At 39.2% G+C, this 72,089-nt stretch overlaps 4 protein-coding genes and 1 long non-coding RNA gene across 6 annotated transcripts in view; 2 read left to right on the top strand and 3 right to left on the bottom strand.

The window, feature by feature from the left end:
• Positions 1-29,084: 29,084 nt before the first annotated feature.
• On the bottom strand, positions 29,085-30,759 carry LOC130736487 (uncharacterized). The gene is made up of 5 exons (XM_057588314.1): positions 30,434-30,759; positions 30,226-30,358; positions 29,858-30,136; positions 29,661-29,768; positions 29,085-29,357 (listed from the first exon to the last, which is right to left on the bottom strand). The coding sequence occupies exons 1-5, from the start codon at positions 30,757-30,759 to the stop codon at positions 29,085-29,087; spliced, it is 1,119 nt and encodes a 372-aa protein (XP_057444297.1).
• Positions 30,760-30,965: 206 nt separating this feature from the next.
• Positions 30,966-33,051, bottom strand: LOC130736486 (uncharacterized). The gene is made up of 4 exons (XM_057588313.1): positions 32,339-33,051; positions 31,950-32,258; positions 31,774-31,873; positions 30,966-31,691 (listed from the first exon to the last, which is right to left on the bottom strand). The coding sequence occupies exons 1-4, from the start codon at positions 33,049-33,051 to the stop codon at positions 30,966-30,968; spliced, it is 1,848 nt and encodes a 615-aa protein (XP_057444296.1).
• Positions 33,052-48,325: 15,274 nt separating this feature from the next.
• On the top strand, positions 48,326-49,944 carry LOC130735408 (transcription factor WER-like). 2 transcript variants are annotated; one of them, XM_057587411.1, is made up of 3 exons: positions 48,326-48,505; positions 48,587-48,716; positions 49,336-49,944. In XM_057587411.1, exons 1-3 carry the CDS (start codon positions 48,385-48,387, stop codon positions 49,691-49,693), a joined length of 609 nt encoding a protein of 202 aa, XP_057443394.1. In that variant the 5' UTR covers positions 48,326-48,384; the 3' UTR covers positions 49,694-49,944. The 2 variants fall into 2 exon arrangements, with proteins under 2 accessions (XP_057443394.1, XP_057443393.1); XM_057587410.1 differs by having other exon boundaries at positions 48,584-48,716.
• Positions 49,945-50,159: 215 nt separating this feature from the next.
• Positions 50,160-51,857, top strand: LOC130736485 (uncharacterized). Its single transcript, XM_057588312.1, has one exon. The coding sequence runs from the start codon at positions 50,160-50,162 to the stop codon at positions 51,855-51,857; it is 1,698 nt and encodes a 565-aa protein (XP_057444295.1).
• Positions 51,858-71,366: 19,509 nt separating this feature from the next.
• Positions 71,367-72,089, bottom strand: part of LOC130735405 (uncharacterized) — a 3,128-nt gene continuing 2,405 nt past the window's right edge. Inside the window, exon 3 of the long non-coding RNA XR_009018437.1 lies at positions 71,367-71,818. This is a non-coding gene — a long non-coding RNA (uncharacterized LOC130735405). The remainder of the gene's footprint in view (positions 71,819-72,089) is intronic.

The raw sequence follows: 72,089 nt of genomic DNA, 5'->3' as shown, positions 1-72,089 counted from the left end.
AAAAAGTAAAGAAAATAATAATTATACTTATAGATTTTTTGTGGTTACATAACTTATACATTTGATGTATTAACAACTTATTTCTTAATTTAAAATATTTCAAATTCATTAATGATTTTTGTAATATTAAATTGTTTAAATTACTTCAACAAATGTCAATTATTAAGTTGAGTAATATTAACTAATTGCTCTAATACTATTTATACTGAAGAAGTTGTCTAAATGACTCATGATGAAGTTTGGATTAAATAACCCATCAACAAATCATATTGGTGATAAATGAGTTGGAAATAAATTAATAAATAAAATATAGAAATTCCAACTCACTCATCTTTAATGTGATTGGATGATGTGTTATTTAACCCAGAATTTTCTTCTTCAATATATAGTATTAGAGTAATTAAAGTATTTTGTCTTTCTTCTTCTCTAACTTATATATGTAGCCAGCATGACAGTGACAACCATCACAAAGAACGATCTAGACGCTCTACTTCATTTAAATGTTCTACAGTTCCTTCCTGTTACTATAGAATATAATAATTGTATGGAGACATTTCAATAACAATAACAAAAGAGCATGTGGTACTGAGTCTGCTGTGCATGAACTTGGTTTCTCCTTTTCAGCGTCGTTGATATATTAATCAATGAAGAGTCCTTGTAACTAACCAGCTGCATAAATGAGCCACGGGTTAACAGAAAGAAAACATAACACCAGCGACAGAGAAGGAGGAGGAGGGAGGCCCTGGTATATATAATTCACGTGGGATGGGAAGGCAAGGGAGAAATTTCAATTCAATTAATCACATGTGATCGATGTTCCCCTGTGTCAGCTCGGTTTAATTCTCATCGTCGTTATACGTTTTCCCCTACATGGTCAAATTGAAACTAGTACTATTTTGCCCCTCCATCATCTATCTAGCTTTATATAATTTCCCCACTTTTGACCTATCCTCCATAATTATATTTGGATTGATATGATGCCTCAATCTACTGTTCCAACGCAGCTTGAGAAACTCAGATTTCTCTGGATGAACCCAAAACTAACGGTTAAGTGCAATCATGGTGGCAGAGAGATATTATTTTGGATGCTTTTATCGAACTCACCTTCTCTTTCTATCTTTCCTTTTTCCTTTCTTTATACATCACGTGCTATATCTTTTAATATTTCTTCAATTCATATCCTATTTTTAGATGAAATTGTGATGTGAACAATTATTTTATTCCATTTTAGAATGAAATGTTAACTCCTTAAACAATATTTCTATTGGAACATGTCTAATAAGAGTCAATAATAAATTTGTTAATTTATTGACTCTTGTTACATATGTCCTCATAAAAACAGAGCTAAGCTAACATGATGTGTATTAAAAAAATTGAAAGTTTGTATTTTGAAAGTTTAAAATCATTGTTCCCGAGCTAACATGATGTGTATTAAAAAAAAATTTAATCTAAGGGTTAAAATTAGTTCGCAATCTCCTTCATTTGAGATATTATCACGTGTCATCTTATCTTTATCCTTGAAATATTTCAAATATGGTATTCAGAGTATTCCTTGCTTAGCATTTTTTTCCCTCCCTGATCATGACTTTGTCTCCTGAAACTCCTTTTGTTGTCACCACACGACAAGAAAGGTGCATTATAACCAGGGGTGGATCCAGACATTATATATTGGTGAGGCTAAATATAAAATAAATTATAGACTAAAATATAAAGTAAAAATTATATTAGTTATTAAGCAAGAAGTAGCTATTTCTCACATGAAAAACACAAAATTTTATTCAACCATGAAAAGTTAAGACCAATTTGTGCAGTAAAAATAACAAATTTTGCTTTTTTTTGGAGAAAACATTACAATGTTGCTAATTTAACATTCCAAAATTTAGAGACACGAATCAACAATCAAAACAGGAAAACTCATCAGCAAAAACAAACGGAGGTAGCTCCAAACCCCACATGGTTCCATCAAAGAACTCAGATCTGCTGAGTTCAGAAGCAAAAATTCTCACCCAAAAAATCAATCCAACTCAACGCGTGCAACAAGTTCATAAACCAAAAAAAATCTTTGAAAATTGAAAATTAAAAAAAATAGAAATAGAATTGTGGTTGATTGATGCGGTGATCAGGGTTCTCCATACGATGAGAAATTTAGGAATGTGAAGATTGGTGGGTTTTCAATTTTTGGGGAAAATGATTTTAAGTTGATGTATGCCAAAAAGCAACAATGGAAGAAAGAAAGAAAGAAAAACCGCGTTCTAATTTGATGTTAACCGTGAATTTTGATTTTTTACTTATTAAGCTATGGCGGCGATTTCAACCGTCGCCATACATTAACACAATACTTTTAGCAGCAGTTCCAGAACCGCCGCTATAAACGATATTAACAAAAAAAAAATTAAAAAATCTGGTGTGGCTTTAGCCACACCTAGCCTACACGTGGGTCCGCCCCTGATTATAACGTCATATAATTAGTGTTGACCAGATATCAACAGTCAACACTATATATAGTTTTACATTAGCGTCAGCTACACCAACACTAGCTAAGCCAATAGGAAGCGTTAAAATAAGGTTTGTTGAAGTATTAAGCATCGACTATGTCAACACTATATACCGTCAATTAGACCGACATGATTGAGTGCTCGTTTTGGCCGTCACAATTTTTCTATTTTGCTTCATTCGCAACCGTTGCAACTTGCAAACGAAAGATCTGAATCTTGTGGTCAAGCATAGCGTCGGTTATAGTTGGCGCTAATTTTTATTGAAATTCAAGGAGGGGAAATGAAATTCATTTTTCTTCCTTCTCCTATATCTGAACCCTAACCTTTTTTCCATCTTACTCTCGCTCCTGCTCTTGATCTCTTTCCTCCCTAACCCTAACCTTTGTAAGTTTTCATGCTCGCAATCAATTTATCGAAGTATTTCATTCATTTTGTTGTAAAGCGTTTGTGTAGCTCTCCAGGGCTTAAATAATCAATCAATGACAAAACAGTCCTAGTGCCTTCACTTCCACGTACTACTCCTCGATCTCTTAAGGAGAAACTTAGTATAGTTTATTCTTCACCTTGTATAGGCTGTAGAGCATGAAGACGCTTTTTTTAGTGGATAAACTTGGCAGTGATAAGGACTTACGTAGACCAACTATATCTGAACCCTAACCTTTTTTCCATCTCACTCTTGCTCCTGCTCTCGATCTCTTTCCTCCCTAACCCTAAGCTTTGTAAGTTTTCATGCTCGCAATCGATCAATTTATCTAAGTATTTCATTCATTTTGTTGTAAAGCGTTTGTGTAGCTCTCTTGGGCTTAAACAATAAGTCAATGACAAAAGAGTCCTAGTGCTTTCACCGTCCACTACTCCTCGATCTCTTAAGGAGAAACTTAGTATAGTTTATTCTTCACCTTATATAGGCTATAGAGCATGAAGACGCTTTTTTTAGTGGATAAACTTGGCAGTGATAAGGACTTACGTAGACCAAAACGTAAGGGTAAACCTTGATAAATCTATTTAACCATTTTCTCTTATCCCTTACTTTTTATATTGCTTGTTATTATTTCACTGATACTAACAGTGAGATTTTATTGAAAAAATTTGAAAATGTTTATCTATAAAGTCTACCATAGTTAAAATTTTAATTGCAAAAGTTTTTAAGACATAATTCAACCTCTCATTCTGGTATCTCTGTAATCATTTCAGATTTCGCCAATGAACAACAAAATGATATTGTGCCCGACCTTAATACCTCACATACAAAACGTAAATATGCTTTTGGATCTAGGTTAGGATCCAATGTAGCTTCTTTGGAAAATCTCGTCAAGCTAGAAATCATGAAGAAACTCGTATCTTCCTTGGTTCACCTACCCTAAGTATGGAAAGTCTTCGGAAATCTATTTCTGATGATGAAATGATGGACATTATAGTTTAGCTAGTTCATCCCATCCTCCAATTGAATGAAGGAAGGACTTGAAACCACCGCAAAGTGACTTTTCTAAATGCATGTCAAAGGAAAAGTTTGGCTAATTACATGATATGTGGAACTGAAGAATAACAAAGAGGTAATGAACGCATCAAGATGCTCAATAGGGCCTAAATCACCTGAATATGGTTCAACTTCTATAGATTTCTTTCAGAATTTCAACATATAGAATTCCTTCCATAAAATGGATGTTTTATTTGAGCTAAAACTCCAACTGTTTGGCTAAACTCCCTCATGTCGGGTTCCAATTTAGCATAATTGTGGTGTACTTCATCTTGGTTCTTTAATTTTTCCTTTGATCACCCATGATGATTGATGAGCAAACCTACCCATGATCCAACTTCCAAGATTAGGATCTTCCTTCTTCATTTCATCTATGTTTGTGTTTGAGAGATGATCAGCAGATTTCTCCATCTCTTGCACACGATGTTTTGAGCGCCTAGCACGCTTGTGCACTTGGGGTGGCCTGTAAAACATACCTGGATCCTCAATTCAAAATCAAGAATACCTGAGTTTAGAGAGAATAATATGAAAACAAAATGAGTCTAACTGATTTACATTGATAAGACCATATATATCTTAATTAGATGTGGTCATCCACATCTATTATGTGGCATGACTTATTGACCTCGTTGCATAATAGTTTAACATGGGTTATAATGTTCTTGGCCCAATATTTTGGCCCAAAGACATCCGGCCCAAAGCACACAAGGCAGTCGAACTTGAACTAAAGAAAGGAAAGGAAAATAACGCTAAGTTAGAGAGGCAGTCGAATTCGACAAAGGGAACCGTTGCTACAAACACGGGCACATTTAACATGTGCAGCATTGACCGAGTCGGTTTCTCACCACAATGGCTGAGTACGTGGCCAAGAAGCGGTTGAAGTAGTTGAGGCACACGATCTCCACCACTACACAGGGAACTTCCAAAGCCAGCATCAGATCGTGGGAAGAGAAAATCAGACCCACTAACCCATCCAAGAAGAAGAAAACCGCCAAGGACATGCTCTATAAATAGGAGAATTCAAGTCAAAAAATGGGTTCCCAACTCAACTCTGAAAAACTCACTAAAAGCTCTACTGTCCGCATCAATGAGACTCAAGGAGCAAGACGTGATGATGGAGGAGTACGTTGCAGAACCAGTTGTTTATCTTTCCTGCATTTAAGCTTGTCGCGTTACTTGTTAATTTCCTGGGATTTGCCAGTCTTGTTGTTTAATTTCCTGTCGAGATTTACGTTTCTTGCAGTTTTCTTTCTACTTTGTTACACTTTGATCTTCATGTAATCAATCCGCGTTTAATGAAATCCAGTATCTTTTGAACCTTTCATCGTTGTCGAAAAATATCAATTCACACACAACACTTTGGCAAGACGTTTTTCCAAAATGACCCTGATTCAAAACTTCCTTTAGTCGAACTAAGAGGATATTTGTTTACCAAAAACCACCGTAAACAAATTGGCACACCCAGTGGGGCCGTTTTTGTGAAAACTAAGTTTTACAGAAGCGTTTTGTGTGTTTTGTTTGTTTGTTGCATGCTATTTGGTACTTGTTACTTGCCTTGCTTGTGATTTACGTTGTATATGCACTTGAGAAGTGGTAAAACTGTGAGTATGACAAGCAATCGAGGAAGAACCTCCCCTCAAGGGTCTAACGTGGTTAGTCAGGGCAGTCCCGGGGGAAGTAGCGGTAACAATAACGAAGAAGTATATACTGGGATGGGGGCTGGCACCACTATGCCAACCCAGAGCGTGGCATTTTCTGCAGTTGCAGAAATGCCTGTGTCTACATCAGTGCAGGCACAAATTGTTCCAACGGTTACCAGGGGAGTGGCAAATGTGCCACCAACCTCATTTATGCAGAATGTTTCTTTGCCCACGAGAGACATGCCTTTTGGTATGCCCACATCTATAATGCAAGGCATACAGGGTACTTATTTGACGTTCCTCGAGAATGTTCCCCCATTTAGCATACCCCCCTTTGGGGCAAATGGGACCATGCTGAACTTAGGAAGTCGAGTTAGTCCTCCTGGCCCTACCCCCGGGCCCAGTTCACAAATTTATTTATCTACAGGTATGAACTCTGGTTCACTTCAACCCATTAGGCAGCAAGTGGATGATAGTAACCATGAAATGGTTAACATGCTATCTCGACAGATAGGTGAAATAATTAACTCCGTGCTCCAAAAAAATAATGCCAATAATCAACATTTGGCACATCAGATGGATCGTTTGGCTACAGCCCTGGGGGCACCAGTCGAAATCCAACCGGCACCAAGGGTTAATCAAATCTCATTGCCTAACCATGTCCCAGCTCCTGTGCGCTATCAAGCGCCACAACACCAAGACTTGGGGGCAAACCCTTTGTTTGGGGGAAACGAGGGAGTGCAACCACCATTGCAAAGTGTGTATATGGTGAACAGGGATGAGCACGCTGATGGTGTGCTAGAAAGAATTCGACACCAGAACGCTGGGGGGCAACAAAATGTTGCTACGGTGGTGGAACAATTGTTGAACCAACATGGCTTCAACATAGGTTTCGCGAATAGACCCCATTTTGTGTCGGCCTTTACAGAAGAAGTTCTCGAATCTGAACTTCCTCGAGGCTGGAAGGTCCCCAAGTTCACCAAGTTCTCTGGGGCTCAGGAGAGTCTACTGTAGAGCACATAGCCAGGTACCAAATCGAGGCAGGGGACTTAGCCATCAATGAAAATTTAAAAATGAAGTACTTCCCAAGTTCTTTAACTAAGAATGCGTTTACCTGGTTCACCACCCTCGCCCCAAGGTCAGTCCATACATGGGCCCAATTGGAAAGAATTTTCCATGAACAATTCTTTAGGGGAGAGTGCAAGGTGAGCTTGAAGGATTTGGCTAGTGTCAAAAGAAAGACAGCAGAGTCCATTGATGATTATCTAAACAGGTTTAGGATGCTTAAATCTCGATGTTTCACTCATGTCCCTGAACATGAGCTAGTTGTCTTAGCCGCTGGGGGTCTAGAGTATTCTATTAGAAAGAAAATTGATACTCAGTATATTCGAGATATGTCCCCACTCGCAGACAGAGTGAGGCACATCGAATTACTAAAGGCTGAAAAGTCTGAAGAAAAGGCCAAGACCACTAAGTGGCCAAAGAAGGAAAAAGTAGCATACATAGACGCTGATCCAATGTGTCAAAATCCGTGTATTTATCGAGAAGTCCCTGCAAACGTTGACATAAATGATGTCAATCTGGCTGAGCTCCAGCCAGGCGATCCTTACGTTTGTAAAGCATTGAAAGCATATGAAAACAAACTTGGGGAAGAAAGCCCCAAGGATACCACTCCTGCTGTGAAAACTTATACTTTTGATGTGACCAAATGTGATGCAATTTATGATATACTTGTGTCTGATGGTTTGCTTGTGGTCCCTAAAGACCAAAAGCTTCCTTCTCCTGAACAAAGGAAAGGGAAGAAATATTGTAAGTATCACAAATTTTTTGGTCATTGGACCTCACAGTGTGTTCGTTTCAGGGATCTTGTGCAGGGGGCATTGGATTCAGGGAGACTCAAGTATGATGAGAAGGCTAAAGGCCAAATGAAGATTGATTCTGATCCGTTGCAGGTGGCTGAGACCAACTATGTGGAACCTTTCCATATTTGCATGGTCGATATTTCTGAAAAGCTAGATCTGGGTCTGACACTCGGGGAGGCAAAGGAGAAAAACACTGCAGTCGAAGAACCAGAGATCGAGAAAGAGGTGAGCTTAGATGAAGTTTACCCCAAGGCTGAAGAAACTCTTGTTGAATTTCTATCCAGGAGCAAAGATGGCGAGAAAGAAGTCATGCTATGCCCGCGATGCAGCGCAGTCTTCGACAAGTCTGCAGCCAAAGCCTACCAAGATTCTGAAATGAAAAAACACTATCAGAAGAAAGCGCCTGTGTCTAGAAGGTTGAAGTATCCCCACGAGGAGTGGGTTGAGAGAGACCAGGAACTCGATGTCCATAAAGGCCAGAAGTTAAGAGGCAAGGACAAGACTTACGTTCCTGATGCTGGATTACCAAAAAACCAATGGTTCAGGCCAGCACCTCCAAGGCCAAAACAACACCAAAAGTGGCAGAAAATCGACTTGGGCTAGGGATCTTCTTACATCAGCAATTCTCGCGTGTCGCGAAGCTACTCCTATGGCTCCGGGAACTACTATGCCCCTGAGCAAATGACCAGAACTCAGTTCAGACGTTTCCTGAGGAAAAGGAAAGCTGAAAGGGAAAGAGGTGGCAAGTTTCGTTCACTATGGGACATAAAACCAGAAGACAATCCTGGAAACGAACTTAGCGTGGCGTCAATTATCAATCAGCTGGACCACGCCATCAAACAGGGAACAACTGTGCCACCAAACCCGGCCAAGGAAAAGGGAAAAGATGCTGCTGAAGATGAGGATGAAGACATGCTTGAAGATTTCGATGACAGTGATGGAGAAGACCTCAACATCATTTGCATAGTGTCTATCTTACCTGCAGAATTCGATAGAATCTCAGAGGTTACTGAAAGCGAGGAAGACTACTATGTCGAGGAAGAGCCAGATGATAACCCCTTGTGTTATTATGTGATGCAAAAGGGGTCTGTCGAAGATGAGAGAGCTATTTTCCAGAGGCCAACAGAACAGATGAAGAGCCATTTGAAGCCACTATTCGTTTGGGCTAAAGTCGAAGAGAAAGGAGTTAACAAAGTCCTTGTCGACGGAGGGGCTGCGATCAGTCTGATGCCTAGGTTTATGCTCAAGAAGTTGGGCAAAACTGAAGCAGACCTAATCCCCCACGACATGGTACTTTCTGATTATGAAGGAAAGACAGGTTCATCCTTGGGGGCAATCATGCTGAATATAACCGTATGAACGGTGGCCCGCTCCACATTGTTCATTGTGGTCCCTTCAAAGGCCAATTATAATTTGCTGCTGGGGAGAGAATGGATTCATGGCGTGGGGGCAGTGCCCTCAACTTTGCACCAACGTATATCCATTTGGAAATCAGATGGGGTCGTAAAAAATGTACAAGCAGATCAAAGCTACTATTTAGCAGAGACAGGCTACGTTGGCAAGAAGAATTTCGAGAAGAGCTAAACCTCAATGAAGCTTGCAAACCTGATGCCATGAGTGGATGGCACAGCGATGAAGAAAAAGATGCCACTACTGAGTGGCAAAACAATGGTAAAGATGATTAATTCGAGCATAGCTTGAATTTCGGCTTACGCAGCCAAAAATAGAGTAAGAACGACCTTAGAGGCCGCGAGAATGGCCAAAGAAATGGCTATTGATGAAGCTGATGTCTCAATTCTTCCTGTCGAGATGACACTTCAGGAGGAGGCAACAACAAATAAGGATAACACGCGCTTGGAAGAAGACGAGCAGAGCGTCGAAGAATTCGAAGATCTCCGCAATTTGAGCTAGATTGCATCTATGATGATAGCCCATTGGGTTTCGAGAAACCAGTGATCGATGTTTCCAAGAAAATGGAAGCATAGGATCCTTTGGAAGAAGTAGACTTGGGTGATGGCTCAGAAAAGAAGCCAACATACATCAGCACCCTTATTGACCCGGAGTTAAAGGATAGGATGGTGAAATTACTCAAAGAGTTCAAAGACTGTTTCGCATGGGATTATGATTAAATGCCAGGACTTAGTCGAGAACTGGTGGAATTGTAGTTACCCATCAAGGAAGACAAGAAACCAGTCAAGCAATTACCCAGGAGGTTCCGTCCAGATGTGTTGGTAAAAATCAAGGAAGAAATCGAAAGGCTCCTTAAGTGCAAATTCATTAGAACAGCTCGATATGTGGATTGGTTAGCCAACGTGGTCCCGGTGATCAAGAAGAATGGAAAGATGAGAGTTTGCATTGACTTTCGAGATCTTAATGCTGCCACTCCAAAGGATGAATATCACATGCCCATTGCTGAGATGATGGTGGATTCAGCGGCTGGTCACGAATACTTAAGCTTGTTGGATGGTTATTCAGGCTACAATCAAATCTTCATAGCGGAAGAGGATGTGTCGAAGACAGCTTTTCGATGTCCTGGTGCCTTAGGGACATATGAGTGGGTGGTCATGCCATTTGGGTTGAAAAACGCTGGCGCGACCTACCAAAGGGTAATGAATACCATTTTTCATGATTTTATTGAAACTTTTATGCAGGTTTACATCGATGATATTGTGGTGAAATCCCCATCAAGGGATGACCATTTATTGCATCTGAGGAAATCCTTTGAGAGGATGAGAAAATATGGCTTGAAAATGAACCCCCTTAAATGTGCCTTTGGTGTTATTGCAGGTGATTTTTTGGGTTTTGTGGTGCATAAAAAGGGTATTGAGATCAACAGAAACAAAGCTAAAGCCATTCTCGATACAAGTCCACCAACCAGCAAGAAGCAGCTGCAATCGTTACTGGGGAAGATTAACTTCCTGAGGAGATTCATTACCAACCTCAGCGAGAAGACCGAGTCATTTTCCTCACTTCTTCGACTTAATAAGGAAGACGTGTTCCGCTGGGAAGCAGAGCACCAAAAGGCATTTGATGAACTCAAAGAGTACCTGTCCAACCCACCTGTGATGGTACCGCCCGTAAGAGGGAGACCAATGAAGCTGTATATCTCTGCCACAGATGAAACCATTGGAAGCATGCTGGCTCAAGAAGATGAAGATGGCAACGAAAGGGCCATATTTTACTTAAGTAGGGTGTTGAATGGCGCAGAAACTCGATACACTATGATCAAGAAATTGTGCTTATGCTTGTACTTCTCTTGTGTAAAGCTAAAATATTATATAAAGCCAATCGATGCAATGGTTTTTTCTCATTATGATATAATATAGCACATGTTATCCAAACCTATCTTGCACAGTCGAATTGGTAAATGGGCTTTGGCCCTAACCGAATATTCACTAACTTATGCCCCATTAAAAGCAATTAAGGGGCAAGCAGTGGCTGATTTCTTGGCGGATCATACTCTGCCTAAAGAAATCATAACTTACGTAGGCATCCAGCCTTGGAAGTTATTTTTCGGCGGTTCTAGCCATAAAGATGGAACCGGAATTGGAATGTTCATAGTGTCCCCGCAGGGCATCCCCACTAAATTCAAATTTAGAATCAAGGATAATTGCTCGAATAATGAAGTTGAGTATGAGGCGTTAATATCAGGCCTCGAGATCTTGCTAGCTCTTGGGGCAAAGAACGTTGTCGTAAAGGGAGATTCTGAGTTGGTAGTAAAGCAGCTCACCAAAGAATACAAGTGTGTTAGCGAGAATTTAGCCAGATATTATGTAAAAGCAAATAATTTGTTGGCTAAATTCAACGAGGTTGGAATAGGTCACGTTCCCAGAATAGATAACCAAGAAGCCAATGAATTGGCGCAGATTGCTTCCGGGTACATGATAGATAAACTAAAACTGAAAGAGTTAATTAAGATCAAAGGAAAGCTGAGCCCTTTAGATCTCGACATTATGGTTATTGATAACCTGACCCCCAATGATTGGAGAAAGCCAATTGTCGAATACTTGCAGAACCCAGTGGGGTCGACTGATAGAAAAGTCAAGTACAGGGCTCTAAGTTACACTATCCTAGGTAATGAGTTGTTAAAAAAGAACGTCGACGGCATATTGTTGAAATGTCTAAGCGAAGATGACGCATTCATAGCCGTATCAGCTGCTCACGACGGTCTGTGTGGCGCTCACCAAGCAGGGGCAAAAATGAAATGGATTCTGTTTAGGCAAGGGTTGTATTGGCCAACTATCATGAAAGATTGCATTGAATATGCAAAAGGCTGTCAAGATTGTCAGAAACATTCAGGAATCCAACATGTGCCAGCTAGCGAATTACATTCTATTATCAAGCCATGGCCTTTTAGGGGATGGGCAATAGACTTAATTGGCGAGATTCACCCAGCCTCATCAAGGCAGCACAGATATATCATTGTGGCAGTCGACTATTTCACTAAATGGGTCGAAGCCATTCCACTATAGAACCTGACACAAGAAACGGTGATCGAATTTATACAGAACCACATTGGGTATCGATTTGGATTACTAGAGTCAATCATGACGGACCAAGGCACAGTGTTCGTGGGACGCAAAGTGGCAGCCTTTGCAGAATCCTGGGGCATCAAGCTCTTAACCTCGACCCCTTACTACGCTCAGGCGCACGACCAAGTAGAGGCGGCCAATAAAATTCTAACAAGCTTAATCAAAAAGCACGTGGGTCGAAAGCCAAAAGCTAGCATGAGTCGTTGAGCCAAGTCCTGTGGGCTTACAGGAATTCGCCAAGGGAAGCGACAGGAACAACACCTTTTCGACTAGCTTATGGCCAAGAAGCCGTCCTACCCGCAGAAGTATATTTGCAATCGTGCAGAATTCAAAGACAAGAGGAAATCCCAAGTGAAGTTTACTGGAATATGATGCTAGACGAATTGGTTAACCTCGACGAAGAAAGAGTCTTGGCACTAGACGTTCTAACAAGGCAAAAAGATCGCATAGCTAAAGCATACAATAAGAAGGGTAAAAATCGATCTTTTGTCACAGGAGATTACGTGTGGAAAGTTATCCTCCCAATGGATAAGAAGGATAGGGCTTACGGGAAATGGACCCCTAATTGGGAAGGGCCATTTAAAGTCGAAAAAGCGTTACCTAATAATGCCTACGTGATTAAGGAATTGAGCAATCAGCGTCAGTGCGTTACGATAAATGACAAGTATCTAAAAGCATATAAGCCAATGTTGCATGAAATCAAAATTCAATAAAAGACAAATGTCGAGACTGCCAAATCGAATTCATTAGTCAAAAAGAACATTACAGGTATGGCACAATACAAATAAACTAGAAGCCTAAAACGAGAGACTGGCTTTATATCCATCATATCTAGCCTGCATGGGTGCTAATCGATCCACCAACGCCGCCATCTGGCCCTCGAGTCGAGCCTTCTTTTGGCGAGCAGCCAGGTCTTCAAAGGAAACCGCAGACATCTCGACGGCTAGTCGAACGAGACCTTCCGGGTCTTGCTGGTCTAAAGAGGCCTGGAGAAAATCAAATTTCTCCTTCCATTCATCTATTTGGTATTCTTGAAAGAACACCATCACCGAAAGCTCCCTGAATTCTTCAAACAGGGGCTTGGCTTCCAAGAGTAGCCCCCGGAACTCCTGAAGAGGAATTCTAACACGTGCAATGATGGGCATGTGAAGCAGTTGATCAATGAGCCCTAAAAGCTCATCAAGGCAAGAAGAAGATTCATACAGGCCCTGTAAATGGTTATCCTGGAAAGCCAGGTCTTTAATACGACGAAGAATGAGCCTGCTATCCATAGTCAAAGATGGAAGGTTCTCAGTAGCAGGAAGAAGATGAGAATGGAAAAAAGAGAAGTTACTGATGAGAAAAGAGTAAAAAACGGCTTCATTTATAATAGGGATGTAACAAACAACCGCATTAATGCAGGGCATGCAGTTGCCAAAGCGTCAGCCAAACACGGCAAGCCACGTCAGCCACTACCGTAAGTGGAGGAAGTCCTTAAGTCGTTGAACAAGAACGTGGTAAAAGAGCGTCATAAGTTACCGTGGTTTCCAAGGAGGTTTGGAAGATGAAAAGTTAGATTAGATGCCAAGCTAAATGGTGGGAAACTCAGAAATACCACGCAGGAAGTATTTTAACAAGGGAATGAAAAATCGACAATAAAATGCAATTAGAAAGTAAAACATGTCGAATATCACCAATACGAAATTCATTCATTGTTAAATGTCAAACAGTTACAAGAGTGGACATTACAATATTGGCAACAAAGGCCACATAAACCCATGGCCACTACAACAAGTAAAATTACGAGACCTAAACCCTTGACTTGAAGGCTTCAAGTTGAACCCTGGCAGCAGCGATCCTGGAATCCAAGCTTTGCTTCACACGCTGTTCTGCTGCAACCTCCTTAGAGAGTTGAGATGTCGACAACATCACATTTGTACACTCAGCAGCAAGAGCGTTTAGCCGGGAGTTCACAGCCGGGCCTTCATCAATCAACGTTGCTCTCTGCTTCTCGAGCCTTGCCATCTCCCTCTGAAGCTCATCCAGTCGAACATCAACACTTGACAACTCAGCCGTTACAAGAGTTTTCCTAGCAGTCAGCTTGAAAATTTCATCTTTTGCAGGCAAGGGTTCATTGGTGTTGGAAGCCACTTGTGCCTTTTTGGTCTCGATGAGTCGTTCCACCGTAGTGGCCTTATCAAGTGTGGCCAAGATATCGACCAAGAGAGTCTGAAGCTCGACGAGAGCATCTTCCCGAGTTTGGTCAAGTCGCTGGCCCAATAAGAAGGCAAGCAGTTCTTCAACTTCCTGGCCTAGTTGAGGGTTAGCCCGGATCCCGTCGATGAAGCCTTCATCGAAAATCAGTCTTTTCAACTTACTGAAAGCTTCCTCAATCTGGCTATCATTAACTACTCCACCAGACTGAGCAGTCTCAGTAGTTTCAGCTTGACGTGGCGGAGAATCGAGATCCAGAGTGCCATCAAAGAAGCTCTGAAAGATGGAAAGAGGATCTTCAACCAAAAGAGCACTTAGCCTCTCACCGGAAGTGTGGGAAGAAGCAGCCGTCTTAGAAGAAGCTGAACCTCCTTTAGCATGAGGAGAAAGCAAAGCGACCCTGGCATCCTATTGAAGCTGTTGGGGAGAAGGTTCAGAATGAGTCGAGGCCGGAACATCAGCCTTTAGTGGGGGCATAACACCAATCACCCGGTCAGGCTGAATGATTGGGGGCACTTGACCTTCGCCACTCTGTACCTCGACATGTGGCGCACTCTCTTCACGAGCAGGGGAAGACACGTTCTGAATATCCTGCGGAGGAAAATTAGAAAGGTTATCTCGACATTCTTTGGTATAATAAGGTTCACAACCAGGATGCTGCCAAGCGATTGGTTTCGAGTTAAAATAGAATGTCAACTTGTCCCACACAGGGTCCGACTCATTAGAGTCAAAACTCGAGCTCGAGGATTCTAAACTGCTCAAAGAGCTAGACGGAACAACTGGTGGGGGTTTAGAAGAAAACCATATGGCTCGAGGCACAGCCATTTTAGACATGCCAACCCTCTGAAGAATAAAAGTGGAAATGGTTGAGAGGGAAGAAAAGAAAGCAAATTAAGACAAAATGCGAATCATAATGATTTACCTTAGGGCCAGACTCTTTAAGAGGACTGGAACTGGTTGAACTCTTGGAGTGGCGGGAAGAGGAGCTACCAGACTTACGACTAGACTTCTTCCTGGAGGTCTTCTTGGCCGAAGCCATCTCGACAGGAATAGGTGTAGTGCCTTGAAGAGGAGGGCTGGAAGCTTGCTGATCAACACCCTGATCACCACCTTGCTGCATTTCGTCATGTTGGCTAGCTGACTTGGCCGGGGAAGGATTTCCCACAGCAGATTCTCCAGCACCTTTAGTCCTTTTCTGGCTTGCAGAAGTAGTAGGGGTGGCCCCTCGTTTTCGACTCTGAAACAAAAGGCAAAAGGTCACAAAGGGTATATATCGAATAACGATCCACAGTTTAAATATTACCTTAGCCATCTTAAGCTTATCCGCCAGAGTAACATCATCATCATCATCCTCAATCTCGATGGTAGCAGAAGTCACCCGGGGAGAAGCTTGAGGGGTTGGTCGAGGAATTGACTCAGCTACAAAAGAAAAACAAAAAAAAAGTTAAGCCATAAGTATCACAAAGATGCCAGGTCGAAATAATTACCTTGACCAATAAGCGTTCTTATCGATATGTGGTTGAAGATTTCGACCGGCACATGGAGAGGAAAATTCCATAAGTAACACTTGGTCCAAGTCACCCGTTGCCGAGGGGGCAATGCGCTATGGTAAAAGTTTTTGATACTTACGTGGTCAACCCATTTAGGAAGGACCATTGGAAAGGCCAAAGCATACTTACAAGTAGGCAATGGTGGGAATTTAAAGCCCGTTTTTCGAGTAACAAAAGAAAGAACATCCTCATCAGAAGGAACGATCAATCGAGTTTTCTTGGCTTTAGATTCCCACATTTGCCTTAAAACTCGAGCTGCTTTGGCAACAGTCTCTTGAAGTCGAGGACCCGGAAAGTATACTACATCGAAGAATTGCTGGAAAGCGTTGATCTCAGACGTGTGCATACCTTTGGTCTTCTTCGGAGCTTGCTTCTGCAAAAGACAAACATTCGTTATGCGTCGGAAGCAATCTTCAATCGGTATCGAAATATCACTCCAATAAGCAGACCACCAAGCCTTAAACGCTTTGGTGATGAAAAAAGATGGAGCAAAGTTGAAAGGGCTGAGGCCGAGCAGCTCATTATTGTAGTAGTCGATGGTAGTATCGAAGGCACTGCGTCTGGTGATAACACCAGGATAGAGGATAAGGGATTGGTCGAACAAAGTGTTGGGCAAATCCTGACTCAGCCCAAATTGTCGAGAAGCAAGTTGAGGATTGTAGCCACACAGAGTGAAGTCATTGCTGGCAAAATTGATAGTCAACACCCTGGGGGATAAGATGGTTTGCCAAAGCTCGATTTGATGCTGAGAGAGGTTCTCTGAGCCAGGAAGGTTGGGGTAAGAATTCCTCAGCCACCGAGGGCCGTAAGAAGGTTTGCTATACGGCGCAAAGCCCGAGCGAAAACGCTTCAGCTCGAAAAACATGGTGAAATACTTCTTAAAGTCAGCTTCAAAAGTGGAAGCGTCATAAGGGGGAGTTAGGGCTTCAAGCCTGAAAGCATCAACCCTTGTGTTAGACACCACGGGGGAGGGTTCTTGGCCGGAAGAAATGATTCGAATACCGCATTCATCCAAAGCTGAAGTAGCCAGAAAGGATCGGCCGCATTCAAAGACACAACCTTAGGGTCTAGAATGTCGGCTATCGCTTCATTGATCATCTGATAAAGATTGCCAAGCACAAGCCTGGCCATAGCGATTTTTCGACCTTCATGTAACAGATTGGCCAAAGGAAGGAGTTTAGCTGGAATCCTCAAGGATTTGGTGCAGAACACATAGGCAGAAAGCCAATATAGAAGAAACGCGACGTGCTCAGCGTCAGAGACTTCACCATCCTCGACATAGTGAACTTTGATGAATTTACTGAAAGCTACGTTGTCCGTCGAGATGGCAATGGGATTGGTGGGGGCAGCAGAGGAATGATAATCATCACCCACCACCCAAAGGCCAGTAATGGCAGCAACATCGAGAAGATTGGGAGTGAGCATACCAAAGGGGACATGGAAGCTATTGGTAGACTGCTCCCAAAAGAAAAGAGAGCTCAAAAGCATGGCAGGATTATAAGAGATCGGCAACCTCGACAACTGAATGAGGTTGAAAATCCCAGCGATTTTCCAATGCCCGGACTTACTGGCTTCCACCCTGTCGAGCCATTTCAAATAGGCCCCATCACCAGCAGTTGGATTGGGTGGGGCAGACCTAAAAGTCCTCTTAGGATCTTTTAGAAAAGGAAAGCGGTAAGAAGGTTGAAAGGAAAGAATGAGCTCTTCCCCACGAATACTAGGGTGAAACTGCTCGTAACCTTCAGGAAGGCTATCAGGCCTGTTCTTCTTTGCCTTCTTCAAAGGACCTAAAATGGCACGCAGAGCGCCATTAACAGAAATAGGAATAAGTACCTGGGATTTCCAGATAGCCCTCTTCTCCGCCTCATACTGTGGGTCTGGAATGGGAACTCGTTAGGCCTCATTCATCTCGAAAGCAGCGGCCAAGGGCATAATGTTGTCAGAACCGGAAGCCATGGAAGCAGTCAGAGAATGCAACAGAGAAGCAGAAATCAATCGATTGAAGATGATCGCAAGTAAAATCAGACAAAGCTTGAATGTTTGAAAAGTTGTAAAGCTTGCAAAGAGTCAACAATGGCGTATTTATAGGCAAATGAAGAATCGGACGTGAAGCTGCATTACGGGATGGTGCATAAATTTTTTTGAAATCCAACGGTTAATTTATTATATAACCGCAAACCCTAACATAAAGGCTAAAAAGGGGCCATGATTACCCTAAGATAGAGACGGCAGATGACAGACGAAGTCAGACGCTAAAGCTTCTGATTGGGGAAAAAGTTAAACGATAGGATCTCTGATGGGACTTGAAGTCAGAAAGGCAAAAGTCACAAATGACCATCAGTTCTGTTCGAAATTCGCAATCAAAAATGCTTGATCCCGCCAAGACCTGGTAGTCGAGAATCAACATTTTTGGGGGGCATCTGTTGGCCCAATATTTTGGCCCAAAGACATCCGGCCCAAAGCACACAAGGCAGTCGAACTTGGACTAAAGAAAGGAAAGGAAAAATACGCTAAGTTAGAGAGGCAGTCGAATTCGACAAAGGGAACCGTTGCTACAAACACGGGCACATTTAACATGTGCAGCATTGACCGAGTCGGTTTCTCACCACAATGGCTGAGTACGTGGCCAAGAAGCGGTTGAAGCAGTTGAGGCACACGATCTCCACCACTACACAGGGAACTTCCAAAGCCAGCATCAGATCGTGGGAAGAGAAAATCAGACCCACTAACCCATCCAAGAAGAAGAAAACCGCCAAGGACATGCTCTATAAATAGGAGAATTCAAGTCAAAAAATGGGTTCCCAACTCAACTCTGAAAAACTCACTAAAAGCTCTACCGTCCGCATCAATGAGACTCAAGGAGCAAGACGTGATGATGGAGGAGTACGTTGCAGAACCAGTTGTTTATCTTTCCTGCATTTAAGCTTGTCGCGTTACTTGTTAATTTCCTGGGATTTGCCAGTCTTGTTGTTTAATTTCCTGTCGAGATTTACGTTTCTTGCAATTTTCTTTCTACTTTGTTACACTTTGATCTTCATGTAATCAATCCGCGTTTAATGAAATCCAGTTTCTTTTGAACCTTTCATCGTTGTCGAAAAATATCAATTCACACACAATACTTTGGCAAGACGTTTTCCCAAAAGGACCCTGATTCTAAACTTCCTTTAGTCGAACTTAGAGGATATTTGTTTACCAAAAACCACCGTAAACAAATGTTTATAGTTCTAACAACTTAATTAACTAGGATAGTCTATTCAGCTAGATAGAATAACGAAAGCTTTAGTCATCCTTTCATTCGATCTGAAGCTTTGATCACTTGGTCGAAATCTCGACCATGAACATTGAACACTTAATATTTAGTAGTAACATGTATTTTTAAGCTATTAGGTTGGGCAATATTTTTAATTTTCATCGGATAGAAAATATTAATAATATATGAGTGAAAACTGGAATATATATGGGCCTGATTGTATTTGACAAAAAAAAAACCCTATTTGTAAAGTTAAAATAATAGAAAACTAAATTCATAGTATTACAACCTCATAACAGTATCGTTAAAAAAAAACCTCATTAACAGTGATTTTTTTCCGAAGAACCACAAAATGTTTCATAACATGTATTCGCTCCAACATTTTGCATTTGAATTTGACTTAAATGGTCAATTGGCCCCTGTCATTATAAAGGGAATCAGTCCTGATTCTTGTAAAATTTTTACATCAAATTAGGTCCCTAAAAATATTTTTTTAATCCAATTAAGAACAAAGTGTGCTTTGGTCTGATGTGTCTTAATTTTTACATTGTCAGCATTTCCACATGTCTTTTATCTTTTTTTTTAATAAAAACTAATTCCAACTCATGATTAATTGAAAATCATAAAACCTTAACTAAGTCCTAATTAACTAATTCCACCCCAATTAAGCCTCAATTTCCCAAAATCCATCTGAAGTTCAGCCTTCTCGCTCTGCAACTTCAATATCATTGGCAGCAGAGGATGCAACATCACTCTCCTCCTCCAATTTAACATACAAATTATGTATGGCTTGTTGCTGAGTGGTGAGCGCTTGGCGCAATTTCACCGATTCATTGTTTGAATTGAATTCGATTTGAACATCGTCCGTCCTCGCACCGCCACGCCAGGTCCTCCTCCATCCTCGCCCCGCCACGCCAGGTCCTCCCATCTTGTCCAGCACCATATCCGTGCGGATCTGGCCCAGATCCGTGCGCTTTTTGATTGCTCAGGGTTGGTGTGGTTCTTGCCCAGATTCGTTGTGAATGTAGGCAGTATGACGTCGTCGCGGCGGTGAAAGAGAGATGGTGGAGCGGTTCACAGACGGTGGTTGCTGGTTAATGCTTCAGGGTAAGTTGGTGATTGCAGCTCAAAGGTGGTGTTGGTGTTTTCTGCTGGTTTGAAGCTTTCCATTTGTTTCTGGAGCTTGGTTAACTGAGAAGATATAGAGAAGTTTGACTAAGGAATTGGTGGCGTAGATTTGGTATTAGACTTGTTATTCTCCTTAGGCTTTCCTTTCTTTTCTTCCCTTTGGTTTTTGTTTCTTGTTTCTCCTGCGTATTTATCTACTGGGTTGAGGAGAAGAGGACGATGAAGGATGAGAGGTTGAGGATAATATGATTTGGGGTCCTAACATAATTAACAAAATATCTTTATGTTCTAATGTATTTTAAGATAAATTTGGGCCATAACTAAGAAAGCATTAATTTTATTATTCATAAATTCAATAAAATTGGAAGTGAAATTGATTAAAGTATTTTTTAAGGGACTAAAATCGATGTTAAAAAGTCCACATGGGCATCCTCAGCTGACTAGGCTTGCCATTGGACTGTTGACCGGTCAAAATTGAGCAAAATGACTTAATTGGATTAAAAAAACATTTTTAGAGACCTAATTTGATGCAAAAATTTTACAGGGATCAGAACTGATTCCCTTTACAATTACAGAGGCCAATTAACCATTTAAGCCTTTGAATTTCTAATAAAAGTACATTTTTCCATAAAAAAATTTATATTAAAATTGAATGGAATCAATAATTGAGATCAATTTACAACCTCATAACAGTATCATTCAAAAAAAAAAACCTCATAACAGTAATTTTTTCAGAGGCACCACAAAAATTCTCATAACATGTATTCGCGCGCTCCAACATTTTGCATTTGAATTTCTAATAAAAGTACATTTTTCCATAAAATAAAATAGATATTAAAATTGAATGGAATCAAATAATTGAGATCAATTTACAACCTCATAACAGTATTGTTCAAAAAAAAACCTCATAACAGTAATTTTTTTCCGAAACACCACAAAAATTCTCATAACATGTATTCGCTCCAACATTTTGCATTTGAATTTCTAATAAAAGTACATTTTTCCATAAAAAAACTAGATATTAAAATTGAATGGAATCAATAATTGAGAACGATGTAGTTTACTTTTAATTTTCATTAAAAAATGAACTCTTAATTTTCTTTTTGTCAAAATTGTAAACGAGAAACAATTCCTATTAGTCCAAGATTCTTAGATGCATGACGAGGTGTTACGTCCACATATGCTGAAAACATATAAAAACAAAATTTTCTTTCTGTCGTAGGACAACTGTTTTACCTATAAAAGAATGCAAACTCTCCATGACTGAATTACGCATGTGTGATATATAATCTAGATATGCATCTGTGACTCTGTAGTCCCCGTCAAGGTTACAGAACTCAGAGCATATATAAATTAGCTTCGCTACTGTAAAAGAGAAGAAGAAAAGAAAACATTCTTATTCTACCAATTTTGACTCATTTATCTTTGTTTGATGTATACAGGTGAGATAGTATTTTATTTTATTTTTATAAGCTACAGGTGAGATAGTTTTTTTTTTGATTGACAGGTGAGATAGTTAGAATGAAATAAATTGAGTACAAAGAAAGTCGTACGAAAAAGTAATAGTTTAGTAACGGTTTGGTATACAAGACAGTGAGACACCTCAAGGGGAAAAATAGAAGAGAAAAATGAGATAAATTATTTTTCTCTATTCTTTAATTGAATAAACAAAGAAAAGAAAAATACTTGTCTTTTGTGTTTAAAAATAACTTTATCCAATCATAGGTTATAATAATGAGGTGGGGGGAGGTACATCTATCAAATTTTGAGTGTTTTTTTTTTATCAGGCAAAGATTTGTTAGATGGAACTACTTGTAACAAATACAAAGTAAGGGATCAAGTTTTGAGTGTTATTACCAATATTATGCACATTTTGATGGAAGATTATGCCCTTTGTTTTAAGATGCTTGCTGTGACAGATTTGTAGGTGCTATTTGTATGAAAGTACTGTGTTGACTTACAAATAATGTGGGGACTTGTGGGTTGGTTGAAAAACTAATGTAATAAATCATTAATAAAGCGATTATTTGACAAAGAGACTATGTTTCTCAATGCAGGTTCCTAAGACACTCGAAAAAGTTGTTTGTGATTGTTATTTATAAGTTGTGACCAAGGTAAAACTATTGAATCAAGATAAAGACTAAAATGGACAAATAAAAGGCTTAAACGGCTGAGAGTAAACGACTAATAGATGAATAAATAAAGCGTTGAAATGGTAAATCGCTGAAAAAACTGTAAATGAGTTTTCCACATAGAGTAATGCGGAGAATTTGTAGATTGGATCGATTGTTTGAGTTACGTTGTGTGTTTGTACCAATGACTCTTCCTCTATTTAAAAAGACAATTTTGGCTAACCTACGAAAGTTCACAAGCACATGCCACTACACACGTTTAAAAGCATTTACAAGTCATGGGGAGTTGGTGGTTCTTCTCCTGATCAGTCTAGAAGCTAGCTTTAAAGTCGACCTTTTTCGAATCGACTAGCTAGTTCTTAGGTAGTAATTTCTTTTCCTAAATTGAAGGGATGAATCGCTCAGTGTTTTCTAGGACGTGGGGATCTTCTAGAAGCCCTCCAAATTTCTATTGTGTACATAAGATTCTGCACCCTCCCTCAAATCTTGTCCATATTCAGATCCCTATCTGTTTCACTTCAACACACCATAGGCTAGTCTCGTCATTTCCACGTTGGTTGGCAAGATGCTTCGGCTTCTCTAGGAATAGTTTCAGATGTTTTGGTGCCAACAAGTTGTAAATAAACTTAGGAGTTGTTTACGAGTTTGCTTTAGGAGGTTTCTAGAGCGAAATGCATGTGAGGGTATATTTTTGTTTTTCAAATGCATAGTATCTAATTTGATGAGCTTAGTATCTAATTTTGATAAGCCCTTTTACATGGTATCAAAATCAGGTTTGATCCTTGACCTGTACCATCACTTTGAACTCTGCTCTGCAACTCACCTCCACTTGAAGTTGCCTCTTTACCATTGCTGGTTGACTCCATCACCACCAACACTATGACCGCTTTTCCTAGATCGGCCAGAACCTGAAGCCAGGTTTCCAGCAACCGTTACCCGCGCATGAATCACACGCGCGCGCCATCTACTTCTCCTCCTCATCTTATTCACAACACCTGTGACATCAAGAGCTTCTTTGACCAAACGGTCTAGAGTTCGATTCTTGATAACCTCAATTTTGCTAAAAAAAAGTTGAACTTTAGGACATGGTAGGGGGTCTATGCTTGCTCCCCGCTTCAAGCTCAAACCGACAAAGATCTAACAAGCTCTTCCTAAGGGGGCGTGTTAGAAACTCTACGACTTCGGCGCAACAATGTTAAAGCTAAATTAACTTACGCTTGAGGGGATGTTAGAATATGGAAAAGATATCTCATAGTATATTTATCACATCTTTATCTTATCTTATAATATATGAGTCTTATCGTAGAATAATTATAGTAATTTAGATTATTTCTCAGACTGATTTGTTTCCTTGTTTCCTTATTTAATTAAGATTAAGTATTTTATCTTTTAATTAAGCCAATCATTCACCCTATTGCATTTTGTTTCCTCTTCTATTCTTTTTTTTATATTGCTTCTCTTTACACTTACCATTACTCGATCGGTTTACCGCAGCAACTAAGCATCTCTAGCGACCCTCCAAACTTATTTTTTCTTTGGTTTTAGTAAGCTCTTCAATTGTTTAATCGTTTTAATGCTATTATTACACATTCAATAGTCTTGATAGTATGGCTGAAGCCTTTATAATAAATAAGTCTTGGTTGTATGGATGAAGCCTTTATAGAAAATTTTCATGGATATGGTTATGGTTAGTGGTTTGGTTGATATGGTTGTGGTTTTTGGTAATTATCTTGTGTTTCAATCTAGATATGGACTGAGCTATCACAAAGAGAAGGATGGATATGGTGAAATATGGTTAGCAAGAAGTATTGTTTATTTCAATCAAACTTTGATGAGCATACTATGAGAATCTAATACGCAAGCGATCAATAAGAATGTTTTGTTATATATAGTTCTTGTTTACAGATCAACATTGACGGTTGTGTTCCTGAACTAAAATAGGTGATTGTGAATCTTCTTTTTCAGCAGCTAATTCATTTAAGAAAGAAAAAATCTCATCTCAAGTTGCTCATGAATTGAACTAGTGCAACCCGCTCCATCATATTTGATAATTCTTGGTCAATTATTTTTGTGGTACACAAGCACCTGACAAATGTGAACTTATGGAAACTCATAGATCAAATAATAGAAGGACTGAAAATTGTCTTAGGAACGTTCATTCGCACGAGAGATCTCCTTGCTATTAGTGACGTGACTATAGAAGCTAGAGAAGATATATACATTCATGCTTGAGAAACAATCATGAACTCCACTGATTGTCAACATGCCGATTAAAAAACCAACTCTATGGCGGCAGGGCCGGCCCAAGGGTAAACCCTACTAAAAAAAAGCTATTTAGCGACAGGCAAAATCCGTCGCTAAATAAGCAAAAATCCGTCGCTAATCATTTAGCGACGGAATTAGCGACGGATCTGCATCCGCCGTGCAAAAGGGCGTAGCTAAACAATTAACGACGGAATATTATATCCGTCGCTAATAGCGACGGAAATATACCGTCGCAAACGTATCACTTTTCCGTCGCTAATGTGTTTACATGATTAATGCATGTTTCCGTCGCTATTTACGACGGAATATATATGATGTCGCTATTTGCGACGGATTGTTCCGTCGCTATTTAAGACGGAACGTAGCTTTCCGTCGCTGTTTGCGACGGAATTTTCCGTCGCTAACTTCCTGTAAAGTTCCCTCTCTAATTTATAAATGTTAGAGATGGACAAAATCCGTCGCTAATTTCCCACTGTGTAAATGACAAAACTTTTTTTTTTAGCAGTTTTTTTTTCCTGTGCAATAACAATTCAATTTGAATATTTTCCCCAAATAAAAGTAATTCAAAATATACTATTGATTTGAAGTTTCATATTTAAGATCATGTTCATCAACCTACATAACCATAGTAGTGAATCCATACATAGTCATGGTAAAATGTCAAGTATAATTAAAAACATAGTATCAAATACATATATTCATCTAAATCAAATGCCATCCAAATCATCCTCTAATTCTTCATCATCTATGTTATGCTGATTTGTAGGTGATTGTTCAACAGAGCGTGAAGCCATGCTTTGAGGAAAGCTCTCCAAGTGTAACACCCCGATTTCGGTGGCGTCACTTTAGTAACCAAAATAAACTTAATGCGGAAAAACGTACATATTTTTTTGATAATAACTAAGACAAGACTGAATTAAATAAAACCCAAATGCGAAAGGCAACAGAACTAATATACAATATATATAGCATCCCCCGCTGTAAATAGCGACCTCGTCACGAGTAACCTCCAATGACGGAAAGTAGAAAAGTGTAACGCCCGTAGGCAAAATGTACAATCCCCAAAATGATAGGTCAAGTGTCAGCAACACAAGCCCTCCAAAAATAAGAATAAGTCAGAGCTATGACACTAACACCCAACCTTAATAGACTCTAATCACCCATCCCCCATACTTCCAACATCGACTCCCATCTGGTCATGCATGAAGTCCGGGTCCACGTCGAAGGCTCAATAGTAGTCATTTCGCTACGGGTCTTCCCCGAACAACGAGGAATCACGGAAGAATCCACCAACGACATCTGACAAAAAGGGCATACATAGCCCCCCAAACACAGGTAGCACGCGCAAGGGTCAACTTACGGAATATAGTATAGAGAATACAAGACAACAGGTAAAGTATAAGGGGTATAGATATATATGTTATATATATACATATAAGTTCTGCATTGTCTACCCTAAGGTTTAAACATAGCATGTTATCAACACTCTAGTACAATTCCATCATCAAAGCACATAACGATATCTATCAACATCTACTCATCAAAACACATAACGATGTTTATCAACATCAACTCATCAAAACACATAACGATCTCTATCAACATCTACTCATCAAAACACATAACGATGTTTATCAACATCAACTCATCAAAACACATAACGATACAATTAGAGTGCATGATATGTCAATGCAACGTCAATCTCGACGATTCCGGAAAGAGTAGGCTGGGCACGTTTGAGTCGGTCCTAACACTGGCATTGTGTCGACCATAACCCCCGAGTGTCACTTACAACCTTGACATAGCCGGATCAGTCCTAACCCTGCGGGTCGACTTTTCCCTCCGCTATGCCCGACAATCAACAGGTCGATCCTAACCTCACGGTCGATCATATCCCCCGTCGATGTCCGAATTACCCGAAGGTATAAACTGTACCCGAAGGTATAAACTGTACCCGAAGGCATAAACTGTACCCGAAGGCATAAACTGTACCCGAAGGTATAAACTGTACCCGAAGGATAAACTGTACCCGAAGGCATAAACTGTACCCGAAGGCATAAACTGTACCCGAAGGCATAAATGTACCCGAAGGTATAAACTGTACCCGTAGGCATAAACTTAACTCATGATGATTCCTCGAATCATCCGACTCATCTCCATCCGATGGTCAAAAACTGCTCAGCGAGCAAAGAGTATCGACATACTCGAAAACTATCAGTCTCCCGGCTTATCCCTCGGATAGCCCAACGACATAACTGCTCCCACAGCACAAGAGTATCAACATACTCAAAACTTCTCAACTTTCTCAACACTTGGATCCGACGACACTTCTCGTTTTCCAAAACTAAGATCTTCATCCCAAGCTTCCTTTCGAGGTTAACGCCATTACTTAAAGATTTAGAGGTTGTTTAATGTCTTATGAGTTTTCTTTTCAAAATAATATCCTTTTAATCTTATCGCGAATCTTATAAGTTCCCGGGATCTCCAAATCCCAAATGACTCCAGAGAATGTCTCGACCCATGAAAAACCATAACAAGGCCCGAATCTCATTCGTCCTATCGAACTTTCTCAAAACTCTCAAAATAAAATCGGCATGACCTACCCGCTATTCTCACTACTCAGAATCACAGATATGAGTACAAGACATAGTTTAAATCATCACCGTCATCAAACATGTCATATGACAATACATCTCAGACTAAACACGTAGCACTTAGCATATAAATCATGTACCACACATCCTAGATTACCCACATAGCACATAGCATGTAAGTCAATCTCAAAAACATAATAGTAGATGCATCATCTACATTGTCAGCCGAAGCCTCAGAAAACATTTTCCCAATCATACACAAACAAGTGCATAAACAGTAAATCAAGTCAAATGCGTCGACACCTAAAGCATTAGCTAGTAAGGTAAGTTGCCCTTACCTCTAGTTATTCCAGCGTTCTCCTCAAACGTTCCTTCACAATGAGCTCCTTGATCTTCAGGAAATTCTTCAAAAGAACCTTTAAAGTAAAACCACAGAATTCTATCAAAATCTATCGGAAACTAAGCTACTAATACTTACTAAGGTTACCCGAAGTAGTACATACTCCGAGGTACGATAATCTAGCGCGAAAGAACAAGTTTTCGAAAAAGGAATTTTTCCTCCTCCCCCCTAATAGGGCTCGGCCACTTTGTGCAATTAGGAGACTCAATTTTTCTTCGATCAAACTTGGTTCCTATACTATCATTAGCCGTAACTAAGGGTATTCTGAACTCGGAAAAATTATCGGATCAAAAACTGTCGCAGGGGTATTTTGGTCATGATTTTTAACTTAGAAATTTCAAAACTGTAAACCCAAAAACCAAATTTTGCAGGGACGTTACTAACGACGTTTATGACAACTAATCCTACTAACACTAAGCTAAGGCGATAGTTTTTAGCCTAAAGGTGAAGCTTTACCTCAAAAACTCCAAAAATGGGTATTTTAGGTTCAAATTGATTCCGGCGACATAACGGAAAATCTAATCCGGCAGAAGTGATCTTGGACACATATAGAAGAGGTTTAGAATCAGAAATGAAAGATTCAGGATAGTTTTGCAAAAACCCATAAACTATCCGCTCAGAAAACTCTACAGAAAAGCTATGGAAAAAGCGATCAGAGGTAAGGATTAGCGACTATACCTCGAAGCCTTGAAGTAGCAACTAACGGATCAACGATCAAGCAAGCGATGAACAAAATTCTTCTTCCTTCTTCCTTGTTCTTGGCCGCGGGTTTGAGGAGAGAAAATGGAGGAAAATTTGAGTTTTTCTTCCTTTCTTTGCTATATATAAAGGTTGGAAATTCGCGGGAAAAAGAAAGTTTCGCGAATCTAATTTTTCCGGCGTCATACTCCGTGAATTAATAGATATGTTTTGGCGAAAGAATTCCAAAACTAAAATGAGGTCTCTTTGTATTTTTGGCAACTAAAGCATAGTCGGTATAAAACTATTTTACCCGATAAGTTGCTTTTTGCATCGAATGTCGGAATGGAAAACTTCCTTCGGAAGAAAGATTGAAATCATCAAGAGAAATGGGTGTACGCGTGTAGAATATTCATTTGAAGCTCTGAATAGAAAAAGTCTTCATCGTCGAGAAATTCTAGGGTTTTGAAATACCAGGGATTAGGTTTCGGCAAACTTCCGATGATTGGAATCGGACGTTCGTAGATCCTAGAGTTTCGCCTCGAAACAATTGTGATATATGGAAAAAGAGAAGTTCTAACATTTCTCTGAAGATTTTTGGAATTAACTTCCGTCGTGCCTAAAAGTGAAAATTAGCTATATACTAGGGTTTCTGACCTAGGTTTAAGCGTATAACGATCGTGCTATAACTTTTATCGACTTCGATACGATCCTTTGACTTTTCCTGAACTTTCTCCTTCATAAATTTATTTCATTTGGTAAACTCTTGTTCAGGTTTCCTTTCACGATACATCAAGCCTAATCGTAAATGGAAATCTCTTCCACTTATTCTAAGCTTAAAAACTTGGGTCTTACACCAAGAATCTGTCCAAGTTTGCAAATTTTTCATCATGTCTCCATTTTTCCCTTTAGCTTCTTGTTCTCCTCTGTTAAAGTAGAAACAAGATTTCTCATTGTCTCATACTCTGAGGGTGAGACGCCATGAGATGACGTGGCCTTAGAACGTTTGAACTTTACAGCCTCTGCACCTAATCCATAAATCCGCCCCTTCTTGTTCGCACCCCCAACAACCTCCAAGTAGATTTCATCATTTGATTTTTTGTGGGCACCATCTTTATTCTCCTGTGAGTCTCTTGCAGCAATTTGTGTTTCAAAATCAACCTTCACATAAGATTTAGATATTAGACATCATGAAAACTGAAAACTACAGCAGTTGGACAACTAGAAAAATCTCAGCCATGTTTAGATATTAACATCTCAGCCATGTTTTGGATGACAAACAATCTGCCTGTCAAATACATGCAGCTATTTTTGCACCTATAAAAGGGCTGTGCAAAACTAACAGTAGCTAGACCAAAAACAGGCAGGGAACACAAAAATTGCAGCAACTTATAACATATAATTGCAGCCCACAAAATGTTAGATAAAGATGGCTAATTAAAGAACAAAGATATAGTAACTTACCGCAATCTTCTCTGCTACTGGGGAAACCCATTTTGTGGGATCATTTTTGAGTTTGTGAGTGATTTCAAATAATTCCCAATTATCAGGTTTCTTTTCACTCGATTTTTCCTGCATAAAAAATGTAAACTTGTAACTTATCACACATATCCAAGAGACACTATTTGTCTCAAAAAAAAATTAAGGTAAGAGTTACTTACTAATCTCCTAAAGTGCTCAGATGAAGGAATGGACCCTCCTATATGTAGGGGACCACTAGATGACTTTCTATTATTAGCATTTATTGCTGCCTTTCTCTTCCATTCGGCGTCTTTCTTCCATTTTTGTTCCATCACCTTACGGTTTTGCTCGGGAATCCAGGTTCCACTATCTCTCTTAATACGCACCCTATACAGTGAGTCCCCTAGCCCAGTAGATGCTTTGTGGTCAAAAGACTTCCGGATTTGGATGTCATGCTCAGGTAGCCATCTAAACTTCCTCTGCATAACAAATATTCCAAGAAGGAAATTTGGTAAAACAAATATGAAGGCAGATTGTGATCAAAATCCCTACTATGATATATTCATACCTTAAATTCATTAAACCACATGTTAGTCAAGTCTGGATCAAACTTATTTGCTGTTGCATAACTTGTCAAATTTCCTACAAACTTGCTTTTTATAATCGTCATGATCTCGCGGACAATACCGGACGGCTCAAACCTATGAAACAAAGTTAAACAACTTGTCAACATAAAGATTATTACTAAAAATAAGGACAAAATTGTAACAACTTACTCGTTTGATGGAGCTGGACGGATCAACATTCTTCCATCAGCGCTAAGATTACCAATATCCTCAGATGGAACATGACTAGCCGCTGAATGGGTAGTGGAAGGTGGTGTGGATTGCCCAACAAGTGGATCATGACTAGATGTGGAATCTGCGGTGGGTTGACAATGGGGAGGCGCTGCATGGGTAGTGGAAGGTAGTGTGGATTCCCCAGTAGAAGGTGGTGCTGCCATAGTACTATTCCTTTTACCTCTCCCTCTTCCCCTACCTTTGCCAAGACTTCTATTAGTATTTCTTCCTCTACCAAAACCTCTACCACCACTGTCTTCCATCTACATACATATCAAATTATAACCAACTAGGAAAAATATAAGAAAATACACAATATGTCACAACATATCACATTGTTCATAAAAATATACATAAGGGAAAACACACAAAAGAGAACATAAAGTTCATAAAAGAGAAGACATAAAAGATGACATTGTTCATTAGAAATACATAAAAGAGAAGACATGAAAGACATAAAAACTTGGGACTACTCCATGTCAGAGTCGGAATTCCCATCTTCTTCTATAAGTTCTTCCTCTTCTTCACTACTTGTTGAGTATTCAATTTCTTCTTCATCTTCTTCTAAATCTTCCAAATCCATTTGGTTCCATGGTAATTCTTCTCCTTCATCAGCTATGTCAACAAGAATTTCCTCAAGATCGTCATTTGCAACCATTGTGGGCATTTCTTGTACATCATCATCTTGATAAGCATCATCAGGTTTATTTTTCCCCAAAAATTGAATGGCATTACGCGCCTTGGTTTTTATAACAGCTAGCCAGCTTTGTTGCCCTTCAGGATAGGATGAAAAGTACACTTGCTCTGCTTGTTGAGCTAGTATGAATGGATCATAACTTGGGTATCTCCTAGATTTTTTAATCTCAACATTTCCATAAGCATCAATCCTTGTTCCTTGAGGGCTAGGATCAAACCAATCACACTGAAATAAAACCACCTTCTTAGTAGGGCTACCAGTGTACTCCAACTCAAAAATGTCAATTAACATCCCATAATAATCATTGCCCACTGAATCATTTTCCCCACATCTAACACATACACCATAATTTGTCGTACTCATTCCTTCATTTTGTGATTTTGTGACAAACTTGTATCCATTAATAATATAATTACGCCACTTCTTGACATTTCTAAGAGGACCCCATGCCAAACTCTTCAAAAGCACATCATCAATTTGATTTCTTGAGTCAAGCACCTAAAACATATATCATTTTGTTAATACAACCTAAGATATGCTAGACTAAACTTTTGAAGAGATTAGTAATAGTTTCACATACATATGATTTCAACCAAGTAGGAAACCTCATGGAAATTTGTTTGTCCAAGTCTTCATCATTTATCTCTGGATCTAGTTCTCGTAGAAGATCTGAGTATATGCTACATAAGCAACACACCAGTTAAACACAACTTCACATAAAAGTGATGTATCATATTGTGTTTTGGAATGACTTACTTGATGTAAGGTACCACCTCAGGACAATTCAACAAAATATACAAATGTCCAGCTTCCATTTCCTTATCATTCAAGGTAGAGGTGATACATTTTCCATAACTACGACCTGGATGATTAAAAATAGACAATGGCGGATTCTCAGATGAGCCTTCTCCATCATTCCGTGGCACCCTTGTTCTCCTTGATGGAACATCAGTAGGATAATAATATGAAGCAAATGTAGACATCTCTTCCAGCAAATACGCTTTGGCAATTGAGCCTTCTACACGAGCCTTGTTTGTTACCTTTTGTTTTAATGTTCGTATAAACCTATTAAGAAAATTGAAGATCGATCTTAGAGAAAAAGAAATAATGACTTTCAAAGAGATAAGATATGATTATGCACTAACCTCTCAAACGGATACATCCATCTGTACTGGACAGGACTTGCTTCATATGCCAAATGAATTGGGAGGTGTTCCATTGAGTCAAAGAAACTTGGGGGAAATATTTGCTCTAATTTGCACAGAATTATTGGAATGTTTTCCTCCATAATGTGCAATTTACTTTCCATCAACAATGATGAAGTAATTTCTCTCCAAAATTGGGAAAATTCAGTAAGTGTGTTCCAAATAGGCTTCGGTAAAGCTTTGAATGCTATTGGAAGCAACCGCTGCATGAATACATGGCAATCGTGACTCTTCATGCCAGACAACTTTGCTTCACTCCTATCAACACATCTGGCCAAATTGGAAACATAACCATCTGGAAGCTTAAGATCTGAAACCCATTCACAAACACTTAGTCTTTGCTGTTTGGTTAATGCATATTGTGCCTTTGGTTTCAAAAAGTTGCCATTCTCAGTTTGTTGTACTTCTAAACCTCCACGCATACAATATTCTTCCAAGTCCTTCCTAGACTTGAAGGTATCCTTTGTTTTCCCTTTGGTGTCCATTACAGTGTACAAAATATTGAGAAAAACATTTCTTTCAGTGTGCATTACATCAATATTATGTGGGAGTAGAAGAGTTTTCCAATATGACAATTCCCAAAATATACTTCGTTTAGTCCAATGATGCTCTACCCCATATCCTCGTGAATGATCTTCCTTTGATTCCTCCATACTCGGTAAATGTCTAACTCTTTCCCACACTTCTTCACCCGTCAACCTTCGTGGAGTAGTTGAGGTCTCACCTTTACTTTTTGTAAATTTAATTCTTACATGTCCTGTATTCATGATCTTCTGGTAAAAATTGGTGATGATAGTCAAACCAAGAGACCTTCCGACTATATGCAAGAGAAAATGCCTTAGAGCGCTCCATACAAACCGGGCAAGCAAGTTTTCCCATTGTCATCCAACCACTTAACATACCATACGCAGGAAAGTCATTGATTTTCCACATCACAGCCGCCTTCATCAAAAAATTTTTCTTCAAGGAGACATCATAAGTCATAACTCCATCCTCCCACAACATTTTCAGTTCATATATAAGGGGGCGCAAATACACATCAATACTTTTTTTTTGGAGCAGAAGGCCCAGGAATTATAATGGTTAGGAACATGAACTCTCTTTTCATACACATCCATGGTGGCAAATTATATGGAGTAATAATCACAGGCCAAGAAGAATATTTCTTTCCCGATATGTCAAATGGAGCAAAGCCATCAGAACATAAGCCTAATCTTACGTTTCGGGGTTCCTTAGCAAAAGAAAGGTTCTCCTTGACTTTATCAAAGTGAATCCAAGCTTCTGCATATGATAGATGAGACAAGATATCTGGATCCCTGTGATGCTCATGATGCCATCTCATTTGACTAGCTGTTTGTGTTGAAGAATACAATCGTTGTAGCCTTGGAACAAGCGGGAAGTACCACATATTTTTCAGCGGCACCAACTTTACCTTACATTGTTTCTTTACCTCTTTATATCGCTTCTCCTTACAAAACTGACAACTTTGCAGCATCTCATCTTCTTTATAATACAACATACAACCACCCGGACAACATTCAATCTTCGCACATGCTAGCCCTAGTTAGCAACTGATTTCTTCGCATGGTATAAATTTTTAGGCATACAATTACCATCGGGCATTGCATCACCCATAAATTGCACCCATTCATTAAAGCACCCCTCAGATAAACCATAGTCTGCCTTCAAACTTAGGGCTTTTAGAGAAGCTGACAGCACAGAATATTTATCACAACCATCCCACAGAGAAGAATTTGCGGCGTTCAGCAAATTAAAGAATTGAGATGCTTCAGGGTTAGGATCTTCGGTCATCATGTCCTCTTGCTCAAGATAGTTACCAACTACTGGTCCAGCAGCATCCATCACCAACTGCTCATAAGTATTATACATTTCCCTTGGCCCACTATTACCGTAGTAAGAGTGATCATCAACCATTGGGGGATTTGAGGAATAGGTTCTCCATGATTTGTCCAATGGTAATAATTAGTCATGAAACCTTTCATACATAGATGGACTTTCACCAAGTCTGTTTCTTGAAATCTCATGCACTTGCATTTCTTACAAGGGCACCTTATTTTCTGACCTCCGGCAACAAATTGATCTTGTTCACAAGCATACTTAATAAAATCATTAATTCCTATAATGAATTCTGCAGTCACATGCCTATCACAATCCAACCTATTATCCATCCATCTCCTATTTTCAGGCACATCCATGCTTCTAACACACAAACAAAATAATCAATCAATACGTATTAATTCAGTCAATGAAACTCTATACTTTCTTTACTCAATGCAACACATCCTAACAATATGCTAACAAGTTCATATTCTGAAAACAACATAGGCTTACACTTCTGTACTCTAATAATTATACAGCATAGGCTTAATAACTATATTATAACAATACAACATACTGAATTGAGAATAACCTCATCACAGTTTTCACCATATTATACAGCATAGTTAAAACATATTATAACAATTGAGAATAACTATAATTGAAAAAAACCTTGATATTAAAAGTTGTACTGGTTCCTCTTGGCTTGGTGTTCTGGTTATGGCAACAGCAGCATCTACAAGAAGAACTAACCGGTAAGCCTTCACATCAATAAACTTATGGCAAGATAAGAAGAGCAATACCATATGTTAACTTCTAAGCAAGCTATCTTGATTTAATGATCATATCATGCTTCTTTTTTAACCTTGTACAGCAATACCATATGTTAACTTCTATACATAATTTTTCTGATACCAAGTCATACATAATTTGTTAACCATAAAAGATTACCCAAGTTGCTGTAAGATTGAAGATCTATTCATAAATCAACTGGTTAGATTATGCAGCTAATAATAATAGTCTCTTGAATCATAAATATAAGTCACGCTTATGAAGGGACCAGGTTCAGAAAACAAATAAATGATTAGCAGTTCTTCACAGTGAAGCAATTTTGCAAGAACGTTCAGAAATGGTGGATGATTTATAAGGTGAACTTTTCATAAATTCCAAATCATTCATACCTCTGTTCCTACTGCAAACTTATCAAACTCAAACACACCCATTGGTCCATTCCAAATGACGGTCTGAGTCTTGTCCAATGCTTCACCAAATGTTTTGAAGAAAAAATGCATAACCAATGAAATTCATAGCCTAATACAAAATAAAATAGCATTACAACATGAGTACACATCCAAAAGGAGAAAAAATTTATCCTGCATTTGCTAATCAAGAATCAACTCTAATGAGAAACATCTAAGCCATGTATGTATGAAAGCCAGGACAATGAAATGGGACAAAATCAAGAATGCAGCAAGGCAGCCAGCCAGAGCTGTCTAGTTCATTGACATGTGAGGACTAAAGACTACCTTTACCTTTAAACAGCTATGTGCAGAGCACCATAGACAAGCCATAAATATCATTACAAATTTATAATCCCATAACAGATGTTGTTAACAATTGTAGCACTGTGCTTAATCATCCCAATTCCCACAAAATCAAGTGATTGCCCAGGACAAGGAGTTAAAGTAATACTCATCCGGTATGTACAAGAATAAAATCAGGTGCGTGATATGGTTCGAGATGCTGCTTTATCCATACAACACCAGGATCAAAGTGTATTTGCTTTGAGAAATGGCAAAATCTGAACTCTTAGAACAGAGAAAACAGATTTCACCCAATTCCCCAAACCAAAAACACACAATTACAATACAAAAGCATGCCAAACCCAGAATTTGATAAAAAAAAAATCAAAACCCAAAAAAAATTGAAAAATTTATCAGAGTCTAATCATGTTACTAATTCAAACAACACAGAAACTAACAAGCACCAGTGGAATCTCTACCTCTCGGAAAATTCAGGAACGCTAACCCACCAAGAAAACTGATAATGCAATTTCAACCCTGCGCAAATTCACAGTCAACTCAAATTCAAGCAATTCAATTAACAATTACTCAAAATTGAGTAAGAATTGAATCAATTCAGAAGAGTAAAACCTTCTGTACACGATTTTCACTAGCAGAATCAAAGCGTCGCCGGCGAACGGTGGAGAGCGGTGGCAAGACTCAAAGACATTTTCCCTTGAGAGGTGCACTACAATTTTTTAAGCTTGGTGTGAGACTTTGGTCTTTTTCAGATTGGTTATAGATCAATAATAAATTAACTTGAGGATATATTTTGAGAACTAAATTTGTAATTTCCATTTTATTTTGAGTATACTTTAACATTGAACAACATGGAGAAGATAATGAAATGCCATGAAAGGTATAACTATGCATAGAGAAAGCTCGTAGCAGTTGGAAATTTTCTGAGGCACATGTTAGTCGTGAAATAGACAAGTAAATACAAGCATTTAATTTCTCATCAATGGTTCAAGCTTGTCTACTAAGTTGGTGTCTTTATGTGGATATCTGCATATGCTCTTAAATTTATGAATTCATACTGATATAAACTGGTTTTCAGGCAAGCACTTAAAAAAACTGAGTATGGTGTAACCCCGTGACTCTAGAAGTTTGTTACAAGATTAGGGGTAAGTGGGTAACACTTGAGCACTGTGATAACTGATAGATGCCTAGATGGTCTTCAACTATTCAAGCATCAGGAAAAATAATATCACACAGATCAAGAAAAAGCAAATCACTAGACAAGTTTCCTGGTATAACATAAGTTGGATGGGTGTGCAAAACTATTTTCCTATTATCAGGCATTGAACCAAGGTGTCTATCTAGCTATCATCAACCCAATATTGCTCAAGAGTTATCTTAGTCATTCATCAACCCAATTCAATTGCTCCACTTGTAATAGGCTAAATCAGAACGAGCATAATAAAACATCAAGCAAACAAAGCAAAGCACACTCTGAGAAACCAAATGTAAAGCATTTTCCAATGCAAGATTCAAGTATAAGAGAGTGGCAAAAACCTGGTTCACCCAAATAAAAACCCTTAGAAACCCTATCACTCTCTAGTACTCAGTAGAAACTAAAGTGAAAAACCCTAAAAAATCGATCATACCTTTTGTTGCTCCTTAAGCTCTGGCGATGGAGGATGACGGTTCAGACTTTTCCCTTAAGCTTGTTAACTGGCGATGGAGGATGATGGTTTGTGAGCGACGAGCGGCGGACACGCGAAGGGAAACCCATTCACCACCGCATACTGTGGATTTGACCACTGACTCCGGCGGAGGATCTAGCGAGCGTGAGGAACGGTGGTTATGGTGAAAGGGAACGACAACGGTGGAGCTAGCGAGCGTGAGGAATGGTGGTTTCAGTCGAAAGGTTTCAGTCGAGAGGTTTCCATCGATTGCTTCAGTTGTCTGTGCTAAAGAGAATGAGATTGGTAAAGTGTCTTTTAACCTATTAGTCTTTATCAAGTCATATATATTTATTTCAAAGCATAACAAACAAAATATCAAGTAGTTCAAATGGCTAAATAATTCCCTTTGACAAGCAAGACCTAGGTTCGAATCCTGGAGAAAACAATTTATTTTTAAAAACAATATATTTAGCGACGGAAATTATGTCATTATTCCGTCGCTAACTTCTTACAAACATTACCGAGGGAAATAGCGACGAGAGGTAAACAGCGACAGTACAAAATCGTCGCTAATTTACAATATAAAATAATAAAATGAAATTAGCGAGGGAATTTGCGACGGAAAACCAACGAGAGAAAAAAACCGTCGCTAAAACCGTCGCTAAATTTTAAAATTGAATATTTATTTTCAAAACGTCTATCCGTCGCTGATTCCGTCGCTATCCGTCGCTAATGGCGACGGATTTTTTTCCGTCGGTAATTCGCGTTTTTTTAGTAGTGAAAGCCACCCAAGCAAGGGCTTTAGGCCTAAAAAAAATTCTTTTTACAAAGTAAAAAAGGCCTTAATTTTTTTTTTACTAAGTCAAAAAGGCCCCAAAAAACCAAACATTAATACTAAGTAAAAAATGTCCTAAAAAAGGTCTCACTTTAAAAGTTTACTTTAGGCCTCATGTAGTGTTGGGCCGGCCCTGTATGGCGGAGCTGTGGCGAGGCTGTTGTGTATCAAGGTGAGTAAGTCTCACATTGGAAGATAATGATAAGTTTGAGTGGTTTATAAGTGTGAGGACCCATACACCCATTGCCTTAAGGTTTTGGATGAAAGATTGAAAGCATGAAAAACACTAGAAAGAGGGGGTTTGAATAAGGTTTTGCAAAAAACGTTTCCTTTTGAAGTTTCATGCAAATCTCTCGGTAGCAAAGAATAAAAGGTGCAAAGGATAAAGAGAAAAGCACACGGTGATTTTATCCTGGTTCACTTGAACAAATCCTCAAGCTATGTCCAGTCCACCCGTTAAGGTGATTTATTCCTTCGTTGAATGAAGGTAATTCACTAATCAAAGATTGTTACAACTGCACTAGCACAACTTGCTAAGTGACTAACACACCTAAGAACTAACAACCACTAAGACACACAAGTCTTAATTAGTCTTCTCAAGGATCCTGACCTAACCGGTCCCTTAAGGAAATACAAACAATATGATCAAAGTTTGGGTTTACAAAGAGTGCTTCTAAAACAAGCAAGGTGTAAACAATTTAGAACAATGAAGAAAATTATTACTAAGGTATTCGCTGATAGTTGTAACGCCCCAATTTCTCAATCAGGGGTAACATTAGTAACCCTAAGGGGACTAACTCGGGCTTTTTTTTTCTTTTTTCTTTTTTCCAAAGGGTGATATTTCAAAAACAAAGGCCCATCATCACCCAAGCAATGGCCCGAGAAGTTCCCAGATAAGCTGGTCGGGCACAATGCCTCATTGAAAGCCCTTCTTTCCTTAGACAGAGCAACCCGAGTTCTTACTTGAACTCAAATAAGGTTTTTGATAACATTTTCAAATCATTTACAAAACAATTCAATCATCCATTAAGTTCAAAATCCGGTTGACTAGGTTATCTCAATTTTCAAAATTGATCATTTAATCGTTTGATTTTCAAACTTTAGCAAATGATAATATCTAAGCATAACTTTAATAACCATATAGAGATAATAAGATAAACCGATTAAAATCCTAAATAATCGCTAGCGTAATTCAAAATCCAACAAAATATCGACGTTCGGCGAGATTAAAATTCAAGTTTAAAGATATCCATTATTCAAACCGCTCGCTTTGCAAGCCTTCCTTCTACACCGCTCCAAAGCCTCGTCATCGACTCCTTGTCGTCAAGAAATTCAGACTTCACCACTTACGGCTCATAAAGTAAAACGTTAAGCGCCCACATAGACAAGTAGCAAACACTAAGGGTTAGCTCCGAAAAAAATCAACAACAAACACCTATCCCAATACGAATTTCAAACTCACATGAGTTCGAAATTTGAAAGAGCAACCACCTTAACAAATTAAATTTATCTTCAAAATTTAATCTACTTACATTATATTTTCAATATTTAAAAAATCACAACATGTTCAAATACTAAAACAAAATAACAATATATCTGCAAATTAAAGATAAGATATCAGAATATCACCAATAAGATTAAGGCCCACCCCCTTAATCAACCAACAACAAGATTAAGGTCTGTCCCCTTAACCCAACAACCCACCACAATATTAAGGTCCATCCCCTTAGTCAAACAACAACCAACAACAAGGTTAATTCCATTAATTTTCCAAAAACAACATTTAATCAATATTTCGCCCAACAACGATTCAACAAAAGAAAGCATGTTATCAATATAGAGAAAACAACAACAACCAAGACAATTATTCAATTAATTCAACGCCTTAAACACCTTCACTTCACGTATCATGCAAGAAAATAAAAATCAGACAGACTCACGCACTAAGAAAGAAGCTACCCTTACCTCCTGAGGTTATAGCGCATAAGACGAAAGACCTTGAAAATTGGGGGAATTGAAGAAGTTCTATCAACTACCAAGGGAAGGAGGAGGTTTCAGCAACCAAAAGGAAGAAGGAGCACTTGAGATTGATGAGTCTCAAGTGTAGTTTTTCTAGTAAGGGAAGCAGCTACTGAGTTATATGATTTTAGCCTTCTGACTGAGTTTCTATTCATAGGAGAGGTTCACCAACCCACCCCCCTTAAAGAGCTTGACCAACCCATCATATGAGGGTGATTTTTTTTTCTTTTTATGTTTTTAACTCTCATTTCCCTAAACCCTAGTCTTGGTTCATTCTCTTCCTCATTTCTTTTGAATTACTAAATATAACTCAACAACTTATATCTAGAATATTCCCTAACTAATTAATTAAATAAACATTAGATATGACTGACTTCCATTTAGTTTTCTAAGGTTATAACACTTGTCTAGAAGCTCCTCCAAAGTTCTAGAACCAAGTTAACCTGCTTGCATGTCCTTCAAGCCACTAAACCTTAACTTGATGAAATTAATTAAAATAAAAGGGTAAATTCTGAAAATAAATTCCCTTAACCCTACAAGTTGATCGCATTCATTCTCCCATGTTTCCCTTACCTTCTTGAAGTCTCCTAAAAATTTTCAAATCATAATTTCCTATTTTGCTTAAGTTTTGAGTCAAAACTTAAGCAATAAATTTTTGAATTTAATCACTAATTTTTTTTTTTGAATTTAACCAATTTTTCACTCCAAAATAATTTTGGTTATCTTCTGAAATTATCTACCATTTTTACTAACCCAAATTCCAAATTTTTCTAAGATATGCTAATAATATAGTCTTTAAATTACCTTAATATCATTAAAATTAAATAATTACGAATTATTTAAATAATTTTATTATTTAATATAAAATAATTTATTTTGAGCCTATATCAAACCCAACTTAAATTTATTTCAATTTTATATCACCTTCCTTTCAAAAAAAAAATTATATCACCTTTTTCAGTTTTTAAAAGATTTAATCTAATTCTATGGAAAAACCCTTAAACAATTTCAAATTAAACTTTTAACCCACTTTTCTCTCTCCTAGTCATTTATCTCGAAAATTACAGAAATAATAGAGTTACTTCTATTTTATTTTTATTTTTATGACTTACATAATTAATTAAATAATTATCCTAAGTCCAATTCTAGTAAAAGTTCATTTTTGTCATTGTACTGACAACCGACTAATGACAGAAGTAAATCCTACTCTGTTATTCAATATCTAACCAACAACAAAGCCAACATCAACCTCAACAATAATTGATATTAATCACAAGAAATTCCTCACATCATGCATCTGAACTTTCACAATTTTCAACGACAAATAATCAGTCAACAACAATCAATTCACGAAAAACAGGCGACGGACAATGATCAAGCAATTTGATATATTATTATAGTAATAATATAATTATTTCATAATAATTTATTTAATAAATTGAGGGTCTTACAATAGTAATTTGATTGCAATGAGTTTTTTTTCATTTTCTTCCTTTCTCCAGCTTTTATATACTCCAAGCCTTGAGTGATATTTCCAATGTGAAATTCTATCCGTTGGAGGATACTTCTGGAATTTCCATATTGTACAAAGGCTGATCCTCGTTAGGTGGCGGTCAGGATAGTACACTGCGATTGTACTATTTGATAGTGACCCTTGCCTTTTGCATTTGACTTCTGATCTTCAGAGACGCTTCAAATTTGAACTTGTGATGCTTCTAATCAGAGTCACGAGGATGCTTGGATATTAGAACTTCAAGTCTTCAGTATCTGGACCGTTCACTTCAGAACTTCTGGTCTTCAGAGTAGAAGCACTTGGTCTTCAGAGCCAACTTTCTTTGGGTCTTCAGAATCTTCAAGTCTTTAACCGTTCAGTCATAACTTCTGGTCTTCAGAGTCTTCAGCACTAGATTCTTCAGAACCCATCATCAAAGCTTTTATCTTCAGAACATCTAAAGCAATAAAGTACCGTTCATTAGAACGTAGTGAGTGCAGAAGAGGATTATTGGTCAATCTTTGGTCTTTATCTTCTGATGAATTTCACTTTCAATCAGAATCAGAACCTGATTGTCAAACACACAAAGGACAAACGTTAGAGTACCAAAGTTGTTCATACGCTAAATATATACTCGTTATCATCAAAACCTAGAGATGTACAACATAACCAAATCTTGGTCTAACAAAGATGTGATATTTGGTCCACTTATGTTTTGCTCTTTAAAGACAAATGTAGAATTTTATCCTCCATGTTTTAAAAATCATCTCCTTTGTTTGGCCCAACAATTGTATTAGAGTCGATGGTTGTTTGACCATGGGCCATGGGCGCCTGAGACTCAGGAGCACAAGCCCACAATGACGACCTCTGAGGTTCTGTATGAGTACAAGCCCAACTTTCGTTTGGGATGGACTCACACTTGAGGGGGAGATTGTTGTGTATCAAGTGTGAGTAAGTCCCACATTCGAAGATAATGATAAGTTTGAGTGGTTTATAAGTATGAGGACCCATACACCCATTGCCTTAAGGTTTTGGGTGAAAGATGTGTGGTCCACTTATGATTTACTTTTTAAAGCCTAATGTGAAATTTTAGGGAATTGTTATTCACTCCCACCCCCACAACTATTTGTACCCAAAACTATTTCAGAAATTCAAAAATACCCTGTCGAACGCACTTTGAAAGTGCGACCCCTATCACACCTAACGCTGTCTCACTTTCAAAGTGAGACAATTGATGCACTTTCAAAGTGAGACAGCTGACTCACTTTGGTGTCTCACTTTGAAAGTGAGATAGTTGTCTCACTTTGAAAGTGTGTTAGGGTCGCACTTTCAAAGTGCGATAGGTTGTAGAAAAAAAAACTTCTAAAAACGAACTGTAACAGCATAAAAGAGGAGAGAGAGAGAGAGAGAGAGAGAGAGAGAGAGAGAGAGGAGAAGATGAAGGATGTGTTTTGTGGTGATGATGGTGACAGCGGTGGTGACGGTGGTGGTGGTGGTGACGGTGGTGGTGACAGTGGTGGTGTCGGTGGAGGAAAGAGGAGAGAGAATGTGTGGAGGGGGTGAGAAATTTTTATAATTTTTTTTTCATTAAGGGCATTTTAGTATTTTTGTACTTTAAAGGGATTGAAATAAATATATGAGGGGTCTGAATAACAATTACCGAAATTTTATCCCGTAATTTTTAAAAACCATTTCCTTTCTTCGGCACTTTATTTGGCTAAAATGAATTGACACTAACACAAATGTTTTCATTGTTTGGGTCGGTGGGTCAATATCTCTTCTACTGGTATAAAGAAGTTTGAATATTGATCTTAAACGACAATATAAATGAAAATTTATACTTTTATTAGGAACTAAGTACAGATAAAATTTATACTTTTTAGACATTTTAGTGAAAAAGTTTTTTCATAAATCATAACTAAAATGATTTGATAACTACACTTTTTTCTGGGACCAAACTAGTGATGTTTTATTCTAGGAGGAATCGCGAAGGACATGACGCATATGGGTACCACAGATTCTTCATTCCTCACTTTTCTTCGTCAGCATCCAGGGTAAGAATCCATGGCCCCTTCACCCTGTCTCCCTTGGCAATAGCTAAGTTCTTTTTTGGTGGCCACAATCATTACTATTAGTAATTAATGATCATGCAGGTAACCAAAAACTTTAGGCCAGAAAACAAATTATACAACGCTTGTCGTGTACTGTATAGTGTACCAATGGTAGTTAATGTTACCACTGAATCAGTGACCATGGTCCTTATTTCTAGGGGTGTACAAGACCCGGCTCTACCCGCCAACCCGTCCCGGCCCAAGCCTTTAGGGCCGGGTTGAACCCGGCCCGATCATTAAAAGATGTCGGGTTAGGGTTGATCATAGAGTTATCCGGCTTCGGGTCGGGTCGGGTTCGGGTTGGCACTCGGGCCACCCGGCCCGTCCCACATATACATTTTACAAGATTTCAATTTGTTATAATGGTCAAAATGTGATAGATGGTGCTCAAATTTATCTTACCATGTGGATGAGATGAAAATGTTTAATATCTAACTTATGAATTAAATAAACGTTGGTCAAAAGATGGACACTTTCATGCTTTAATAAGAGAAAATCATGTAATGCACATGTGAGACAAGTGAAGAGAGATCAAATAAAATGAGTGACACGTGCAAATATATCAAACAAAATGTGAACCTCTCAAGTGCAATAGATTATGGCATAGATTATGCAAGAATTGGATAATTTCAAGTTCTTTCTTCTAAAAAATAGTTCTCACTTATAACTCTTTTAGTATGTTATTATCTTTAAATTTTACAATTAGTATCAAATACTCTTAGATTTATTGTCCCTTGGGCCAACCCGGTCCCGTCCTACATAGACCCGTCCTAAGTTGGACCCGCATATTGTCGGGTGGCTTCGGGTCTAGGGACGAGTTAGGGTCTAAGAATTGACCCGGTCAATATTTAGGGCCGGGTTAGGGTTAACCAAAACCCGTCCCAACCCGTCCCTTGTACACCCCTACTTATTTCTTAGACACACTTGCTGCATCTGAAACGGTACGGTGAAAGCTTTTACTATGGGAAAATAGAAAAAGACATAGGATTAAACACAGCATATATATTCTGCAGTATGGTGTTGGAGGCGGAGCCTACTGTGATGGAGGTGGAGAACGTGTCAGCTTTGGCTGCGGCAGATTATGGGTTTGTTGGTGTGAATATGGTAGTCTGTTAGGGATAAACATGGTGAGTCATGTGGTTTTGGTGTTCCTTCTTTGTTGGTCCCTGATGGAGATGCAGTCGTGTGTACAAAGCTTAGGCCTTGGGTTCTACCAGAGCGGATTCCAGATGATATTCTTTTCCCAGAAACCTGTGTTAGTGCATGTGCTTCTGATTTCCCTTATAATGAGATGTTAGTTGTGTCTGACATCGTGGGCAACTTATCGATGAATGAGTATGACGATTCTTCGTTTTTGGATTTGTTCGAGAAGTCTCTGGTTGATTTGTGTTTGGTCCGAGGAGTAGGTGATTCGTATCAGTTTATCATTGATGGTGAGGTCAATTTTATGTCGGGCCTGATTCTTCTGTCGTGTTGGATATTATGGACTGGACTACCTATGGGGGTTTGGCTACCTATGCTGTTTTGAAGGATTTTGAGGCGAGGACTGATGCTTTACGGCGTGGGGACTATGCGTCTTTTGAGAGGCGTGATACTTTGTCTATTCCAGATGTGGTTCTTCGTGGTGGTTCTTCTGGTGCGCTTTTGTTTTCGGTAGATACAGGTTTGAGTGGTGGACTAGCTGTTGGTTATGACCTCGAGTTGGTTCATGATCTAGGTAGTTCTGAGGCGGCGTTTTTGGAGGCTCCATAGGTTTCACTTGATCAACGTCGTGTGTCGCACCACCCTAATCCCTCGGTGGTTCCCCTTGATGTGATTTTCTCAAGGTTTGAGCCTCTTTCCCGTATTCCTTCTGTGGAGAAGGAGCCCTCTAAGGGCCCAGGTTTTTCTGTTGGGAGAAAAAGAGGCAGGCCTAGGAAAGTCGCTAAGAGGGGAAGGAAAAAACAAAGGTTTCAGGTTGTTGGCTCTGAGGTTGGAGAGGCTTCAGGTGTGTCTGATACTGCGTCTGGTAGGGTGGATCCTGTGGGTATGTCTCCTTCTCAGTCTCAGGATTGTGTTTATGAGCGCGCTCAGAAGATGTGGACAGTTGGCAAAGAGCTTGGTCTTGTTTGGGATGGTTTTGATGAGGAGGCCATTGAAGGATGTGTGCAACATCTCAGACGTACTCACCCTGATAAGTATGGGTCCCTGTGAGGCTTTAGTTCTTTGTGGTTTGGGTTGTTTTCTTTTCGCCTTGTTTGTTTCAGTGGCGTTGTTAGGATTGTTTTTTGTTGGATTATTTTGGTTAGATTTGAGTTTTTATGTCTTATTGGACAGGTTTTTGATTAGAGAGTTTCAAAGGCACATTTAGGGGATGTTGTACTATTTTTTCTTCCCTAGGGTTTTTCTCAATGGGTTTTTCCTATGAAGGTTTTAACAAGACACGTGTCCTAGGTGTGGTCTTTAGGATGATTTTGTTTTTGTTTGGTTGGGTTTGTTGGTTTGTCATATTTGTGAGAGGGTTATTCTTATGAAATCTTATTCAATAATATATATCTTTTGCTTTCAAAAAAAATGTTTAGTAAACATCACTACTACTGAAAATGATTGAAAACCCCATTTTTTACACACCAGCAGTGTATCTTGTGGTTATTTCTGAATGCCATAAATAGTAGAGTTTATTTTGCAAAGTTTATAAAAATAAATAAATATTGTAATTTGTGGCGGTTAGAAACATACATAAATTGCAAGTTATACTGGTGTCGCCATAAAAATGGTGTCTACTTATTACTATTAATATCATAATGGAGTATTTATATCTAAATAAGTTGGTGAAAGAAATGAAGAGAAGAGAGAAAATATTAATATAGTTAGGTGTGATATATAACTGTGAAGTGTTACCAACACTCATACTTTAACATTTTCCAATTGATTGGTTGAAATTCACGTGGGTGCAACTAAATTGGAAGTGAGACTCATATTTTTAGTAAACTCATATGAGTTTGAACTAATCAATGAGTGAGTGTTTGATTAGTGGAAATGAGTATTAAGTTGTTTGAGAGTATAATACTTACTTGAGAGAGTCAAAGAAGAGGGAATTTCTAGCTAGATATGCATAGGAGACTCCTCAAGCGAAGTTTCTCGAATTAAAGCATCCTTCAATGTATTCCACTCACGGGAAGCAACTAAACTTGTCTTTGATTCGCTCAATATCATTCCTCAACCATGGATTACACACATCCACATTGTTACTAAGTAAATCCACAATATCCTACGCACACATAACCTCTCTATGCTCTAATTCCCAAATACGGAGAACACTCCTCTCCACCGCTAACAACTTCACATAGACTAGATCTCCCTTACCAAGATAAGCTGACAAACTCGTCAACCAACGCCTAGTAGAGTCACGATGATCGAACAAAATACCCACTCTATTGCAAACAAGAAGCTAACTACCATTAACATAAGGCACAACCATTGTACTCACAACGATGCTGGTCTTCGCAGCCACACCAGTACATGGTGAAGTCCGACGATGTTGAATAGTGATGAATATTTGTTAGCTTATGGTCCAACACTCTTTTTCCTCTCCTGGATTTTTCCCACTGGGTTTTCCCTTGAAAGGTTTTAATGAGGCTGACCATGTAGGGGTTTTTTATTTGCAATTGTAAGCTCTTTATTACCTATCTTGCCAACTATGAGAGGGTTGTTCTCATATATTCTTCTATTAATAATAACTATCTTTTGTTCTAAAAAAAATATATTTGAAGAGTAGGTTTGCAAGTACACTATTATTCCTCCACTTCTAAAGTAAAAAATAAAAAAACCACCACCAATGTGAAAGAAGAGAAAACAAGTATATTGAGAAAAAAATAATACTCGGTAATGCAGACAAAGACGACATAAAATACTACCAAACTCTGGTTGATGCATCACTGCCATAGAAGAACAAGTGATCCAAATCCTCCACCTTAGCGCCACACCTACTACAAACTGCACTGTGAGCAAGGTTATAATGATGTCGTCTCCAATTTGTTGAGAAGAGCATTCCGCTGAACTTGTTAAAAAAAAGGTAAATTTTCCCCGACGCACAACACTTCCAAATGAAATAGGTGGATCAATAATGTTTAAAATTCCGTAAAAAATAATGTCTTAAATAAGTGGGTTAGAAATTAATATTTTTTTTTGAAAGAGGGTTAGAAATTAATATACATAGCTTTTATTTTGTTTTTAATAAATAATTCTAATTATTGATCTATGGAGTAAAAAACGGAATTATTCTGCCTTGCATCCTACTCTGTTTTTTCCCTCAACTCCGTATATTCTTTCCACAATCAAATAAGATAAAAACAATATATGTCATTCTCATTTTCTCTTGAAAAGATGCCTAGAAAATGTGGGGCCATGGTATATATTTTATAAATTGCACTCATAAGTCATAACATACCTTGTTTTGAAACTGAACACTGAAGAAGACCACACAGAACAGAAACAAAACTGCGCTTGAGAGCAACAATAATGGGAGGAGGTGAACATGGATATAAGAAGGGGTTCTGGAATGTGGATGAAGACAGAGTTCTAATGAGTTATGTCAAGGAACATGGAATGGGGAAATGGAATCGCATAGCTAAAGTTACAGGTATATTTGTCTTAATTACATGTTTCATGTTTCTCTGTTTTGTATATATCTCTCATCATTCTGAGTTTCTTATTGTAGCAGGGTTGAAGAGAAGTGGAAAAAGTTGCAGATTGAGGTGGATGAATTATCTGAGTCCTGATGTTAAGCGTGGGGGCTTCTCACAAGATGAAGAAGATCTTGTTATTCGCCTCCACAAGCTCCTTGGAAACAGGTTCGTACATCTCTTGATGTTCGACATAAAACACCCAAATGTATTAAACGTACAATTACTAGAATAAGATGTGTGTTGGAAATTCCATTAGTTTCACATTTGATTTTACTTAAATTTTGTAAATAAAATTATTAATCCATTTGTGATAAGATTTTTCATTTTTTTCCAACTGCCTGAATCTAGCTACAGCTAGAGAGGCAAGAATAGTGATAAGTGTGATCTATTAGGAAAGAAAAGAGGGGGAAAAAAGTGAGTATGAGTATAAGTTTTGCCTACTAAACGAGTTCTTTTGGTGTGTTCATATTAAGTTTAGCACATAAGAAACATATCGTAATTAGGCTTTGTCTACACTGGATCGAAAAATCATGATTCACAAGATAAAACGATTTATCTTCAAATAAGTTTTAGCATGATGAATATTATTCGTAAAATCATGATTAATTGGTGGATCAGTTTTTAGCATGTTCTATTATAAGACTATAATTAACATGTACTAAATGTCAATAGTCAAAATATGGTTTATTAATAATAGACTTCTTTTTAACAAGTTACACAGTAAAATTTTGAGGCATATTCAGTACACACATTGCACAATTGACTAATGCATTGCTCTGTTTAGGTGGTCTTTGATTGCTGGGAGAATTCCAGGGAGAACAGACAACCAAGTGAAGAACTATTGGAACACTCATTTAAGCAAGAAGCTTGGTGTTAACAAGGGAAAAAGCAAGTTTCATGCATCTGATCCACAAACTGTCCCTAAGGAACCAAAGGAAAATTCAGAGTCAATTGGTGAGGAAGAAGGTGAAAAGCATTTGCAAGCAAGCTCATGTGGAGATATGAGCTTTGCAAGCATATATGAAGGGATCATGACAGATGATTTTGAAACTGCATTTTGTTTTGCTAACACTGATCAGCTGAATCTTCAGAGCCCTTACTTTTCGGAGTCTTTTCTTCAAGAGTATTTTCTTGGTCTTTGATTGAGACATCCTCTTCAGCATGGCCCCTCCAAATAAATTTATTAATGTTTGGTCCATATATTTATTTTATTTTTATTGCAAAAATAATTGCATCCCAGGTATCTCTGATTATGTCAGTTTCACTACACAATGCCTACACTGTAGTTTTGCACTTTTGCTAGTTGCACCAGGGTGAAGTCTTGGGTACCGTCCCAAAGAATATTATTTTGTTCACATGTGATATTTCGATATGTGGAAATAGATGAAGAGAAGAGAGGGAAAAAAAAAGATAAAGTAAAAATATGATATATGATATGAATGACAAAGAAGAAAGAAATAGATAGAAAATTGGCCTCTAGACGAAGCTATTTTTCATTATGTCTTAGAGAGAGAAACTCCCGCTTCTCTCTAGCCTAGCGAAACCCTCGCCGCCGCCGCCGCAGCTCGCTCTTTGCTACTTTGGTATCTCCGCTCCAGTCCCAGGATCATGTCGAGCGGAGGAACCCATCGCTCCCCGAGCCCTGAAAAAGAAAACCCAGCTCGCAGCATTAAAAAAGTTAAAACAACTGAAATCAAGGTTACTAATGATGTTGAAGATACGTTGATGGATCAGGAGATTGAGGACGCAGAGTCGCCCAAACTTACTAATTCAATAGAAGAAAAAGCTTGCTCTCCCAAACTCTCGTACAAAGAGAAGCTAATTGCAGGAGAATGCCCAGAATCTTCCTTCTCTCCCCAAGAGATAATAGATCTGGTTAGCGAAGAGCTCATAGTGGGTGATTTTGATAAAGGAAAACAAGTGGAGGAGAAGAGAGTCTTCGACCCCAGCCCAGTTGTTCCGATTTCTCTGGAAGAATATGAGGAGTGGTGTCGACCATGGAAGTTTTCACTGGTAATCAAGCTCCTAGGCAAGAAGATAGGATTCAAATGGATGAACCAGAGGATTCATCAACTCTGGGCCCGCGAAGGAGATATGAAAGTTATGGACCTAGCGGACGATTATTTCCTGGTACGTTTTGGATCTGAGAAGGACTACGTCCATGCCCTATTCGAAGGGCCTTGGATGATTGCTGACCACTATCTCCTGGTACAGAGGTGGAGACCAATGTTTAAAGCGGAAGATAGTGAAGTGAAGAAGATTGCTGTCTGGATTCAATTACCAAAATTGCCAGTGGAATTGTATAAGGAGAAATTCCTATGGAGACTAGGCTCCTTGCTGGGAACCATGCTTAAAATCGATACCCACACCACCGTTCACTCCAGAGGCAAGTTCGCAAGAATCTGCGTTGAAATTGACCTAAGTCAGAAATTGTCACCTACAGTAACAGCTCTTGGAACTGAATGCAAACTGGAATATGAGGGACTCCACTCAATTTGTTTTGAGTGTGGGCGATATGGGCATAAGAAGGAATACTGCCCTGAGATGATCGCAATGAATACTATGCCTCTGAAACCCAAGGTGGACGAATATACACCAAAGACACATGAGCAAGTGCAGGCAACCACTGGTCAAGGAAACTTGGAGGGAGGTAACCAAATGACCGAGAACTCCACCTGCTTTGGTCCTTGGATGTTGGCCAAAAAGGCACCCAAACGCAGAACCCCAAAACCTAATAACCAGGGGAAAGAGGAAACAAGGAAAGGATCAAGATACGATGTCCTTCACGAGGAGTCTAACACTGAGACCAGAAATCAAGAGGAGTCACCAATGCAAGGAGTAGAGGATACTGATGAGAAAAGCCACAAGCCACAGATTCATGCTGCAAAGCAATCCAAAAACTCTGGAAAGAGTCAACACTCGAAGACAACACCTCAGGTGAAGAAGAAGCCAACTGGAAAGCAAAACAAAGAAAATGTCTCTCCCAACCCTGGAATTCTGACCTCAACAGCTGAGCAGAGCCAGCCTAATGGCAATGCGATAAGTAAACAGGTCACAGAAAGGAAAGACTGGTCTCAGTCAATGACGAAAGTCCAAGCAGATTTAGGTGATAAGTTTCTGGATGCTGCATCAGATAGTATTGAAACGCCTTCACAAATCCTTGACACCTCTGAGGAGGAACTCAAGCTGATTCAGACCTTCCTCCAAAAGAAAGGGCTCAAAGAATTGCTTCTTTTGCTTGATATACATGACATATCCCAAGGGGATGTTCATATGTTGGTGGATACCAAGGATCCCTCTTCATAGGGATACTGTTCTCTACTCCTATTTAGTTATTATGGATAACTTGATTTGGAACTGTAGAGGAGCTGGGAAGAGAAACTTTGCCAGCTTCATTAATGACTGTAAACGCATTTATAGACTTAGTTTTGTGGCCATTTTGGAACCTAGAATCAGTGGTAGCAGAGCTGATTTAGTGCTGTCAAAGCTTGGTTTTGATGGGCAAGTGAAACTGGATCCTAGGGGATTTTCTGGTGGTATTTGGTGCTGCTGGAATACATCAACAGTTTCCATTACAGTAGTTGAAATAAAGAGTCAATGCATTCATCTTCACATTAATCCCAGCATTAATGGGGGGTGGTACCTGACGGTTGTTTACGCAAATCCCCAAGAGAGATTGAGAAAGATTCTTTGGGAAGAATTGATTGCTGCTTATGCCCTCTTTCAGGAAGCATGGTGCGTAGTTGGAGACTTTAATTCCATTCTTCTTGAAACCGAGAAAGTTGGTGGAGGTCAATTAAATAGGGCTAGTACCCGGAACTTCCAACAATGTCTTGATGCTTGCGAGCTAGAAGATATAGGAGCTAAGGGAACACCTTTCACCTGGCAAAGAGGGGATCTCTGGGAACGCTTGGATAGACTTGTTGCTAACCAACCTTGGCGCCACCTCTTCCCTGAAGCGACTATCACAAACGTCCCTCTTCCCTTTTCAGATCATTGTGGTCTTTGGCTGAGAATGTGCCCTGATATCCGCTCCCCCAAACCGTTTAAATTCCTGGCTGCTTGGCTAAACCACCCAGACTTCAAAAACCAAATAGTCAATTCGTGGAGAAGCTTGGAACCCTGGAACCAAAACGTGGAGAGGTGTACAGAGAACCTCAAATACTGGAATCAAAATGTGTTTGGAAACATCTTTAATAGCAAAAGGAAGCTGCTTGCTCGTCTAGAAGGAATAGAAAAAAGTCTGTCAACATCCCCCAATCCCTACCTTCTGAAGATTAGAAAAACTCTATGGAATGATTATGATGATATCCTGAGAAGCGAGGAACTCTACTGGGCCCAACAAGCAAAAACTTCGTGGCTTAAACTTGGGGATAAAAACACAAAGTTTTTCCATCTTAGCACTGTCTCCCGTCAACAGAAGAATAGAGTGGAGGCACTTTTGACTGAGAGTGGGGATTGGGTTTATGAGAAGAAGGGTATCCAAGACCTGTTAACCTCCTATTTCAAGCACTTATACTCAGCAGACCTCTTACCTGATACTACTTTTCAGACCTCCTCTTCTTTCCCCTCTCTTAACAACTCTGAGAGGAAGTCTTTATCTGAGACTCCCTCTGTGGAGGAGATTCGAGGAGCTCTATTCAGTATGGGGAATCTCAAATCCCCAGGCCCTGATGGCCTGCATCCAATCTTTTTCAAAAAGAATTGGGACAACATCCATGACTCTCTCTGTAGATTTGTGCGCCAAGTGTTTCTCCAGCCAGATATGATTGCTGAGGTCAATAGCACAGTTATAGCCCTCATCCCTAAAATCAAGTGCCCTGAACGAGTAACTCAATTTCGCCCAATATCTCTCTGTAACACAAGCTACAAAGTGCTCACCAAAGTTCTTGCCTCCAGACTTAGTGAGGTTCTTCCGAAGCTAATTTCCACCAACCAATCTAGCTTTATCAAAGGCAGGTCCACAGTGGATAATATCATCTCTTTTCAGGAGATCATCCACTCTTTGAAGAATTTAATGTAAGATCAAGTTTTGATCTAGTAGTACAACTCTATGTTTTGATGATTACAAGTTAACCTTTTGATATGAACAATTGTGGTACTCTAACGTGTTTTTCTGAGTGTGCTATTTACAGGCTCTGACCTCAACTCAATCTCACACAAATCAGAAGCACTGTGTATAAAGAGTGACCCAAGCAACGCTTTCGCATTCACCATGTTCAGTATGAACAGTGGAAAAGCTTCAGAAGTTCTGAAGCTATACAAACTCTGATGTGGACTCAGTCGCTAGAAGCTCTGAAGATCCAGAAGTTCTGATAACCAAGAAACACTGAAGGTTCAGATGTTCTGATGGTGTAGAAGACTCTGAAGATCCAGAAGCTGAATAGTGGAAACTCTGAAGTCCAGAAGCAAGAAACTCTGAAGGCCATGTTCTTCCCTCTGAGTTCAGAATCAGAAGATACAATGGTCAGAGGATCTGTGCTTTCCCTCTGACTCTGATCAACCGGCTTCACAAGTTCCAATATGAAGTATTCCTCTGATCAGAAGTCTCCTAGGTTAAAAGGTCAAGTCGCTATCCAAGTACAAAAGCAAGTGTACCTTCCTGACGACCTACCTAACGTTCTCAGCCACAGCAGAAGCTGGATTTTCCAGAACTGCCCTCCAACGGTAGCATTTCCCATGCAACGCTCAACCCTAATCCTTGGAGTATATATAGAGGCTGAAGATTGAAAGAAGCGGCTAAGAAACTAAGAAGAAGCAGTACACGCGCAAGACATATTCAAAATATTCTAAGCTTTCTTTCATCTGAAATTCATTGTGTTTACTATTAGCTTTTCAGAAGCAAATCTCTTGTAAACATTTCTTTGATAAACAGTTTGTTTAGTTCCTTTAGGAGATCAAGGTTGATCGGATCCTAGAGAAGACTAAGAGAGTGAATCTTAGTGGTAGTTCCTTTAGGAGATCAAGGTTGATCGGATCCTAGAGAAGACTAAGAGAGTGAATCTTAGTGTGAGCTAAGTTAGTGTAATTGTTAGTCACTTATAGGTTTCAAGTGCAGTTGTAACTCTTACCTGATTAGTGGATTGCCTTCATTCTAAGAAGGAAGAAATCACCTTAACGGGTGGACTGGAGTAGCTTGAGTGATTTATCAAGTGAACCAGGATAAAATCCTTGTGTGCTTTTCTATCTCTTATCTTTAGCACTTAAGTTCTCGAAAGATTTGCCAAAATCTTTAAGGTGGAAGTTTTGTTCTGAAAACGTTATTCAAACCCCCCCTTTCTACCGTTTTTCATACCTTCAATTGGTATCAGAGCGCAAGTTCTGATTACCACACCTAACAGTGTTCAGTGATCCGGGCCGGTGTGAAAAACAATGGCTGCCACCACCAGTGAAACTCAAAGAGATGGTTACAACGCAAAGCCTCCTATGTTCGATGGTCAAAGGTTCGAATATTGGAAAGATAGACTGGAAAGTTTCTTTCTGGGTTTCGATGCAGATCTCTGGGATATTATTGTGGATGGCTATGAGCGTCCAGTTGATGCAGATGGCAAGAAGATCCCAAGGTCAGAGATGACTGCAGATCAAAAGAAGCTGTACTCACAACATCACAAAGCAAGAGCAATTCTTCTAAGTGCTATTTCCTATGAGGAGTACCAGAAGATTACAGATCGTGAGTTTGCTAAAGGCATTTTTGATTCTCTGAAGATGTCTCATGAAGGAAACAAGAAAGTCAAAGAATCAAAGGCATTGTCTTTGATCCAAAAGTATGAATCCTTCATCATGGAGCCAAATGAGACCATTGAAGAAATGTTCTCCAGATTTCAATTGCTTGTAGCTGGCATACGACCTCTCAACAAGAGCTACACAACAAAAGATCATGTCATAAGGGTCATCAGGTGTCTTCCTGAAAGCTGGATGCCTTTGGTGACTTCAATAGAGCTCACGAGAGACGTTGAGAATATGAGTTTAGAAGAACTCATCAGCATTTTGAAATGCCATGAGCTGAAACGCTCAGAGATGCAAGATTTGAAGAAAAAGTCCATAGCCTTGAAATCCAAATCTGAAAAGGCTAAGGTTGAGAAGTCAAAGGCTCTTCAAGCTGAAGAAGAAGAATCTGAAGAAGCATCAGAAGATTCTGATGAAGATGAGCTGACTCTGATCTCCAAGAGACTCAACCGCATCTGGAAGCACAGGCAGAGCAAGTTCAAAGGCTCTGGAAAGGCAAAAGGCAAGTATGAGTCCTCAGGCCAGAAGAAGTATTCAATCAAGGAAGTCACATGCTTTGAGTGCAAAGAATCTGGGCACTACAAAAGTGATTGTCCAAAGTTGAAGAAAGACAAGAAGCACTTCAAGACGAAGAAGAGTCTGATGGTGACATTTGATGAATCAGAGTCAGAGGATGTTGACTCTGATGGTGAAGTCCAAGGACTCATGGCTATTGTCAAAGACAAAGGAGCAGAGTCAAAGGAAGCTGTTGACTCTGACTCAGAATCAGAAGGAGATCCTAACTCAGACGATGAAAATGAGGTATTTGCTTCTTTCTCTACCTCTGAACTGAAACATGCTTTGTCTGATATCATGGATAAGTATAACTCTTTATTGTCTAAGCATAAAAAGTTGAAAAAGAACTTATCTGCTGTCTCCAAGACTCCTTCTGAACATGAGAAAATTATTTCTGATTTAAAAAATGAAAATCATGCTTTGGTAAATTCTAACTCTGTGCTTAAGAACCAGATTGCTAAGTTAGAAGAAATTGTTGCCTGTGATGCCTCTGATTGTAGAAATGAATCTAAGTATGAAAAGTCTTTTCAAAGATTCCTAGCTAAAAGCGTGGATAGAAGCTTAATGGCTTCAATGATCTATGGCGTAAGCAGAAATGGAATGCATGACATTGGCTATTCTAAACCAATTAGAAATGAGCCTTCTGTGTCTAAAGCTAAATCCTTGTATGAATGCTTTGTTCCCTCTGGTACCATATTGCCTGATCCTGTACCTGCTAAAGTTGCTAAACATCCTCTTAAAAAGGGATCTTTCTCTATGACTAAATATCATGCAAATATTCCTTTAAAATATTATGTTGAGACACCCAAGGTGATCAGAACCTCTGGGGTAACTAACAAAAGAGGACCCAGAAAGTGGGTACCTAAGGACAAAATTATCTATGTTGCAGATATCCTTGATAGCTCCACTGAAACACCAATCATGGTATCTGGACAGTGGATGCTCGCGTCACATGACGGGAGAAAAGCGTATGTTCCGAGAGCTGAAACTTAAGCCTGGAGGCGAAGTTGGCTTCGGAGGAAATGCAAAGGGTAAAATTGTTGGTACTGGTACTATTTGTGTAGATAGTAGTCCATGCATTGATAATGTTTTATTTGTAGACGGCTTAACACATAACTTATTGTCTATAAGTCAATTAGCTGACAAGGGTTATGATGTTATATTCAATCAAAAGTCCTGCCGGGCTGTAAGTCAGATCGATGGCTCTGTTCTGTTTAACAGCAAGAGGAAGAACAACATTTATAAGATCAGATTATCTGAGTTGGAAGCTCAGAATGTGAAGTGCCTTCTGTCTGTTAATGAAGAGCAGTGGGTATGGCATAGACGGTTAGGGCATGCCAGTATGAGAAAGATTTCTCAGCTGAGCAAGCTAAACCTTGTCAGGGGCTTACCCAATCTGAAGTTCGCTTCAGACGCTCTTTGTGAAGCATGTCAGAAAGGCAAATTCACAAAAGTCCCTTTCAAGGCAAAGAATGTTGTCTCAACCTCAAGGCCGTTGGAACTTCTGCATATCGACCTTTTTGGACCAGTGAAAACTGAGTCTATAGGTGGCAAGAGATACGGGATGGTTATCGTTGATGACTATAGCCGCTGGACATGGGTAAAGTTTCTAACCCGCAAGGATGAGTCTCATGCTGTGTTCTCTACCTTCATTGCTCAAGTGCAAAACGAGAAGGCTTGTAGGATTGTGCGTGTCAGAAGTGACCATGGTGGAGAGTTTGAGAATGACAAGTTTGAGAGTCTGTTTGATTCCTATGGAATTGCACATGATTTCTCTTGTCCCAGAACTCCTCAACAAAATGGTGTTGTTGAGAGGAAGAACAGAACTCTTCAGGAGATGGCTAGAACCATGCTCCAAGAAACTGGCATGGCTAAGCACTTTTGGGCAGAGGCAGTAAATACAGCATGTTACATTCAGAACAGAATCTCTGTGAGACCAATTCTGAATAAGACTCCTTATGAATTGTGGAAGAACATAAAACCCAACATTTCTTATTTTCATCCTTTTGGCTGTGTTTGTTATGTTCTCAATACTAAGGATAGATTGCATAAATTTGATGCTAAGTCTTCTAAGTGTCTATTACTTGGTTATTCTGATAGATCTAAAGGTTTTAGATTTTATAATACTGATGCTAAGACTATTGAAGAATCTATTCATGTTAGATTTGATGATAAGCTTGACTCTGACCAGTCAAAGCTAGTTGAAAAGTTTGCAGATTTAAGCATTAATGTTTCTGACAAAGGCAAAGCTCCAGAGGAAGTTGAGCCAGAGGAAGAAGCTGGTCCCTCTAACTCACAAACTCTGAAGAAGAGCAGAATCACTGCAGCTCACCCTAAGGAATTGATTCTGGGCAACAAAGATGAACCAGTCAGAACCAGATCTGCCTTCAGACCCTCTGAAGAGACCTTGCTGAGTCTGAAAGGATTGGTGTCCTTAATTGAACCCAAGTCCATAGATGAAGCTCTTCAGGACAAGGATTGGATTCTGGCCATGGAAGAAGAACTGAATCAATTTTCAAATTTATATCTTAATTGTGCAAATTTATGTTGATGATATTATATTTGGTTCTGCTAATCAATCTCTATGCAAAGAATTTTCTGAGATGATGCAGGCTGAATTTGAGATGAGTATGATGGGAGAATTAAAGTACTTTCTGGGAATACAAGTTGATCAAACACCAGAAGGAACATATATCCATCAGAGCAAGTACACTAAAGAACTTCTGAAGAAGTTCAATATGCTGGAATCTACAGTGGCCAAGACTCCAATGCATCCTACATGCATTTTGGAGAAAGAAGATAAAAGTGGTAAAGTATGTCAGAAGCTCTATCGTGGAATGATAGGTTCACTTCTATACTTAACTGCATCTAGGCCAGACATATTATTTAGTGTTCACTTATGTGCTCGTTTCCAATCAGATCCAAGGGAAACCCACTTAACTGCTGTTAAGAGGATCCTAAGGTATCTGAAAGGCACCACTAACCTTGGCTTGATGTATAAGAAAACATCAGAGTATAAGCTTTCAGGTTATTGTGATGCTGATTATGCTGGAGATAGAACAGAGAGAAAAAGTACTTCTGGAAATTGTCAATTTCTGGGAAGCAATCTAGTCTCATGGGCAAGCAAGAGGCAATTAACCATTGCACTATCAACTGCAGAGGCAGAATATATCTCAGCAGCAATATGCAGCACTCAGATGCTCTGGATGAAACATCAGCTGGAGGATTATCAGATCCTTGAGAGCAATATCCCAATTTATTGTGATAACACTGCTGCAATCTCGTTGAGCAAGAATCCTATCTTGCATTCAAGGGCAAAGCACATTGAGGTAAAGTATCACTTCATTAGAGATTATGTGCAGAAGGGCGTACTTCTTCTGAAGTTTGTTGATACTGACCATCAATGGGCAGATATCTTTACAAAGCCCTTAGCTGAAGATAGATTTAATTTTATTCTGAAAAATCTAAACATGGACTTTTGTCCAGAGTGAAGATGGATCAGAACCTCTGACTATGATACTTCTTGATCAGAAGATGTCTAGTCCAGAAGGTAACTCAATCAGAGTGTGTGTGCCCACTGGTACTGACTCTGAAGCTGAGACAACAACACGTGTGTCAGAATTTCTGATGCATAATTCCTTGTGCCCGTGTGACAGTCTGTTATGATTGCGTGTAGATATGCTTATCTCCTGTGTGTGATTGTGTATTTTACTGTTACTATCTATCTTTAATTTTCAACCGTTGATCTTAAAGTGCTTTTTGAATCAACAACGGTTATTTGATAAAACCCACTATACACACACGTTCTCGTTCACTTCCGGTTTTTACTCTCGCACTCTCTGCTTTTCAAAACCGCCTCTTTCTTGATTTTTCTCTCGATCTCTCTTCATCCTTCAAACTTCATCTTCTACCTCAAACCTTCAACCTCTTCAAAATGGTGAGACAAACCAGAAGATCTACTGCAGATGCACCTCAGTTCCCTCACATGGAAGTTGGTTTGGCAACGGGTCAAAGGGGCTCTGAGAACCCGGCACAAGAACAAGTTCAAGCTCAAGAGCAGATTGTTCCTATTGCAGAACGGGGCTGTGCCGTTCACTGCGTATTTGCTCCTGAGGAACTCCAAGTCCTGGCAGAATGGAGATTCAACCTCGATAACTTGGCTGCAAATGGGTATGATCTTCGTCCTGAAGTCCAAGCTCAGGGTTGGGGAAACTATTTCAATCGACTTCGAGGACCGGTGTATGAGAAACTGGTAAAGGAATTCTGGAAGCACGCAGACTGCGATGATACTCAAGTGGTCTCTCACATTCTTGGCAGGAAGATCATCATCACTGAGAAGTCATTCGTGAATCTGCTAGGAGCAGAAACTGCTTATGGGTATCGGTTCCAACTGACGGAATCGAAGCTGAAACCCAGCACCAAAGACAAAGTCAACCAGGCCCTGTACACCACTTTCAAACCGGGCAAGACAAGTTACAAGGTGATGGATCTTCACCCCAAACTCAGAATCTGGCACAAGATCCTGCTCAACTGCATCAATCAGAGACCGAAGGGCAGTTCCCCAGATTACATCAACTTCAACCAGAAGGCGATGCTGTTCTTCATTCAAGACAAGGAGAAGATCTGCCTTCCCTATTTCCTGTTCTCCTACTTGAAGGAATGCATCAGGAAGTCTCGCACCACCGCCTCCATCAAGTCTGCAATCAAATATATCCCTTTGGGAGGCTGCTCTCAGACTTTCTCATTGAAAGCAACTTGGTGCAAGATTTGATCGATGCTGGTTGCACAGAGGATTTGAGCACAATTGTCAGTGATGTCTTCACTGCAAACTCCTTGAAGAAGATGGGCTTAATCCAGAAGAAGATTGCTCCTGCTCATGAAGACACATCTTCTGAGATCAGAGGAAGAAGAATGCCTCTGAATGACTACCCTCTGTGGACTCAAGCAGACCATCCTGAAGCCATCAGATGCTACGTTGAAGACCTCAGGGCTCAAGGATTCGAGATTGACCTTGATGATTTCGTCAGCAGACTCCCACCAGCTCCAGAGTTTCCTTCTCCTCCCAAGAAGAAAACCAAGAGGAAGATGGTTCTGGAAGAATCCTCAGAGGAATCTGATGTCCCTCTGGTCAAGAAGACGAAGAGCAAGCCTGATGATGGTGATGATGATGATAGTGAGGATGGTCCTCCAAAGAAGAAGCAGAAGAAGGTCAGAATCGTGGTGAAGCCTACTCGGGTGGAACCAGCTGCTGAAGTGGTCAGAAGGACTGAACCTCCTGCCAGAGTGACTCGATCATCAGCACATTCAAGTAAGCCTGCACTTGCTTCTGATGATGATTTGAATTTATTTGATGCACTTCCTATTTCTGCCTTGCTTCAACACTCCTCAAATCCCCTCACTCCTATTCCTGAATCCCAGCCAGCCGAACAAACCACCTCTCCACCACATTCCCCAAGATCCTCTTTCTTTCAACCTTCTCCTACTGAAGCACCACTCTGGAATTTGCTTCAGAACCCAACCTCTAGGTCAGAAGAACCAACATCTCTCCTTACCATTCCATACGACCCATTATCTTCTGAACCAATCGTCCAAGACCAACCTGAGCCCAACCAAACAGAACCACAACCCAGAACGTCTGATAACTCTGCTCCCAGAGCATCAGCACGTCCTGCTGTCAGAACCACGGATACAGACTCTTCAACAGCCTTCATACCTGAATCCTTCCCAACCAATGTTATTGACTCTCCTCCCTCCAATACCTCTGAATCAATTAGAAAATTTATGGAGGTTAGAAAAGAAAAGGTATCTGCCTTGGAAGAGTATTACCTTACCTGTCCAAGCCCTAGGAGATATCCTGGCCCTAGACCTGAACGTCTAGTTGACCCAGATGAACCTATCTTGGCCAATCCTATCCAAGAGGCAGACCCCTTAGTTCAACAAGCTCACCCTGTCCCTGAGCAACAAGAGCTCATTCAACCAGACCCTGAACCTGAACAATCAGTGTCTAACCAATCCTCGGTTAGATCACCTCACCCTCTGGTTGAAACTTCAGACCCTCACCTTGGAACCTCTGAACCCAATGCTCCCATGATTAACATTGGTTCTCCACACGGTGCCTCTGAAGCTCATAGCAGCAATCACCCAGCCTCTCCTGAACCCAACCTCTCCATAATTCCCTATACTCACCTTCAACCCACATCTCTCTCTGAGTGCATCAATATCTTCTATCATGAAGCCTCTTTGAGGCTCCGCAATGTGCACGGTCAGACTGATCTCAGTGAGAATGCTGAAAATGTGGCTGATGAGTGGAACAATCTGAGCACTTGGCTAGTGGCTCAAGTTCCAATTATGATGCAGCTCCTGCATGTAGAGGGCAGTCAGAGCATTGAGGCTGCAAAGCAAAGGCTTGCTAGGAGGGTGGCTCTTCATGAACTAGAACAGAGAAATCAGCTTCTTGAAGCTATTGAAGAAGCCAAGAGAAAGAAAGAACAAGCAGAAGAAGCTGCACGTCAAGCAGCAGCTCAGGCTGAACAAGCCAGACTTGAGGCAGAGCGTCTTGAAGCTGAGGCTGAGGCAGAGCGACTTGCACCGGTTGTGTTTACTCCTGCTGCTTCTGCTTCCATTCCAGAACCTCAAGCTGCTCAGACTGTTCCTTCCAGCTCTACTCAGACAAGCTCATCCAGACTCGACATCATGGAACAACGTCTTGACACTCATGAATCCATGCTGATTGAGATGAAGCAAATGATGATGGAACTTCTGAGACGCACTGACAAACCTTAGTTTTTAGGATCTCTTCTTTTTCTTCTTTTTCGTTAACTTTGTTTTCCTTTTGTTAAACTCTGTTTCTTTTTATTTATTTATTCTCTTTTGTTCGTTTGTGATTATATATGCATATATATCTATATACTTATGTCACATATGTTTGCAAAAGTCTTTTTTCTTCATAATTATTCTATGTTTACATCATATTTCTTTACATCATATAATCTAGAATGGAGGATCCCTCCTCATTCTTCTGCACTCCTGGCGCTGCTCTGACCTATCCTTCTCCAGACGCTCCAGTACATGCTGGATGTTGTTGAGTCTGACCTTTAGATCATCCCTCTCCAGAATGTCTTCTGAAGTCCTGAGCTTCTCTTCTAAGATTTCTTTTTCTTCCAGCAGCTTGAGTTCAAGCCGGCTGAGTTCTTGCACCTCCTCCACGAAGGCAAGAAATTCCTTCAGGTCTCTCTCCAACTCTGGACGCAGGTCCTCTTCCAGCAGTGTCCGTGTCAGCTCCGCGATGGTAGTTGCACCCTCTGGATGCCTGATGTTCAGGAACAAGTCCTCTTCAAAGGCCTTCTTCCTCAGCTCTTCTAGTGCTACGTTGTATGATGCCATTTTTTTTCTTACTGAAAATTATTCGAGGTGTGAAGCTTACCTTTCTCTCCAACGCTTTTTATAGGCCTCACTTTCTCTCTGAAAGTTAATGCTCTTACGGTTTCTCGAGGTTAAGTTCTTGGTAGCTGACCCTTCTATTTACTCACTTGACCGGTGGTAAACGTTCATCCCTTGCATTAACTCTTCTATTTATTTTCGCCTAACTCTGATTCTTACATCATTTTCATTTTCTTTAAACTTAGACCTTCTCTAAGGGGGAGTACCTTGTACTTCAAGCTAAGTTTTTCACACCCCAAGCTTTTTGCTTATGACAAAAAGGGGGAGTAAACCCAGTTTTTGATGTGTAAGATGTGTTAGTGTGACTTATTTTTCTTTTGGAGATTTTAAGAGTTCCACCTTCATGACCATAGATGTGTCACTGGGCAAATACAAGGAATACATTTCACTTCTTCTGAAGTGATTATAAGTTGACTCTGATACCCAAGACTCTGATACCTTGTCCATGACTCTGATCACTTATGCGCTCTGATTATTCGTTTTTCATCTATGTCATAAGTTTTTCACTCTGAACTCTTACATCATTTAGCTCAGAATCTAGACTTTACTAACGTTTTCATCAAGTAATAGATTCAGGGGGAGCTAAGCTCAGAATCAAGCAGTGACTTGAATTCAGAATGAGCAAGATAAACTATTCACATCAGGATAAGTATTATTCTATATCTCTAAACTCTGAGTGAATTTAGTTTAATGTTTAAGAATTGTTCATCAAAAATCTTAGTTTTGTCATCATCAAAAAGGGGGAGATTGTAAGATCAAGTTTTGATCTAGTAGTACAACTCTATGTTTTGATGATTACAAGTTAACCTTTTGATATGAACAATTGTGGTACTCTAACGTGTTTTTCTGAGTGTGCTATTTACAGGCTCTGACCTCAACTCAATCTCACACAAATCAGAAGCACTGTGTATAAAGAGTGACCCAAGCAACGCTTTCGCATTCACCATGTTCAGTATGAACAGTGGAAAAACTTCAGAAGTTTTGAAGCTATACAAACTCTGATGTGGACTCAGTCGCTAGAAGCTCTGAAGATCCAGAAGTTCTGATAACCAAGAAACACTGAAGGTTCAGATGTTCTGATGGTGTAGAAGACTCTGAAGATCCAGAAGCTGAATAGTGGAAACTCTGAAGTCCAGAAGCAAGAAACTCTGAAGGCCATGTTCTTCCCTCTGAGTTCAGAATCAGAAGATACAATGGTCAGAGGATCTGTGCTTTCCCTCTGACTCTGATCAACCGGCTTCACAAGTTCCAATATGAAGTATTCCTCTGATCAGAAGTCTCCTAGGTTAAAAGGTCAAGTCGCTATCCAAGTACAAAAGCAAGTGTACCTTCCTGACGACCTACCTAACGTTCTCAGCCACAGCAGAAGCTGGATTTTCCAGAACTGCCCTCCAACGGTAGCATTTCCCATGCAACGCTCAACCCTAATCCTTGGAGTATATATAGAGGCTGAAGATTGAAAGAAGCGGCTAAGAAACTAAGAAGAAGCAGTACAAGCGCAAGACATATTCAAAATATTCTAAGCTTTCTTTCATCTGAAATTCATTGTGTTTACTATTAGCTTTTCAGAAGCAAATCTCTTGTAAACATTTCTTTGATAAACAGTTTGTTTAGTTCCTTTAGGAGATCAAGGTTGATCGGATCCTAGAGAAGACTAAGAGAGTGAATCTTAGTGGTAGTTCCTTTAGGAGATCAAGGTTGATCGGATCCTAGAGAAGACTAAGAGAGTGAATCTTAGTGTGAGCTAAGTCAGTGTAATTGTTAGTCACTTGTAGGTTTCAAGTGCAGTTGTAACTCTTACCTGATTAGTGGATTGCCTTCATTCTAAGAAGGAAGAAATCACCTTAACGGGTGGACTGGAGTAGCTTGAGTGATTTATCAAGTGAACCAGGATAAAATCCTTGTGTGCTTTTCTATCTCTTATCTTTAGCACTTAAGTTCTCGAAAGATTTGCCAAAATCTTTAAGGTGGAAGTTTTGTTCTGAAAACGTTATTCAAACCCCCCCTTTCTACCGTTTTTCATACCTTCATTTAAAAGGCAGGAAAGGTTATATGGCAATTAAGCTAGACCTTGAGAAAGCTTATGATCGTCTCCAATGGCCCTTCATCTCTGATACCCTCAAGTTTTTTGGCTTTGACCAGAACTTCATCACTTTGGTTGAAAAGTGTATATCAACCTCTTCAATGGCTATTGCTTGGCGTGGAGAGTACTTGGAGGCTTTTAACCCTTCCAGAGGGATCAGACAGGGTGATCCTATATCCCCCTACTTGTTTGTGATGTGCATTGAGAGACTCTCCCATGCAATCTCGGATGCCTGCAGGGAGAACAAGTGGAAACCCTTCCAAATGGGAAGATCCAAGCTGAATATTTCCCACCTTATGTTTGCTGACGATGTGATCCTCCTAGCTGAGACCTCACTAGACCAAGCTCAGTTGATTCAAGAGGTTCTGGGTGACTTCTGTTCAGCTTCGGGTCAGAAACTTAGCCTGGCTAAATCTAGAGTCTACTACTCAAGAAACACAGAGGAAACATTAACAGAGCAACTATCAACCAAACTGGGTATCGAAAGGACTTTTAACCTGGGTATGTATCTGGGGGTTCCTCTCCTCCACTCTCGAGCTACTAAGGATAATTTCCAGTTCATTGTTGAGAAGGTTAAGAAACGTTTGTCTAACTGGAAAGGTAAAACCCTTTCTCTGGCAGGAAGAATTTCCCTCACCCAGTCGTGTCTCATGAGCCTTCCAACCTATGTTATGCAAACGACTCCAATTCCGTTGGGGGTTTGTAAGGAAATAAAGGCCCTCTGTCGAAATTTCATTTGGGGTTCCACCACTAAGAGGAGAAAATGCCATCTTATAGGATGGGACACTATCTGCTCCCCAAAGGAATCAGGGGGGCTAGGCTTCAGAACCCTCCAAGTTATTAACAGAGCCTACATGGTAAAACTAGCCTGGACTATGATGCAGGACCAAGATTGCCTCTGGGCAAAAGTCTTCAGAGCTAAGTACAATGTTAGCTTGAACATCAGAACCTGCCAGAAAGCCAAAGCTAATAGCTCCCCAACTTGGAAGAGCATCTGCAATGAGTGGCATCAAGCGGAAGAGGGTGCTTGCTGGGAGTTAGGAAATGGAATGTCTATATCCTTTTGGAGGGACCTTTGGGTCCCAGGCCATAAAAGCCTATTAGAATTCCAAACCCCCTCTGCCCATCACTGGGACCATCACTCCAATGTAGCTAATTTTACTGAGGAGGGTAGGTGGAACTGGCACCTCATTAATCAACTTGTCCCTCAAGAAGTCAGAGATAAAATTGCTCTTCTGGAACCCCCAAAACCTGAAAATGGCGAGGACAAGAGGTTCTGGAGATTTTCGGAGGATGGTCAATTCAAACTGAATACAATTTACCCCCTTCTTCAGGGAACTATCTCCACTTCTCCTCTTCCTGTTTTCGAACTTGTCTGGAAATTCAAAGGTCCTCCTAGGATCCAATGCCACCTCTGGAAAGTAGCCCATGAAAGATTGATGACAAACCAGGAAAGAATGAGAAGGAACATGACAACTTCACCTTACTGCCCTAGGTGTGGTCAAGATGAGGAATCAGTGATGCACGCTTTGAGGGATTGCCCAATGATACAAGATATCTGGGAGAGTTTCCTTGAAACCAGAACTTGGGCCCAATTCTTCAGCATGGGGCTTACGAACTGGCTTGAAACAAACCTGAAGAACACCAAAAAGCATAAGGAAGGGTGCAAGTGGAATATTCTCTTTGGGATTATCATGTGGTATGTTTGGAAAGACCGCTGCGATCTTGTTTTCAGCCCCAGAATCTCTCGGTGCTAATTGCTAGCTATGCTGCGGAAGTGACCAGAAGCTGCCTTCTCCCAAATGACGTAACAACCCTGCGTCTCAACCCAACGCAAGTTGCCTGGTCCAAACCACCTAGAGGATGTTGGAAACTGAATTCAGACGGGTCTTTTCACCATCAAGACAATAAAGCTGCCTGTGGTGGTCTCCTCCGCGACTGGAATGGTAGCCTCATTAAGGGGTTTGCTAGTCAAATTGTTCAAGGAAACCCCCTGAGAACGGAATTAAATGGTGTGCTCAAGGGTCTCAAAGTTGCCATGGACCTGCAACCCAAAGAGCTACTGATTGAAATGGACTCCCGAGTAGCGGTGGAATTGCTAACCAAGCCCTGCCCGAGAAACCATCACTGTTTCAAACTGGTGCAGGACATCCTGAACCTATCTACGCAGATTCACAGAGCTACCTTCCTTTTTACCCCTCGTGAGGCAAATGTCTGCGCTGACAAACTAGCTAAGTGGGGACATAGTGTTACTGATTTTGTTTTTGATTGTGAAAATGCCCCTCCTTGGCTCATTCCTTGCTTAAGGAAAGATGTAAGAGGTGTTAGTACCTCTAGGCTCCTTTAGTTTTCTCTTGGGCTTTTAGCCCTCCACATTAGCAAAAAAAAAATAGATAGAAAATTAAACCGAAAAAGAGATTGAGGTGTGAATGAATCATCAATTCTTCTCAAATGATCAAATGAGATAGTTCCAACTTCCAATACGTTATTAAATCCAACCAATAAATTATTATTTTTTTTTATCTTTATTAACTATTTTATTAAATCTTATATTTAAAACATAATAAATTATAACTTAAACCACGAATATCTAATTAAATTTTATTTTCATACTAATTAATCTATTTATTTTCTATGAAAACCACAAATTATATCTAAACCCGTAAAATTTGTTTTCCTAAATTAAATCATCTGAATTATGTCCCAGTAGGATAACTCAAGTGGTAGGAGCTGAGAGACATATGGGTTGAGTAGGAGAAGGTCCATGGATCAATTATTGGGGGTACAATTTATATTTTCGATGTAAAAATAAAATCTGAATTCTAAAATTTATTTTTCATAGCTAAATCATTGTGTCTTCATCCCTCAATCCAAAGCTAAATATGTCTTCATTCCAAAGCTAAATTAATTAGCCTTCATCCCTCTAAAATTTATTTTCTAAAGCTAAATCAATGTTTATTCATCCCTACAAGTCGAGAGGCAGTGCAGGTGGAAACATAGGCCAAACCGTTCGAAGAGATTTCTGGTCTAACCTACATCATACCCAACTAGGCCAGACTAAATTTATAAATAAATCTTAACTTTTTTTAAAACATATTTAGTTAAAAAGCTAGACTCAAATCATTCAAAGAGCATAAGATTAACAACCTAGCCTAATAAAATAAGTACTTGACAAATATAAATATCTTTTGTCATTGCTATTATTGTTGCGCTCAATTTTTTTAATAATATCTTGATATTATATACTTATTTAGATTTCTAAATATTTTAAACAATTGACTTATATAATGATATAAGGATATTAGTCTTTAGAAATATTTAGAAATAGATTTATGAACTATTTTAATACCTTACTATGGAGTATGATTTTAAATAAGCTCTCAAACCGTAAAAACCTACATAATCCAGCTTATTTTCGTCTCTACCTGGTAGGTTATAATCTTGCTAGCTTGTTTATGGAAATATTTGTTTTAGTATAATTTAACTCATTAAGGTATAAGTTTACGAGTCTCTTTATAATAACTTGTTAGTAGATGTAAATATTTTATTATGAAGTACACCTCATCTTAATAAGTTTAAGATGTTCGTTTAAGTTTTTTTTATTAAATCATTATTTAAAAAAATTGAAATCAATGAAAAACTCGCTATTTCAAAACAAAAATGTTGATTAAGTTATTAAAATAAGCTCTTGTGATAGATGAGTGAAAATAAAAATTGAAAAATAAGCAGGGTTTATAGAAAAAATATCTTAAAATATAATAATATGACCATCACTCAAATCATGTTTTTTTTTATATCGGAAAGATGAATTGCTCCCTGGTCTAGGGATTGATCCTTGGACCTCCCCACCCTAACCCATAAGAAACGCAATTCACCTTGTGTATATAAGAAACCCGAAAAAGAACATTTTTTTATACAACAAAAAGTTATTTTTACTTACTCTTACACAAACGGATTTGGATCCTCTCCATCGAGCTTCTCTCCATCCCCTCTCCATCCAAAATCTGAGCCACGTACTCTACTCTCTCTTCTCTATCTATTTCTTCTCTACCAAACGAAGCCTTAGCCCTTAAAATTATTAAATAGGTTACCTTTATTATTCATGCACGCAAACCACTTAGGCTACCATTGTGACCGCGTCCCGTACACTTTGAACAAGAGGAAGAAAATCAATGAGTTGATTTGTCTTTTTTTTTATAGGCAAATGTTAGTTGTTAGTAAATCAGTATAAATTATTCATCTTCAGAGTTCGAATCCTAACCCTTCACCTGCAATTACCTCTAGCTCAACCATATGAACTACTCACCCTACCCAATGACTTGAGTTGTGAATTAGATTCAACTTTATTTTTTTGATAAGCTAGATTCAACTTATTAAACTCTTTTGGACTTTTGAAATACTTACTAATTTTTCAATAGGTATTAGCGCCACCATTCGATCCCAAGCGCTACCTCGAAGGTCCGACAATTCTTTTCTGTTTTTTCTTCTGTTTCAGATTTTAACATTGTTGAAGATCAAATTTGTATTTTCAATTTCTACTCTAATGATATCCTATTTATACACTGGTTCATACACTGGTTTGAAATCATTTGATTTTGCTTTTATACGTTTCCTTGTTCGAGCTTAACCATATTTTAATATTCATCGGAATGATCCATGTCAAAGAAACCAAGCTGTAATGTACGAAACACCAGGTCCGTCTTTTGTTCAAGTGTAATATTTTTTTTTGTCCAAGCGTAATATTATTGACAGTCAATACTCAATAGACCTTCTAAATTTTTTTAAAATTCAATTGATGTTGACACTCAAAAATTCGTAACGGCTACTTTGGTAGTTACAAAGACAAGTTAGCTGTGCTGTAGTATATGGACTAGCCATTAGCATGCCAACTGGGTTAGCCGGATGGTACAGCAAAATAGTAGCTGAAGAATCATGCATTTGGATGAGATTTATGAGAAGAAATAGAGGTCTAAGCAACGATAAGAAGATATTTCAAGCCTCTAGGGTTTTGTCACGTGCATTGGTTTCATTCCTTAATAATAGAGATGTTGGTTTTCCATTATAAGCCAACCGCTACAAGAATAGTCTTTCAGGCTTACTAGGAGTGAACAGACACTAACACCTCACCATCTATAAGTGACTAGCGTGAATAACAGAATGTGAGTTAGTGGTAATAGGCTAGATTAAGATTTTTGCCAAATAGGGAGAGGGTTATGTGTAAAACAAACAAATAAACAATCAAACCATCAATAAACTTGCAAATTTCTCTCAATTCATTCCTTCATTTACTTCAAAAACCACAACAACTACTTTTTATGTATTTTCTCATTATGTTGGCCCTATGATTGGATTCATTCTGTTCTGAATTACAATATGATTGTGTTACCAAAAAAAAAATTACAATATGATTGTTTCAATTGAGAACTTTATTTGCTTAGCCATGTGCTCAATGGATATTCATTTTGTGTTGTAAATTCTGAGCAAGGACTCTGAAGTTAACATAGCACCTTACCAGTGTATGGTTTAATCTGAAACTTGAATTGCTTGATCTCTCCTATATTGGAGAGGAAGTGGTCAAATTATAACACACATTCAAGTTGTCAGCATTTTCTTATCATGCTACTTAATTGTTTTGTGAACCAATTTCTCAAGCATGCTATGATGAAGGCTGTTCCTAGGAACCTGAGGCGTTTATGGTCAGGAAATCTTGATTGATTTTGTTATGTCCCCATTTTCCCCTCTTAAGATAATTGTCATCAAGGTTGCCAAGGTAGAACTGTGTGGACAAATGAAGCCTATAAAGGTTTACTAGTACTATTAAGACAATAGCGGTCTTGCCAGGTGTGGTTGGCATGTAAAAGGCATGTTTAAAGAAGAAGACAAATAATATTCACTTTTTAATAAAGAAATGTACCATACATATCAACCTGATCTTGAAATCGCTTTTCAAAAGTGGCTTCTATGCTGTCATATCATTCTATATTTTGAGCTTATATGCAAGAATGAAACCATCCAATAATTGTTCTTTTCAGATGTATTTCAATGTAACAGTTTCAGTTTTTTGGGAAGTGGGAACCACCAAGAAATAATGGATTCTTTGGTGCTCTTCCACTTTCTGGCAACCTAGTTTTATTGTCTATTGAACCTCAAATACACGTTTTGTAAAATATATGCAAAAGCTTATATACAAGTTGTCTATGCTACTTGTGGTTCATCCACTTTCTTTTTCTCACCTCTCTATCTTTGGCAGTACCTGTTTCTTCTTCTGTTTTACTTGTTGTGCAAGGGGCCTTAACTTTCTCTTCTGCAACTTAGAAAGTGAGCGCTTCTAGGAACTTGTGAACTGCTGTGGGGTTCTTCCTTAGCCATGCTTTATTTTGAAATGAAACTGCATTCACAAACACAAAAAACTATTGCTCTCTGTAGCAACTCTGGGTACTCCATGGTGGAGGAGCCTACTTCACTGCATTCCGGACAATAATAAGGATAATGAAATTGCAGCATTCACAACAATAACAAAAAACTAATAGAGAAAACAGATTTGTGTCTTTAATCAACTAAGCTCACTTCATAGTCCTCTATAGTTCATTTCTATTGTGAAGCAGAACTTATGGACCCTGATTTGTGGGCCATAAATTCAAACTTTTGACTACTTGTCTTCTTGAATCTATCTCTACAAAGATGAATGAACTCAGAAATCTTGAATTGATCAAGCCAGGAACAGATCATGTAAA

Source organism: Lotus japonicus, chromosome 2 (assembly GCF_012489685.1).
Source record: "Lotus japonicus ecotype B-129 chromosome 2, LjGifu_v1.2".
NCBI lineage: Eukaryota > Viridiplantae > Streptophyta > Magnoliopsida > Fabales > Fabaceae > Lotus > Lotus japonicus.
This window is presented reverse-complemented; position numbering and strand designations above follow the sequence as displayed.

Excerpts from the sequence above, each read along its gene's own strand:
- LOC130736487 (XM_057588314.1), bottom strand. The coding sequence starts at position 30,759 with ATGGAAGACAGTGGTGGTAGAGGTTTTGGTAGAGGAAGAAATACTAAT. Across the intron at positions 30,359-30,433 it reads CGTCCAGCTCCATCAAACGA|GTTTGAGCCGTCCGGTATTG; the intron begins GTAAGTTGTTAC and ends TTTGTTTCATAG. Across the intron at positions 30,137-30,225 it reads TGTGGTTTAATGAATTTAAG|AGGAAGTTTAGATGGCTACC; the intron begins GTATGAATATAT and ends TTTGTTATGCAG.
- LOC130736486 (XM_057588313.1), bottom strand. The coding sequence starts at position 33,051 with ATGGAGGAATCAAAGGAAGATCATTCACGAGGATATGGGGTAGAGCAT. Across the intron at positions 32,259-32,338 it reads TGGATGTATCCGTTTGAGAG|GTTTATACGAACATTAAAAC; the intron begins GTTAGTGCATAA and ends TTTTCTTAATAG. Across the intron at positions 31,692-31,773 it reads CTACTTGGTTGAAATCATAT|GTGCTTGACTCAAGAAATCA; the intron begins GTATGTGAAACT and ends TATATGTTTTAG.
- LOC130735408 (XM_057587410.1), top strand. The coding sequence starts at position 48,385 with ATGGGAGGAGGTGAACATGGATATAAGAAGGGGTTCTGGAATGTGGAT. Across the intron at positions 48,506-48,583 it reads TCGCATAGCTAAAGTTACAG|CAGGGTTGAAGAGAAGTGGA; the intron begins GTATATTTGTCT and ends TTCTTATTGTAG. Across the intron at positions 48,717-49,335 it reads CACAAGCTCCTTGGAAACAG|GTGGTCTTTGATTGCTGGGA; the intron begins GTTCGTACATCT and ends TGCTCTGTTTAG.
- LOC130736485 (XM_057588312.1), top strand. The coding sequence starts at position 50,160 with ATGTCGAGCGGAGGAACCCATCGCTCCCCGAGCCCTGAAAAAGAAAAC.